General features: G+C 41.8%; 2 protein-coding genes and 1 long non-coding RNA gene across 5 annotated transcripts; 1 reads left to right on the top strand and 2 right to left on the bottom strand.

Annotated features, from left to right (window-relative positions):
- Window positions 1-15,870: 15,870 nt before the first annotated feature.
- Window positions 15,871-17,303, top strand: LOC139354384 (uncharacterized). The gene is made up of 3 exons (XM_070998611.1): window positions 15,871-16,201; window positions 16,334-16,714; window positions 17,170-17,303. The coding sequence occupies exons 1-3, from the start codon at window positions 15,871-15,873 to the stop codon at window positions 17,301-17,303; spliced, it is 846 nt and encodes a 281-aa protein (XP_070854712.1).
- A 14,743-nt stretch (window positions 17,304-32,046) lies between these two features.
- Window positions 32,047-45,059, bottom strand: LOC139354118 (uncharacterized). Of its 3 annotated transcripts, none has more exons than XM_070998386.1 (2): window positions 36,596-38,735; window positions 32,047-33,681 (listed from the first exon to the last, which is right to left on the bottom strand). In XM_070998386.1, exon 2 carries the CDS (start codon window positions 33,575-33,577, stop codon window positions 32,249-32,251), a length of 1,329 nt encoding a protein of 442 aa, XP_070854487.1. In that variant the 5' UTR covers window positions 33,578-33,681; window positions 36,596-38,735; the 3' UTR covers window positions 32,047-32,248. The 3 variants fall into 3 exon arrangements, with proteins under 3 accessions (XP_070854487.1, XP_070854488.1, XP_070854489.1); XM_070998387.1 differs by lacking the exon at window positions 36,596-38,735 and adding an exon at window positions 44,896-45,059 and having other exon boundaries at window positions 32,050-32,715; XM_070998388.1 differs by having other exon boundaries at window positions 32,583-32,715; window positions 33,146-37,367.
- LOC139354120 (uncharacterized) lies at window positions 37,520-44,875 on the bottom strand. Its single transcript, XR_011605201.1, has 2 exons — window positions 40,891-44,875; window positions 37,520-40,677 (listed from the first exon to the last, which is right to left on the bottom strand). It is a non-coding gene; the product is annotated as an uncharacterized lncRNA (long non-coding RNA).
- Window positions 45,060-72,089: the final 27,030 nt, after the last annotated feature.

Raw genomic sequence — 72,089 nt, 5'->3', positions numbered from 1 at the left:
AATCCCGGCTCACCAAGGGACCTCCGACTAGTGCAGGCGATGGATACCGAGAAATCGTCCAGGGCAGAAGAAGAGCTGCAAAAAAATTTTCAGATGATGAAACAGAAGGTGCAGCGGTCGCCAACGGGGCTGGAGCAGGCTCCCGAGGCCCACCCAGTGTCAGCGCCTCCCAAAGTGACCGGGCCAATGTTCAACTTCGGCAGTAACGAGGATGAGCAAACATCCCCGAAGAGAAGTCGGTAACCAATTAGCCCAGAAAAGGCGATCGATGGAGCCCACAAGAAGCAACGGGTGCATAAAAGCGCCGCAGCTCTCACCGATGAGCTGGGCGAAGTTTACGGACACAAAGAGCAACAACAAGAAGGTCGTCATGTCACACAGGCCACGATCGACTCACTGCATGCAATGAAGAAGCTGCAAAGCGAGATCAGTGCGACGCTGGATGAATCCCGGGCAAGGGGTCCGACCGCCAGCACAACCCAGGAGACAACACCATCGCTCCTTGCCCCACGGCAAGAAGGCACCAGCATAAAGAGAACGCATACTGGCACGGGAAAACCTGGCAGGGTCGCGCCGAGAAACCCGCCCTGGCAGCAGCGAGTAATGGGGAAAGCGATGACCACGTGAACCACACCGCGAAGCGCAGGAATCAGGGCTCTGACGCTATCCTAATCAAATGCAGAGAAGGATCGTACGCAGACATGCTTAAGCTGGTCAAAACCGAGCCTACCCTTCAGGGGCTCAAGGTGTGCCAGGCATACGGAGGACAGCCAATGGGAGTCTGCTACTCAAGATGCCGAAACCCTCAGACCCGGCCACGCAGAAACTGCATACAGCCATCAAGTCCGCCTTCAGCGGCAAAGCCGAAGTGGCTATGCTGGAGGACACGGTGGAAGTGGAAATCCGCGACCTAGACGACATGACCACCTGCGAGGAGTTATCCTTGGACGTTGATGTACTATGGTCAGTACAAACAAGTGGCCCTACGACACCAAGCAATGCTTGTTACGCGCGGAGCCCATCACCGTTTTGGGCGAGTAAACAAAATCGCGGGTAAAGAAAAAGACAATGTAACAATAGACAATTAACAAGGAAGAACGCTATAGTCGAGTACCTCGACTATCAGATACCCGTTACTCAGCTAAAGGGACCTAAGGGAAATAGAGATATGCAAGCAGCAAAGCGAGATTCAAATACGCCACCTACCGGCGTTAGACAGATTTAAGCGTTATGGGCGTTAGAGTGGGCGTGGCAAATTTTTTTTGGATCAATCGATAGGTATTGACGAGACCAATACATTTCAGTTATACTTTTTTTATCTAGCATGAAAACTGTGGGCGTCACAGGTTTGGGCGGTTTGTGGGCGTTAGAGTGGGCGTGGCAAACTTTTTTTTGGGTCAATCGATAGGCATTGATGAGAACAATACATTTCAGCTTAAATTTTTATTCTAGCATGAAAACTGTAGGAGCCACAGTTTTGGGCGGTTTGTGGGCGTAAGAGTGGGCGTGGCACATTGCTGAAACAAACTTGCACTGCGCAGGAATCTCAGGAATCTCCATGCCTTTTCCTAGTATTGTAGCTCTTATAGTTTCCAAGATCTCAGCGTTCATACGGACATACAGACATGGCTAGATCGACTTATACTTAATGGGGTCGGAAACACTTCCTTGTGCCTGTAACATACTTTCCGACGAATCTAGAATACCCTTTTACTCTACGAGTAACATGTATAACTAGTGGCGAAGCTCATTCCATAGTTTCGAGATCCCCACTCACCAATAATAGATTTCGTTCAGGTTGAAAAAACCTAACTTTTCGTTTCGAAAATAAGCTATTGCAGGTGAATAGTCACTTGAGAACTCCCTTTAATGTGCACAGGAGTCTGGAGCAGCCTTAAAGGAACTTCAACGCACTAATCAAGGTTGCTTAACTTCCTTACAATTTTCCGGCGTTAATATTGAGAGTTAAGACCCTATCCTGAATTTTTTTTGCTCGACATTGGGAGCAATCCACCCAAAATATAGCTGAAATTCCTACGTGGCTCGAGCTTGATTTCATTTCGACTGAGCGCCATCGAACCCTCGAGGCCGACGATAGCTTCCGATCTGCCAGTTTCCTCCACGTCCAGTGCAAAGACAAATATCGAATGGCAGAAGTTCCAAAAATAAACTAATTCACGACTAGGATCGTTCTAGTTCTCAAGGCCCGCGAACTGTCTTCAAAGATGAACCACCACTTGCGTATATGTCATCGCTGTCCTCGGTAAATGATCGTTCATGTTTTTTCCAAGGAAAAGAGTTAAGCTCCAATTGCTTTGCACGCAACCACCAACTCCGGAATTGCACAAGCGCTTACAACTGTTTCACTGGCCATCACACGTTGTTGCATCGTTCTTACGCCGATTCCATCCAACCCTCTAAAGTCGGTACTCGCCTCGATTCCACACACAATTTCGTCCTATTTAGCACAAGTTTCCAGAGCACATTAGTCCGTATTACGAATAATCCATCTGAGTATTAGGTTTGGCCTTGGATGGCAGACGTAATCGAGGAATTAAATCCTACCGATGCCGAATCTGCCAAAAGATCTATCCTCTACGGAAGTGCCACCACTTTCTGCTGCAGAGCGCCCAAAAACGGCTCCAGGAAGTACATTTCCACATTTACTGCTCCAATTGCTTGGCTCGCTATCATTCCTAAGACTCCTGCCGCAGTGGTCATCACTGCCATAAGTGTGGGGAGGGCCACCATCATGCTCCTGATTCTACTTTCTTTAAGTTCTTGCTACGGATGTCCTAGCAAGTGGGGGAGAATGTTCAGTGGCAGTGTCAAGCGGCATTTTTCTCCAGATGACTACATCTAATTGCATAAAGGCTTAATTCTGCCTAGCGTGTACAACCGCTTTTTAATGCCTTAAACCTAGTACTCAGATCGGCTAAGAATTTCACTAGTCGAAAAATGTTATTCTTTGTAGTAGCATGGTCTTACTGTCAAGCAGCTGGATTTGTTGGCAAACGGAAAACAAATCAATTGGACCAATTTAAAAAAGAAGAGCCTGCTGGTGCACAGAGAAACTAAAATACAAATAAATGAAATGTTAAACGAATGTTCTTATTAGTAGTTTAAAACATCAGTTTGGAATATGCGTCCTTTTTCATCTGCATTGACCTCCTGCATTCGTTTGAACGTCGCGCTTAAAACAAACACACGACAGCATATAATATCCAATATGTGAGTTAAATAATTAAAAGTCTATGCTTATATTCATTCAACATAACCGTTCCGAAAATCCGGACACAATTTAACCCAAAGTAAAAATTCTTATCGGTGCCCGAGTTTTACGAAACAAGTGAGAAGCAATTCGCAAAATGGACAACAATAAGATCTACCTCAAGTTCGAAACGACCGTTTCCATCTGCACGACACGCGGTCTAAGGATTGGCAACGCAGCAGGTCGGGGAACTAAACGGCAACCCAAACTGTAACAAAGGGTTACAAATGGCCGAAAGTAGTAACTTTGATGGTTTAGCTAAACTACACGTGGATCGTCACGATGCTCTTAAGTCAACCTTACAATTTTTCCAACCACAAAACTTAGCGATAGTCAAAAATTTCATTTTCTAAAAGATTCACTTCCCGCAGTTCGATATTGCGACATCCAACAGATCCAGCTGACTGATGCCAGGTGGCATGGTCAATGCTCATCAAGCGGTATAATAACCCACGCAACCCACATGAATGCGTTGTACAACTTGTCGACCCAACATAAGGAGAAGGCGGAAGATCTACTATCTCTGCTGAGCACCGTAAATGTCGGCAAGGGAGCACTTCAGCGCATTATGGGATCGGCGAAAGAACACACTCACTGGCTCGCTCACTACGTGCCTCAAAAAATTGCCGAAGGAGACGCACACGGCTTGGAAATATTATATGGGCAGCAACACCGAGGCGTCATCCTTCTTCCAACTGGAGCAGTTCTGGAACCAAGAAAAAAAAGAACTAACAAAATCAAGAACAATTTTCATGATTTGACAACAATCCGTTCGCTAAGTTCCGTTCATAAAAAACGAACGCCGCGTGGTCAAATCATGAACATTTAGGTATAATTGCGAATGCTTCATGAAAAATGCCTTGGCAGAAATGAGGAGAACGCTGTTCTTAAATTATCAACACCGTTCATGAAAACATGTATGTTGGTCTAGTGTCCCAATTGTCCGCACTCGAAAAATTAGCTCGGTGGTCCAGCTGCTAAAGCATCCGCCTTTGACACATGGTAACACAGGTTTGAGTCCGCGAGAACACGGTTGTGAATTGTAGGTTTTATTAAAATATTATTTCTGGTGTTTATATGTACTTCTATTAATAAATAAATTCTCTGTCATCAGCAATATAACCAAAATACATTAAATTCCAGCAATAACAAAACCTAAGGTGGGAAATTAAATAAATCTCTACCGGGCGTCCAGAAAGTCTAGCATGTACAGTGTACATTGTACACAAACCTCGTTTTTTTTAGATGTTTATGCTCTCAAGTTAGGCCCGAAACGTTCTTAAACTGACACCATTCGTTCGGAACCCAACCCTTAAGTTTCGGTCAAATTTTATGAACGACCGTTCATGAATTGTCAACAAACGGGCTTACGCAGTTTTTGACCCCGTTTGATCTTGATTTTTGAACGTTTCGAACCGATTTTTTTCCGGGTGTGAACGACCGTCCAGTCACTATCGATGATAATGAGAACCGAAACGCCTCATTTGGACAGCAGGTACGTCCAGCCACGGACTCCACTAGACGTGTCCAATGTTACAATGCGCAAGCGCGGGTTCGCAACGCATTGCGGGTCCAGCCACATCCTCCGGAGGTGCCCCGCATTCCTGTCTATGGACTCTTGTCAGCGAAAGGAGTTAGTCATCCGGCTTAAACTGAGTCTCGATTGTTTGGGGACCTCACACACGCACTCACGGTGCAAAAGTACGTGGAACTGGTCAGCGTCACCATAAGCTCTTGCACCACCCGCAGTGTCCCAACCCCACCGCGATAGCGGCGCCAGCTCAAACGGGGCTCTGGGGACCGAGTCGGAGCGGTATAGCTCACATCAGGCAGTAACCGGGGGAAATCCCGGCTCACCAAGGGACCTCCGACTAGTGCAGGCGATGGATACCGAGAAATCGTCCAGGGCAGAAGAAGAGCTGCAAAAAAATTTTCAGATGATGAAACAGAAGGTGCAGCGGTCGCCAACGGGGCTGGAGCAGGCTCCCGAGGCCCACCCAGTGTCAGCGCCTCCCAAAGTGACCGGGCCAATGTTCAACTTCGGCAGTAACGAGGATGAGCAAACATCCCCGAAGAGAAGTCGGTAACCAATTAGCCCAGAAAAGGCGATCGATGGAGCCCACAAGAAGCAACGGGTGCATAAAAGCGCCGCAGCTCTCACCGATGAGCTGGGCGAAGTTTACGGACACAAAGAGCAACAACAAGAAGGTCGTCATGTCACACAGGCCACGATCGACTCACTGCATGCAATGAAGAAGCTGCAAAGCGAGATCAGTGCGACGCTGGATGAATCCCGGGCAAGGGGTCCGACCGCCAGCACAACCCAGGAGACAACACCATCGCTCCTTGCCCCACGGCAAGAAGGCACCAGCATAAAGAGAACGCATACTGGCACGGGAAAACCTGGCAGGGTCGCGCCGAGAAACCCGCCCTGGCAGCAGCGAGTAATGGGGAAAGCGATGACCACGTGAACCACACCGCGAAGCGCAGGAATCAGGGCTCTGACGCTATCCTAATCAAATGCAGAGAAGGATCGTACGCAGACATGCTTAAGCTGGTCAAAACCGAGCCTACCCTTCAGGGGCTCAAGGTGTGCCAGGCATACGGAGGACAGCCAATGGGAGTCTGCTACTCAAGATGCCGAAACCCTCAGACCCGGCCACGCAGAAACTGCATACAGCCATCAAGTCCGCCTTCAGCGGCAAAGCCGAAGTGGCTATGCTGGAGGACACGGTGGAAGTGGAAATCCGCGACCTAGACGACATGACCACCTGCGAGGAGTTATCCTTGGACGTTGATGTACTATGGTCAGTACAAACAAGTGGCCCTACGACACCAAGCAATGCTTGTTACGCGCGGAGCCCATCACCGTTTTGGGCGAGTAAACAAAATCGCGGACAAAGAAAAAGACAATGTAACAATAGACAATTAACAAGGAAGAACGCTATAGTCGAGTACCTCGACTATCAGATACCCGTTACTCAGCTAAAGGGACCTAAGGGAAATAGAGATATGCAAGCAGCAAAGCGAGATTCAAATACGCCACCTACCGGCGTTAGACAGATTTAAGCGTTATGGGCGTTAGAGTGGGCGTGGCAAATTTTTTTTGGATCAATCGATAGGTATTGACGAGACCAATACATTTCAGTTATACTTTTTTTATCTAGCATGAAAACTGTGGGCGTCACAGGTTTGGGCGGTTTGTGGGCGTTAGAGTGGGCGTGGCAAACTTTTTTTTGGGTCAATCGATAGGCATTGATGAGAACAATACATTTCAGCTTAAATTTTTATTCTAGCATGAAAACTGTAGGAGCCACAGTTTTGGGCGGTTTGTGGGCGTAAGAGTGGGCGTGGCACATTGCTGAAACAAACTTGCACTGCGCAGGAATCTCAGGAATCTCCATGCCTTTTCCTAGTATTGTAGCTCTTATAGTTTCCAAGATCTCAGCGTTCATACGGACATACAGACATGGCTAGATCGACTTATACTTAATGGGGTCGGAAACACTTCCTTGTGCCTGTAACATACTTTCCGACGAATCTAGAATACCCTTTTACTCTACGAGTAACATGTATAACTAGTGGCGAAGCTCATTCCATAGTTTCGAGATCCCCACTCACCAATAATAGATTTCGTTCAGGTTGAAAAAACCTAACTTTTCGTTTCGAAAATAAGCTATTGCAGGTGAATAGTCACTTGAGAACTCCCTTTAATGTGCACAGGAGTCTGGAGCAGCCTTAAAGGAACTTCAACGCACTAATCAAGGTTGCTTAACTTCCTTACAATTTTCCGGCGTTAATATTGAGAGTTAAGACCCTATCCTGAATTTTTTTTGCTCGACATTGGGAGCAATCCACCCAAAATATAGCTGAAATTCCTACGTGGCTCGAGCTTGATTTCATTTCGACTGAGCGCCATCGAACCCTCGAGGCCGACGATAGCTTCCGATCTGCCAGTTTCCTCCACGTCCAGTGCAAAGACAAATATCGAATGGCAGAAGTTCCAAAAATAAACTAATTCACGACTAGGATCGTTCTAGTTCTCAAGGCCCGCGAACTGTCTTCAAAGATGAACCACCACTTGCGTATATGTCATCGCTGTCCTCGGTAAATGATCGTTCATGTTTTTTCCAAGGAAAAGAGTTAAGCTCCAATTGCTTTGCACGCAACCACCAACTCCGGAATTGCACAAGCGCTTACAACTGTTTCACTGGCCATCACACGTTGTTGCATCGTTCTTACGCCGATTCCATCCAACCCTCTAAAGTCGGTACTCGCCTCGATTCCACACACAATTTCGTCCTATTTAGCACAAGTTTCCAGAGCACATTAGTCCGTATTACGAATAATCCATCTGAGTATTAGGTTTGGCCTTGGATGGCAGACGTAATCGAGGAATTAAATCCTACCGATGCCGAATCTGCCAAAAGATCTATCCTCTACGGAAGTGCCACCACTTTCTGCTGCAGAGCGCCCAAAAACGGCTCCAGGAAGTACATTTCCACATTTACTGCTCCAATTGCTTGGCTCGCTATCATTCCTAAGACTCCTGCCGCAGTGGTCATCACTGCCATAAGTGTGGGGAGGGCCACCATCATGCTCCTGATTCTACTTTCTTTAAGTTCTTGCTACGGATGTCCTAGCAAGTGGGGGAGAATGTTCAGTGGCAGTGTCAAGCGGCATTTTTCTCCAGATGACTACATCTAATTGCATAAAGGCTTAATTCTGCCTAGCGTGTACAACCGCTTTTTAATGCCTTAAACCTAGTACTCAGATCGGCTAAGAATTTCACTAGTCGAAAAATGTTATTCTTTGTAGTAGCATGGTCTTACTGTCAAGCAGCTGGATTTGTTGGCAAACGGAAAACAAATCAATTGGACCAATTTAAAAAAGAAGAGCCTGCTGGTGCACAGAGAAACTAAAATACAAATAAATGAAATGTTAAACGAATGTTCTTATTAGTAGTTTAAAACATCAGTTTGGAATATGCGTCCTTTTTCATCTGCATTGACCTCCTGCATTCGTTTGAACGTCGCGCTTAAAACAAACACACGACAGCATATAATATCCAATATGTGAGTTAAATAATTAAAAGTCTATGCTTATATTCATTCAACATAACCGTTCCGAAAATCCGGACACAATTTAACCCAAAGTAAAAATTCTTATCGGTGCCCGAGTTTTACGAAACAAGTGAGAAGCAATTCGCAAAATGGACAACAATAAGATCTACCTCAAGTTCGAAACGACCGTTTCCATCTGCACGACACGCGGTCTAAGGATTGGCAACGCAGCAGGTCGGGGAACTAAACGGCAACCCAAACTGTAACAAAGGGTTACAAATGGCCGAAAGTAGTAACTTTGATGGTTTAGCTAAACTACACGTGGATCGTCACGATGCTCTTAAGTCAACCTTACAATTTTTCCAACCACAAAACTTAGCGATAGTCAAAAATTTCATTTTCTAAAAGATTCACTTCCCGCAGTTCGATATTGCGACATCCAACAGATCCAGCTGACTGATGCCAGGTGGCATGGTCAATGCTCATCAAGCGGTATAATAACCCACGCAACCCACATGAATGCGTTGTACAACTTGTCGACCCAACATAAGGAGAAGGCGGAAGATCTACTATCTCTGCTGAGCACCGTAAATGTCGGCAAGGGAGCACTTCAGCGCATTATGGGATCGGCGAAAGAACACACTCACTGGCTCGCTCACTACGTGCCTCAAAAAATTGCCGAAGGAGACGCACACGGCTTGGAAATATTATATGGGCAGCAACACCGAGGCGTCATCCTTCTTCCAACTGGAGCAGTTCTGGAACCAAGAAAAAAAAGAACTAACAAAATCAAGAACAATTTTCATGATTTGACAACAATCCGTTCGCTAAGTTCCGTTCATAAAAAACGAACGCCGCGTGGTCAAATCATGAACATTTAGGTATAATTGCGAATGCTTCATGAAAAATGCCTTGGCAGAAATGAGGAGAACGCTGTTCTTAAATTATCAACACCGTTCATGAAAACATGTATGTTGGTCTAGTGTCCCAATTGTCCGCACTCGAAAAATTAGCTCGGTGGTCCAGCTGCTAAAGCATCCGCCTTTGACACATGGTAACACAGGTTTGAGTCCGCGAGAACACGGTTGTGAATTGTAGGTTTTATTAAAATATTATTTCTGGTGTTTATATGTACTTCTATTAATAAATAAATTCTCTGTCATCAGCAATATAACCAAAATACATTAAATTCCAGCAATAACAAAACCTAAGGTGGGAAATTAAATAAATCTCTACCGGGCGTCCAGAAAGTCTAGCATGTACAGTGTACATTGTACACAAACCTCGTTTTTTTTAGATGTTTATGCTCTCAAGTTAGGCCCGAAACGTTCTTAAACTGACACCATTCGTTCGGAACCCAACCCTTAAGTTTCGGTCAAATTTTATGAACGACCGTTCATGAATTGTCAACAAACGGGCTTACGCAGTTTTTGACCCCGTTTGATCTTGATTTTTGAACGTTTCGAACCGATTTTTTTCCGGGTGTGAACGACCGTCCAGTCACTATCGATGCTAATGAGAACCGAAACGCCTCATTTGGACAGCAGGTACGTCCAGCCACGGACTCCACTAGACGTGTCCAATGTTACAATGCGCAAGCGCGGGTTCGCAACGCATTGCGGGTCCAGCCACATCCTCCGGAGGTGCCCCGCATTCCTGTCTATGGACTCTTGTCAGCGAAAGGAGTTAGTCATCCGGCTTAAACTGAGTCTCGATTGTTTGGGGACCTCACACACGCACTCACGGTGCAAAAGTACGTGGAACTGGTCAGCGTCACCATAAGCTCTTGCACCACCCGCAGTGTCCCAACCCCACCGCGATAGCGGCGCCAGCTCAAACGGGGCTCTGGGGACCGAGTCGGAGCGGTATAGCTCACATCAGGCAGTAACCGGGGGAAATCCCGGCTCACCAAGGGACCTCCGACTAGTGCAGGCGATGGATACCGAGAAATCGTCCAGGGCAGAAGAAGAGCTGCAAAAAAATTTTCAGATGATGAAACAGAAGGTGCAGCGGTCGCCAACGGGGCTGGAGCAGGCTCCCGAGGCCCACCCAGTGTCAGCGCCTCCCAAAGTGACCGGGCCAATGTTCAACTTCGGCAGTAACGAGGATGAGCAAACATCCCCGAAGAGTAGTCGGTAACCAATTAGCCCAGAAAAGGCGATCGATGGAGCCCACAAGAAGCAACGGGTGCATAAAAGCGCCGCAGCTCTCACCGATGAGCTGGGCGAAGTTTACGGACACAAAGAGCAACAACAAGAAGGTCGTCATGTCACACAGGCCACGATCGACTCACTGCATGCAATGAAGAAGCTGCAAAGCGAGATCAGTGCGACGCTGGATGAATCCCGGGCAAGGGGTCCGACCGCCAGCACAACCCAGGAGACAACACCATCGCTCTTTGCCCCACGGCAAGAAGGCACCAGCATAAAGAGAACGCATACTGGCACGGGAAAACCTGGCAGGGTCGCGCCGAGAAACCCGCCCTGGCAGCAGCGAGTAATGGGGAAAGCGATGACCACGTGAACCACACCGCGAAGCGCAGGAATCAGGGCTCTGACGCTATCCTAATCAAATGCAGAGAAGGATCGTACGCAGACATGCTTAAGCTGGTCAAAACCGAGCCTACCCTTCAGGGGCTCAAGGTGTGCCAGGCATACGGAGGACAGCCAATGGGAGTCTGCTACTCAAGATGCCGAAACCCTCAGACCCGGCCACGCAGAAACTGCATACAGCCATCAAGTCCGCCTTCAGCGGCAAAGCCGAAGTGGCTATGCTGGAGGACACGGTGGAAGTGGAAATCCGCGACCTAGACGACATGACCACCTGCGAGGAGTTATCCTTGGACGTTGATGTACTATGGTCAGTACAAACAAGTGGCCCTACGACACCAAGCAATGCTTGTTACGCGCGGAGCCCATCACCGTTTTGGGCGAGTAAACAAAATCGCGGACAAAGAAAAAGACAATGTAACAATAGACAATTAACAAGGAAGAACGCTATAGTCGAGTACCTCGACTATCAGATACCCGTTACTCAGCTAAAGGGACCTAAGGGAAATAGAGATATGCAAGCAGCAAAGCGAGATTCAAATACGCCACCTACCGGCGTTAGACAGATTTAAGCGTTATGGGCGTTAGAGTGGGCGTGGCAAATTTTTTTTGGATCAATCGATAGGTATTGACGAGACCAATACATTTCAGTTATACTTTTTTTATCTAGCATGAAAACTGTGGGCGTCACAGGTTTGGGCGGTTTGTGGGCGTTAGAGTGGGCGTGGCAAACTTTTTTTTGGGTCAATCGATAGGCATTGATGAGAACAATACATTTCAGCTTAAATTTTTATTCTAGCATGAAAACTGTAGGAGCCACAGTTTTGGGCGGTTTGTGGGCGTAAGAGTGGGCGTGGCACATTGCTGAAACAAACTTGCGCTGGGTAAGAAGCTCAGGAATCTGCACGCCAAATCCCAATAGCCAAGCTCTAATAGTTTCCGAGATATCAGCGTTCATCCGGACAGACGGACATGGCTAGATCGACTCGGCTAGTGATCCTGATCAAGAATATATATACTTTATGGGGCGGAAACGCTTCCTTCTGCCTGTTACATACTTTCCGTCGAATCTAGTATACCCTTTTACTCTATGAGTAACGGGTATAAAAATACAGGTGAAAATACGAATAGACATAGATACTATAGGATGGTAGTATTAGGCTTGTATCCCAGTTAAGTCTCCGTAAGGCAAATATTAAGAAGTTTATTGCACAGACTCAATCCGGTCTATATGCACCCCATATTGGGGACTCCAAATAGGAGCGCAGTACTCAAGAACTGGTCGGACTAATGAAATAAACAAGGTCTTTGTGACTTAGGGATCATCGAATTCCTTCGACCACCCTTTGATAAATGCAAGCACGCCCCTGGCTTTATTTACCATAATAGTAATGTGATCGGAAAATTTAAGTCTAGGATCCATATAGACTCCAAGGTCGTCAGCAAGCGTTATCATATCTAACGCACAACCAGTCAAAGTATACGTTGAGTAGTGGGGGCTGACACGAAAAAAGGTCATTAGTTTACACTTAGAACCATTTAAACTCAACTCATTATCCATGCACCATGTTTGAAATGAATTTAGATCCGATTGTAAAGCTAAACTTTGTGCGGGTTCATTATGTTGCCGGAACAACTTAACGTCATCTGGACTAATGGAAGGTCATTTATAAATAATGTAAACAGGAGCGGATCAAGATGACTTCCTTGTGGTACACCGGACGTAACTCGGATTAGGGATGACAAAGAGTTTTTAAAAATGACCCTTTCAGTCCTGTCATTCAAATAACTTAAGATCCACCTATGAAGATCACCTGGAAACCCTAAAGGTCCAATATCCGGACTAGAATCGGGTGACTTACAAAATCAAACGCCTTACTAAAATCAGTGTAGACCACATCAGTCTGACGATTCTTTCTAAAACCACTTATAACAAATGAAGTAAACTCCAAAAGGTTGGTTGTCGTTGACCTACGTTTTATAAATCCGTGTTGACAAAAGGAAATAAGGGACCTACAACTGTGTTGTAAATGGGGCGTAATAATATTCTCAAAGAGATTCGGTATAGCTGATAGCTTTGAAATACCTTTGTAATTACATACGTCCAATTTACTCCCTTTTTTATGTAGCGGGATAACAAAAGACTCCTTCCATCTGTGTGGGAAATTTCATGTTTCTAAAGACAAAGTAAACAGTTTGTGCGATGGTATACACAAAGTCTCAGCGCAATACCTAAGCACACATCCAGGGGCTTCGTCAGGACCCGGAGAGTAGACTGGTTTGACCCTTTGCAAATCTAAAAGAAGTGAGCTTTCACTTATAACAGGACAACAAATAAAGTTTTATTTAGGAATGACATATGGGTAAGACTGACAAAATTATAAAACTGTTTTGGATCTAGTGTAAACTGCGTCTTGCAACGAGCTACATAGTTTTTATAACACGGCGTTAAGCACGGTGCACGACCGAGCACTTAAGTATCGGGAAAAGGCAGCATGTGAACCTGAAGCTCTAATCTTTTTGTAGAGCCTAGACTTTACATTTTTAAGTCGTGCCAGCTCTTTGTTAAACCACGGAGGTTGGTTTGAAATTTTAGGATAATACGTAGGAACGCATGTATCAAAAGCTTAGTTTAATATGTTAAAAGACATATTAGCCTCTTCATTTATAATAGTACATAAGTACAGATTGGACCAATCCGAGCAAGCTATAAGGCTATTAATGAGTGCAAAGATCGCACTACGAAAGCAGGGGATGCGTCTAGCTAACTTTTCGATAGTTCATACACTTTTGTACCCATGTCAATAGTCAGCTCTAGCGTTGGGTGATAAGGGTCTTCTGGTAACGTAATTGCAGAGGTTCTAGCTATGCAGACACAATCTGGACTGGAAACAAAGCATAGATCCGGTAATCGTCCTAAGAAATTTAAAACATGATTTACTTGAGACAATGAAATATCAAGCAAACCGTCAAGAAAATCATGCTGCGTTGAAGGTAACGATATATTTGAGGTTTCGACGGTGGACCATGTCGCCCTAGGTATATTAAAGTCACCTAAAACTATTAACTGATCCCTATCTGATAGTTTACTTGAAATAAACTGGATAGCGGACAGATGATTCGCATATATATGGGAATTCCGATGACGGCGGAATATATGAACATGTTATGTATATGGAAATACCCGGAAGGGATAGTTTTATACACAGAAATTCAATGTCATTTATTTCGTCGGACGTTATTACTTCAGACGTTAATTCTGAGTCAACTGCAATTAAAACTCTACCTCCACGTCGGGACGGACGATCAAGCCTGTAAGTCGTGTACTTACTTGAAAAAACTTCGGAACTTAGAATTTCCTGTTTTAACCAAGTTTCTGTAAAAACAATAACATGGGAAGACAAGGAAAAACTATCAGTATACAATTTGGTCAACTTACTTTGTAAACCTCTTGTATTCTGATAAGAAAGCTGAAGAAAAGAGTCTAGTTTTTTGAGATAGATGAGGATGTAGATGTGGATGGCTCTTTAAAGGGATTTCCAAGTTCCTTTGTACGAATTTTCTTTTTTTTAGCTTCGTACTCTTTAACAAAAATGCCAACAGGCCAAAAATTGGCTGCACTACCAGTTGCAGTCGGCACTTTGGACGTTAAATCAACATGCGGCGTTGGAATTATTATTGTATTGTTTATACACGGAAACCGAATCTTTTTAGCTTTCGATCTCAGTACCATTTGTGCGGCGGCTGAGATCGACTGCTGTGCTGCAGACCCCGGATCGCCAGAGAGAGTTACACTAGCGGCTACCGTGGGTTATCTATCGACCGCGATCTTTTTACGCTTAGGAGAATCGGGCTCAGATAGCATACGGCTAGTGAGCTGCGACTCAAGCTCCACAAGCAGATCCGTATTTCTACGGCTGTTCCGGATCAATTCCGTAGCAGCGCTTTTTGTAAGCCGCCTTATAGAGAGTGCCTGGGTTTCATAAGCAATGCCTTCATCACAATAGTAGCGCAAGCCACTTCTCATGTCGATTGCATCGCGTACCAGGCCCGAATAGCCAAGGCATTTTGCATGAAAAATATTCTCACACGAATGGCACGGAATGCTCTGTTGTCCAGCCGAAATAAACGAATAAAGCTACGCAAGTAAAAGAGAGAGTTAGAGAGCGGGAGAGAATGAGCGGGAGTAAGTAAGCTGGGGGAGCGTAAGTTTTAGATGTTCCAAAAACAAAGTTATATGCGGGAGTGCGGGAGAGCGGGTAACTACCGTTTAGACACTCACTTGGAAGAAAAGAAGAAGGCAATTAGAAAAAACAATAACAACAAACACTGCACAGAGATTAGACGTGCAAACTAATTTTGTTAATTTAAACACAAAACAATCACTATGCACTCGCGAAGCGAGCGGATGTTGTTAGGGACATAAAAAGTATATAGACATATGAAAATATGAATTTTACCCCGATGGTTTATGACAAAAAGAACAAAAATTCGGAGCGCAAGACAAAAACACGACCGTTCACTGAAAGAGTAATGTGTTTTTTATTTATTACAGGCAGTTTACGCTGAGGAGGAGTGCGACATCCCGGCGGGTGCTGCACCTCGGATGCGAAAGGCATATGGCGGAACCCAAACGGCATCGGTCCACCTCAGACCTGAGCATGCGCAGCGGATCCTCGACAAGGGGAAAATCAGGGTTGGATGGGTCGTCTGCCGCATAAGACAGAAACTGAGCCCAGGCGATGCTACAAATGCAAGGGATTAGGCCACATGTCTGCCAGATGCCCAGCGTCAGAGGCAAAAGCCAAAAACACGGAGCAATCCTGCTTTAGATGTGGCAAGGATGGCCACAAGTATAAAACTTGTACCCAGGGCAAACCGAAATGCATCATCTGCACAAGAAGCGGGAAATCTGGAGGAGAGGCTGAACTCTCGACCCTAAGCAGGGCGTGCCCTGAGTGCCGGAAATCCATGTACGATACACAGAATGGTTAAGGTCATACAGCTGAACCTAAACCACTGCAGAGCGGCGCAGGACCATCTAGCACAGACGGTCATCGAGGAGCAGGCTGAGGTGGCAAAACTCAGCGAGCCCTACAAGGACAGGAATGAAGGCGTATGGCAACATAGCTCGGATGGCGGTGCAGCAATATGGAGCTCCGGGCAGCCCCCTGTACACCTATCGCAAAGGACTTCCAGAACGGGATACACCAGAGCGAAGATCAACGGTATAACATTCTACAGCTGCTATATAGCCCCGAGCGTACACATTAGCGAGTTCAGAACAATAATGCAGGATATCGCTGACGACGCACGCGGTAGGTCCCCTATCCTCATCGCAGGTGATTTCAACGCATAGTCCACAACATGGAGCAGCGCTAGTACGACACAGCGGGGAACCATCCTTCTTGAGGCAGTGGCTCCGATAAACGTATGCCTATTCAACGAAGGTAACAGACCAACCTTCATCAAGTCAGGTCGGGAGTCAATTATCGACCTGACCTTCGCTAGCCTTGAACTGGCACGTAACTGCGTATGGAGGGTGTCAGACATATACACCCACAGCGACCACGCCCTGATCATCACCCAGACAAGCCCCAGACTGCCCGCCCCAAGCAGCCGCCAAACAACCTACAAAGCGCATACCCTCAACACAGTGTCCCTCCTAGCACACATGGAAGGCGTCTGCGTTACAGGAGACGCTAACACATGCGCGAGGAACATAGCCGATAGAGTGAAGGAGGCGTGCGATCTATCTATGGAGAAGGCCACGAAAGGTGGTAACGGGCGAAGACCAGTACCATGGTGGAACGACGAGATAGGCAGCGCGAGTAGAGATTGCCGAGCGGCCCGACGCAGGTGCCAGAGAAGCAGAGGACGCGGAAACCAGGAGCTAAGGGAAACAACCCATGTGTCTCACCCAACGAACCTTCCCCATAGGTTGGAAGCGTCAAAGGTTGGTGCTTATCCCAAAACCGGGAAAGGTGAACGACGATGCATCCTCATACAGACCCCTATGTATGCTAAATACGACGGGGAAGATTTTCGAGCGCATAATCTGCACCCACCTCGAAAAAGAACTCGACCAACTTAGAGCGTTATCGGACCACCAGTTTGGCTTCCGTTGAAAACAAGCACCATTGACGCGATCCAAGCGGTCACCCAATTGGCTGCTAACGCAATCGAAGGAGAAATGTGGCTAGGTGGCTTAAAAAAGTACTACCTCGCCTGCACCCTGGACGTCAAGAATGTCTTTAACTCTGCCAACTGGAACATTTCCTGCAAGCACTTCATCGCATGGGAATCTCGGACTACCTGATCGAACTTGAAGCGGACTACTTCGAGGACACACTTCTCACATATTCCTCTGATGTCGAAGAGCATGAGTACCAGGTGACAGGAGGAGTACCTCAAGGCTAAGTCCTGGGCCCGATACTATGGAACGTCATGAACAACGGGATCCTAAGGCAAATACTACCCGAAGGATGCACTGTTGTGGGATTTGCGGACGACATAGCGCTGGTAACGGTAGCCAAAACCCTCGAAGAGATCACGGATAGATGCAGCCTCTCGATAGACACCCTCATGTGCTGGCTCGCAGACAACGGGTTAGAAGTCGTCGAGCACAAAACAGAGGCAGTGCTCATAAGCAGCAGGAAGATTGTGGAGAAGGCAACTATACGAGTCGGATCAACTCCTATAGAAATAAGTGCCTCAATCAAGTATCTTGGAGTACTGATCGACCACAGGCTATCGTTTAAGACACACCTATCGTATGCAGCAGCCAAAGCATCCAGATCGACTGCAGCCATCTCAAAGATGATGGCCAATAATCGAGGACCAAAGCAGCACAGCAGAAGGATCATAGCCACAATGGTGACACTGGGAGCACAGGAAGCAGGACCCAGCGCAGTAACACGATCGAGGCATGGCAAAGGATGTGGAACAATGCGACCACAGGGCGGTGGACGCACAGGCTAATTCCCAGCCTAACCCCCTGGCTGCAGAGACGACACGGACAGGTAGACTTCTACCTCACGCAGATGATCTCCGGGTAAGGATGCTTTAAGGAATACCTGCATAGGTTTAAGCACGAGCAAAACCCCTACTGCGACCACTGCGGCACAGGAAGCATCGAAGACGCGGAGCACGCACTATTCAGCTGCCCCCTATACGCTAGGAACCGAGCCGAAGATGAAACAACAACCGATTGTAACCTGACAGCGGACAACGTGATCAGCTGCATGCTGAAAAACCAAAGCAAGTGGGACGCGATAGCCAACATGGCCGCTGGCATCCTGAAGGATCTAAGGCGTCGAGAACGGAGTCGACGCAACGAGTCATAAGGACGAGCGGCAACCTGCAGCAGCTTCCGGCAGTCCCGCGGGAACGGAACACTTCTATCTCTTCTCTTCTTCTACCACCCTTATTCCTGTATATATTTAAGCTTTATTTAATAAAAAAAAAACCCGCAGCGTCCGCCACACACATAAGAAACTATGTTAGGTCCCTACCGGTATCAAACACCTCCGGCATCCTGCCTGCATTCAACGCAGCACAAGCCCCACAGATCAGCAACTCCACCCTGAACTGTCTCACTGCAGTCTCTTCTACGCACCATTACGGAGCATTTTACTAGTGACCGCCCGAGTCCATATCACCAATCTAAAAACCGGACAAGAAGCCACGAGCAACGCCCTACTGGTTCATGGATCCGAAGCAACCCTAATCTGGGAACATGCACTCCTATCGCAAAGTCTTAAGAAGGTTTCCACTCGCACCACTGTTGCAGGAGTTGGAACGGGTAAGACTCAGCAGTGCAAGGGCACCGTTAGCTTCAGCATTCGTCTACCATGTACCACATCACCCAGTTTAAAAGTCGGAGCTGCCTATGTCCTTAATTCCTTAACATCTCACTGGCCTTTCACTAGCAGACCCGCAATTCTACCACTTCAAACGGATTGACCTAATAATCGGAGCAGATTGGTTGTCTTAAATATTTCTGCCAGGCTTGCGAACCGGGTCAGCACTCCAGCCCGTGGCACAAGACACAATCTTCGGATGGGTCCTATCAGGGCAAGCCGGATCAGCCGAACCCAACCAGCAACTGCAATGTTATCTCACCGCAATAGATACAGAACATCTATTAAAACAGTCTGGCGAAATAGAAGCAGTTCCTGAACGCCATCCTCTCTCCAATGAAGAGTCTTGGTGCGAAGAGTTCTTTAAAGAAACCCTCCGTCGCCTAGAGGGTGAACGGTATGAAGTCAGATTTCCCTTCAAAGCTCTTTTGGACCCAGAAACGACCATCGGACGGTTACATCAGATATCCCTAAATAGATTTCTACACCTGGAACTCCGCCTTAAGCGATCACCAGGTGAATCGATCCGTTATTGCAACAGAATTAACGAATATTTCGAGTTAAGCCAAATAATGCAAGCTAAGAGTACCGAGCGACAGAACACCCAAGTAAACGTAGCAATATATCGGTATCCTATTGTGTTCTTCCACATCATGCAGTTATAAAAGAAGAAAGTCTATCCACCATACATAGAATCATGTTCGACGCATCTGCAAAGACTTCCAATGGTCGGTCGCTAAACGTCATTCTGTGTGTGGGACCAACATGGCAAAAGAACCTCGCTGCGGTTATTCAAAATATCCATATGTGTTCACAGCCGACATGCAGAAGTTGTACCGATGCGTAAATGTACATTACGACGACCACCAGTATCAACGGATCCTTTAGAGGGCAGCCGACGGCGAAATCAACCAATATTGGGTCACCACGGTAACTTTCGATTCGAGTGCTACCTCGAATTGGAGACAACGAAAAAACAGATATCCGAGTGCGAAACAAGTGCTGAAGCAAGAGATGTACGTTGATGATATGCTTACCGGTGACTATACAGTGAAGGCAGCAAAGGACAAAGTGAAGCAATTATCTGAAGCACTTCAAAATGTATGTATGGAGTTAAAAAAGTGAGTGAGCAACATTCAAACAAAGCACAGATGCAGTAGTACCCTGTTACAATGGGACAATAAGGACCCGGTCAAGACACTGGTAATGTACTGGATACAAAGCATAGAGGTCTTCAAATACAAAATCAATCACAAGCCCCCAATCATCAATATAAAAAGACTAATGCTTTAGAATATCTCACAATTATTCGACCCGCTCGGCCTGATTACACTGATTGCAATGAGATGACCTAGTTCCATCGCATGTCGCAGCACGCTGGACGCAATTTCTCAATTCTGTAGGTGAAATCAACTTCATCACAATATCACACTGGATTGGACTTTCCTCCGACTCTGGCGAGCGCTGTCAAATCCATGCCTTTTGTGACTGCTGACCTATAGGCAATACACACTTACAAACCACTTCCGAAGTAAACTAATTTTCCAAGATAAACATCCTATAATCTTACCTCCACTGCACTCATTCACAGATCTTGTCATTCGGGATGCCCACACGCAACACGTCATGGAGGAGTTCAGCTGACATTACCGCAGATACGTTTACCATTTTGGATTGTAAATGGACGCGTAACTACCAGACGGATGATTCGAGGATGCATGCAATGTTTTCGTGCTTACCCTATTTGCCAGTTGAAACAACTCATATGGAACTAACCAACGCATCGAACAACCTGCCATACCGTCCCTTTTGGGCTACCGGTATCTAGTACACCGGACCCAGGACCTGCAACCTGTAAAGGGTATATCGCCATACTTATCTGTTTGGCGTCCAAAGCTGTCCACCTGGAGGTATTCACTGGACTTACATCGGAGCTCTATATCGGCACTATAACGACAATGGCACCAATTTTGTGGGCGCGGACAACGAGTACACGGACGCAGCAATAATAGTCGACATGCAAATCGAATGACACTTTATCCCGCTCCGATCGCCGAATTTAGGAGGGCTGTGGGAGGCGAACGTTAAATCAATCAAACACCGACTCGGCCACTGTGCCCGCCGAAGATTTGAGCTGCCTTACTCCAGGACATTTTTTAATAGGCGATGCCATGCTCTCACCACCAGAATGTACAGCCCCATCATCTAAGTTTAAAGAAAACTTTGGAAGCAATGGACCCACGGTTGGCTTGCCCATTTGGAGAAAAGACCAAAATGGTGCAAAGTCACAGAGAATCTGAAAATCAATGACATGTTAATTTTAAAGGATGACGGGACTCCGCCTGCTTAATGAACTCGTCCATTAAACCATCAAAACACAAAATGGAACATTTAGACGGCCAATTACCAAGCTATGCCTTACCACTACATAATAAACTCTGTCCCTAATACCTATGTATTCCGAATAGTCTTGTATCTTACATCGCTGACTCAATCCGAATCATATCATGCTACGTGGAGCATATGTAGTATTGTCATGGCTAGTTACTGACGAGATAGCCGGGAGATTAGGGAGACAGCAACGGTTCGAGTTGGTCTCACAAGAGGTAGAGCTTGGGATTCGAAACGGGATGGACGTGCTTTTTTGGAACAAAATAAACCTTGAATTGTATTTTAATTGGTCAATATACTTAAACTATATTTCAGTATAAACCCCAATATTTTTCATTGTTTCCCTCTTCAGACAAACATAAACACTAAAATTGTTAAGTTTTAACGGGAAATAATTGGTCGGCTTTATTATTCGGATATTGCTATCCGAATCTATTTATTGAACATGGTTGTTTAAGTGAGGAGATTGAGGAGATATTTCTGAAGAAGCTCAAGCCCTAAACTCTTTATTAACTGCTCCTTCCTCATCTATATTTTCCTTTCCTTTTTTAATGGCATTTTATTTCTCAAAATTGGCTTTTAAAGCCTCCTCATTCACTTTGCAAAACTACTCTTTTTTTTGTTTTGGATTAATCTGCCTGTTCATCTTACCACGTAGAATAAAGCATTAGTAATGATCTAAAATAATTTGGCCTACCTGTACTAATATTCAAGGTACTGCGCCCAATATAACTCGGCTTATTTCGTTCTGTAATAAAACCACTAACATCGCGAAGCGCGATGTAAACTTATCCTAAGATACCATTTCTTCTTCAGCTTCATTGTCACTATCTGCCCCTCGACGAGTTCCTCTATGGCCTTTTGAAAGCTCATTGTTTAATCAAATACACAAAAATTGTCGTTTTCAATCTTTATTCTGCGTTTCAATTTTGTGCTTTATTAGCTCGTCTTCTTTTCACAGCTACTTTTCTCACATTGTCAGTGTTCACGCCAAAAGAGCGTTTAATTTCAGGAGGCAGTGTCGAGCGGCAGTTTTATCCAGATGTCTACATCTCGCGCGCTCGCACTGCCGCCCGCTCTCCCTCTCCATCTCTCCCCTAAGTCTCCGCTCTGCTCTGGAGCGCTTAAGTTAAGTTAGGCTTACCCAGTTCTTGTTTCAAAGTGATACAATAAACATCTACGCACGTCGCGTAAAAACCCCAAAATACTCCCGTGTTTTTTAGGTACCAGTCAATCTTGGGGCTTCAATTATTTCATCGATCAAGCCACACCGCCCCAACATTTTGGTCCTTCGAGCCGGATTTCAAAATCTTTGGATTTTCCTCTCCTGGAGTTTTCTTTGATTTTGTCCCAGCAGGCTTGAACCGCTCCAGATAAGTTCCACTTATTATAATCGCCGGTCATACAGCCAGTTTTTTGAACCCTATTTCAACTAACTTTCTGTATGATATATTGTCTAAATCCAAAAGTGATTAATCCGACGCAACGGCATATAATATATGTACTTCAATTCCGTTACTTGGGCCCGACAATATTCCAGTTTCCTTTGCCCACAGTTGCACACTTGAAACAATTCCAGAAGATATTTCAGTGCTACTATTCAACAAAAATATTTCTCAAATATATTTTCAATTCCAATTGTGTGTAAAATATAACTCAGCCACAGTAAAAAATTCCCGATCATAAAGATTGTCCTTAAGATTTGCACTCTTTATTTTTTACTGTGTTCCAGCTGCATGTGTATATTTACAAAAACAATCTAATACAGTCCACTCGAACTACTTTTTTCTAATACAGTCCACTCCAACTACTTTTCTCGACCTACAAATACGGCTAAACTATTTCTAAAATTAAAAACAAAGTGACAATATCCACAAATTTACTCCAGCAAATCGTTTGCAATTTAGTTGTGCAGGTGACAAACAAACGCACCGACATACAAAAATAAGCGAAGTCTTTCCAATTCCCGCAACGTTATTCCGCTATTCGCACCCCACATATGTACATATGTACAGTGTACATACATACGTATATCGCCAGTGCACAGTGGGTCAAGAGCTCACAAAAAGTGTTCCTTTCAAACAAACAATATTAAAGTCCGTAATTCCATACATAAGTCCGACCATCCGATATAATAAATATTTATTGCCTATCCGACAGTGTGACCGTATATATTTACAATCTTAATTGGTTCCAAAATTCCAATTTGATTCCAATCCGTTTCCTTACATCTAAATGAAAATTCTAAATTATTTAACGTCATGGCAACATCAGTAAAATCCGCTTTAACCCGATTTATGGCCACAGCTGACTGTCTGATCCACTTTGAGGCCACTATGAACGCTCCAGGTGCTCCTACACCAACGTTATCCGCCTGTAACATCCGTCGCGATCACCTCAATTCCTTGTGGCAAACGGTAAAGGCAGCATACGACATATGCTCCGACAGCATTATATCTGCAGGCGAGAGCGCCGCAGACACAAAATCCATACTAAAGTCCAAGTATTACCAAACGTACTCCACTTACGAAATATTTGCCGCGCAGCTGATGGAACAAATCCAAAAAGGCTCCTCCCAAATACCTCAAGCTCCAGTAACTCCGTCCCAAAATTCCACGTCTTATGGCTGTCGGCTCCCTCCTATCGACACAGAGGTTTTCTCTGGCGACTATCTTCGCTGGCCGACTTTCCGGGACCTATTCACGGCAATATACATCAATCCGAGTCTAACGCCCGTTGAAAAATTATTCCACTTAAATTAAAAAACAAGTGGCGAAGCTCATTCCATAGTTTCAAGATCCCCACTCACCAATGATGGCTTTCGCTCAGCCTGGAATAACCTAACTGAGCGTTTCGAAAATAAGCGATTGCAGGTGAACAGTCACCTGAAAACAATTTTCAATGTGCAATCCATAGAACAGGAGTCGGGAGCAGCCTTAAAGGAACTTCAACGCACTTTTCAAGATTGCTTAACTTCCTTGAAATTTTCCGGTGTTAATATTGAGAATTGGGACCCTATCCTGGTTTATATGTGCTCGACAAAACTACCGAAGCTCACTCTCTCATTATGGGAGCAATCTATCCAAAATAAAGCCATAATTCCTACGTGACTTGAGCTTGATGCATATTTGACGGAGCGCCATCTAACTCTTGAGGCCGTCGATAGCTTCCAATCTTCCAATTTCCACCACGTCCAGTCCAAAGACACAAATCGAGAGGCAGAATTTCCAAAAATAAATTCCTTCAACACAAGGTTAGTTCCGATAACCAAAGGCTGCGATCTGTGTTCGAAGAAAAACCACCCCGTGCGTATATGTCCACGCTTCCTACAGATGACGGTAGAAGATCGCTTAGCCTATATCCAAAGGAAGCAGTTGTGCTCCAATTGCTTTGCAAGTAGCCATCAATTCCGGGATTGCACAAGCGCTCACAACTGTCTCACTTGCCAAGATCGGCATCACACATTGCTGCATCGAAACAGCGGTCCTACTACTCCGACGATTCCATCCGACCCTCCAAGGCCAGTATCCGCCTCAGTTACACACATCATTTCGTCCTATTCAACGCAAGTTTCCGTACAAAAAGTTCCTCCTAAGAATACTCCATCCGAATATTGGGTTCCATACCCCGCCTTGGATGGCAGACGTACTCGAGGTATTAAATCCTACCAAGCCCGAGTCTGCCAAAAGATCCCTCCTATACGAAAGTGCCACCACTTTCTACGGCTAAGCCCCCAGAATAGGCTTCAGGAAGTACATATTCAGAAGTACTGCTCCATTTGCTTGGCTCACAATCATTCCAGGACTCCTGCCGCAGTGGTCATCACTGCCACAAGTGTGGAAAAGCCCACCACACTCTCCTACATACGGACGACCGATCTATATTTCCAACATATTCCTGAGCCTACTATCCTGAGGTTCTTGCTACGGGTGTCCTCGCAAGGGGGGGGGAGAATGTTCACGCCAAAAGGGCGTTTAATTTCAGGAGGCAGTGTTGAGCGGCAGTTTTATCCAGATGTCTACATATCGCGCGCTCGCACTGCCGCCCGCTCTCCCTCTCCATCTCTCCCCTAAGTCTCCGCTCTGCTCTGGAGTGCTTAAGTTAAGTTAGGCTTACCCAGTTCTTGTTTCAAAGTGATACAATAAACATCTACGCACGTCGCGTAAAAACCCCAAAATACTCCCGTGTTTTTTGGGTACCACTCAGTCTTGGGGCTTCAATTATTTCATCGATCAAGCCGCACCGCCCCAACAGCCAGTATGACCAGCTTCTTCTCTTCTTTTCAATTAAAATTAAAATACCAAAAACAATACATATTTTTCTCAAATTAAATACTAAATCCTTACATCCTCCCTCCCTGTGAACCGTCCTAGGATTCAACACTTAACTGATGTTTAATTAACTTGGATGTTGACCGGCGTAGCACGTTATCTTCAGTTTTGACATCGCAGAACGAACTTGTTATTCCTTCCCGACAAACACCGTTATGACTCTTTTTCCATTACAAGTACTAAGTCGTCAGCTTGTAATGGAGTTGTTTTATGATGCCATTTAGTTATACCCATGAGTTGAGGGAGATACGCAAATAGCTTCATCCGGTGCGTTTGGGGCTTACGTTGAGTTTGTGCATCCCATTAGAAAGTGGTTTGGAGTCAAAGGCTCTTCTGCTTCATGCGTTAAGGGTATTTCAGTTAAAGGTCGAGCATTCAGAATGTTTTCCGCTTCTATCAATACTGACTGAAGAGTCTGAACGCGTGGGTAAATATCCCGTAAAGTTTTCTTCAACAATCCCTTTATGATTCGAATTAACCTGTCCCAACACCCACCGGCGTTAGGTTGAAGTGGGCAGTTGAAGATCCACATAATACCCTTTTGAGCCGCTTCGTTCGCTATGGTATCGCAATCCAACAAACTCTCATGATCCTTGAGCTCCTTATTAGTACCGACGAAATTTGTGCCGTTAATTTTCCTCTCTATTCCATGTAACCTCCATGATGAACCTATTGCAAAATGTTTTCCCAATCGAATTGTTGTTTCGGTCAACAGATTTTTTGCTCTAATATCATCAACGGGTTCTATTGGAGGCCAATTATTCAATCCAAAATTTTCAGATACCACGAACTCGGTAACAACATCCTGCCATTTGGTCTCTATTTCCACGAGATGTACGTGAAATGTTTATACCCGTTACTCGTAGAGTCAAAAGTAAACTATATTCTTCAGAAAGTATGTAACAGGCAGAAGGAAGCGTCTCCGACCCCATAAAGTATATATATTCTTGATCAGGATCACTATCCGAGTCGATCTAGCCATGTCCGTCTGTCCGTCTGTCCGTCTGACCGTCTGACCGTCTGTCCGTATGAACGCTGAGATCTCGGAAACTATAGGAGCTACAATACTGGGACTAATCATGCAGATCCCTGAGATCCCGTAGCCTTTTACGCAGCGCAAGTTTGTTACGCGAATATGCTACGCCCACTCTAACGCCCATAAACCGCCCAAGCCTGTGGCGCCCACTATTTTCATGCTAGATACAAAATTTTAACTATCGATTGATCCAAAAAAAATATGCCACGCCCACTCTAACGCTTATAACGCTTAAATCTGTCTACCGCCGGTAGGTGGCGCATTTCAAACTCGCTTTGCTGCTTGAATATCTCCATTTTCCCTCCTTGAGCTCCTTATTAGTACCGACGAAATTTGTGCCGTTATCGCTTCGAATATTTACAGGTGTACCCCTACGGTTGACGAAATTTCGTAGACATACTGTCGAAAGGTCTGCAGCTAGTTCAAGATGAGTTGCTCTGCATGTCATGCAAGTAGAGATAACAGCCCAGCGTTTTTCGTGGCGGTAATCTTCGGTCTGTGATACATCTAGAGCATTCGAGTGTTACTTTGTTGAGCAATTTCCTGGCACGCGGAATTCAAAACATTTGTCGACTTTCATTGATTATAGCTGCCTGATTTTGATGATGATATTTTACATGAGACACTTTGTGATCTGTCGGAAGCAGAATAGGTTGCCGTCTCGAGCTCGGCAGATATGATACCTTATCTATTCGATCCGCGAGGTATAAAAGGCCATCTGTCTCGTATACTCGCAGAATTTTAAAATGGTGCATATGACACAGTTCTGATAGCCAGTAGTTCCAACTTTGATATAACTCTGTTGGTCAAGCGTCACCCCAATTTGTACCATAGCTCCATGTAATCTGTACAAGAATTTTGGCGGATCCGCAATCAAGCCAAATGGGTTAAATATTGCCATCACTATGCTTAGTAGCTCTCTCTTAGTTGGAACTCGATCTCCATATATTACTTCTTTCGGTATTCGATGAAACTTAGTTTCGTATTGAAAGAAATCTTGCTGCGTATTCCAATACATGCCCAAGACCTTCTCACTGCTCAATTGGTTCTGTAGATAACCATTCATGACGCTCTGTAATGTATCGGAATTCCAGAAAAAATTACGTAGTTTGAAACCTCCATAACCATGAACCTCCAAAATTTGTTTACAGATCTCCATGTCTTCTTCCTCTGCAGTAAAACATATGACGAGATCATCCACGTAATGATGTGCAATAATAGCATCTGCTGCTCTTGGAAATTGCTCTCTGTACTCTTCAGCATTGCGATTCTTCTTGACCCTTATGGTGCCAAATATTAAGGAAATCATAGCATAATGTCGAATTGGCTGAGTCGAGTTTTCATTTCGCCATAAAAAACACCTTTATTTGGGAAAAAATTTCCCGTATATCTGCAGTTACACCGGCTTTGTTTTGTCTGAACTGCAAAAGAATGGCTACCAAAGACTTTAAGTTATCAGGACCTTTAAGTAACGCTGTGTTAAGTGACATACCTTCGACCTCAGCAGCAGCGTCGAAGACAATTCGCATTTTAGCTGGCTTGTGTACTGATTGTACCGTGAAATGGGGTATGTACCAGACAGTATTGGAAGAGTCACCAATTTCAGAGGTACTAAGTTCTCGAGAGTAGTCCTTTGAGAGATATTTGGCGATTTCCGTTTTGTATTTTTAGAAAACTCTGAGTTAGCATTAATTTTCCTCTCTATTCCATGTAAAATGTTTTCCCAATCGAATTGTTGTTTCGGTCAACAGATTTTTTGCTCTAATATCATCAACGGGTTCTATTGGAGGCCAATTATTCAATCCAAAATTTTCAGATACCACGAACTCGGTAGCAACATCCTGCCATTTGGTCTCTATTTCCACGAGATGTACGTGAAATGTTTATACCCGTTACTCGTAGAGTCAAAAGTAAACTATATTCGTCAGAAAGTATGTAACAGGCAGAAGGAAGCGTTTCCGACCCCATAAAGTATATATATTCTTGATCAGGATCACTATCCGAGTCGATCTAGCCATGTCCGTCTGTCCGTCTGACCGTCTGTCCGTATGAACGCTGAGATCTCGGAAACTATAGGAGCTACAATACTGGGATTAATCATGCAGATCCCTGAGATCTGGCTCCTATAGTTTTAATGCTAGAATACAAATTTTAACTGAAATGTATTGTTCTAATCAATCGATTGACCCAAAAAAATGTTTGGTACGCCCACTTTAACGCCCACAAACCGCCCACAAACTTCAAAAAATCGTAACTTTGAACGCATTCTCTAAAATTGTCATTATCAATCTTTATTTTGCGTTTCCATTTTGTGCTTTCTTAGCGCGTCTACTTTTCACAACTATTTTCTTCACATTGCCAGTATGACCAGCCCATAACAAATCAAACATCTTTTCTTTTCAATTCAAATTAAAATATTAAAAAAATACTAAATCCTTACACTCATAATTTGCAGTATGATCGGCTAAACGCAGGCTTTCATGGGAATCTGGTCATCGCTCGTATCTATCCAGCAAATTTTTCTGAAAGATATCAGTGGGATCTTGGTGCATGTTTTGCAGGCCGCTTGTAGGTCTAAGCATTCGAACTCGTTCTTCTGGAAAGAAGGTGTTTATACGCTTTTTTTTTATACCCTTGCAGAGGGTATATTGATTTCAGTCAGATGTTTGCAACGCAGTGTAGGAGACGTTTCCGACCCCATAAAGTATATATATTCTTGATCAGCATGACTAGACGGGTCGATCTAGTCATGTCCGTCTGTCCGTCCGTTTCTACGCAAACTAGGCTCTCAGTTTTAAAGCTATCGGGCTGAAACTTTCCCAAAAGTCTAATATCTTTTGCAGGTAGTATATCAGTCGGAACCAGCCGGATCGGACAACTATATCTTATAGCTCCCATAGGAATAATCGGACAAGAAAATTAAAAAATATTATATCTATGGTGTTTTTTTAGCATATAACCTCCTAAGCTTGGAAATAACATTTTTTAATAAGTTTTGAATTTTTAATTAAATTTTATCGAAATCGGACGACTATATCATATAGCTGCCATAGGAACGATCGGAAAATTGGTGGAAAAATAATATGAAACAAATTATAGCTTCGGTGTTTTTCAACATACAACCTCCAACGCTTGGAAATAACATTTTTTAATTAGTTCTGAATTTCGAATTAAATTTTATCAAAATCGGACGACTATATCATATAGCTGCCATAGGAACGATCGGAAAATTGGTAGGAAAATAACATGAAACAAATTATAGCTTCGGTGTTTTTTAACATATTACCTCCTACGCTTGGAAATAAGATTTTTTAATTAGTTCTGAATTTCGCATTAAATTTTATCAAAATCGGACGACTATATCATATAGCTGCCATAGGAACGATCGGAAAATTGGTAGGAAAATAATATGAAACAAATTATAGCTTCGGTGTTTTTTGACATATTATCTTATACCATTGGGAATATCATTTTTTGTGTTTTTAAATTTAATAATTATAGCTGCAAGGGTATATAAGCTTCGGGTTGCCGAAGCTAACTTTTTTTCTTGTTTTATGCTATTTTCTGGCAACGCCAATACCAGACCACAATATACGGCCTCCTGAGCAGAGATCTCAGTGCCCGAAACAAATTAGTGACAAGGATACTGCAGCTTTTGACGAATGCTTGAATTTCCTCTTCGTATGTCAATAGCTGCTACCCGCATTATTTTCATAATACCCCTTTGGGATATGTAAATATAAATAATAATTTAGCTAGAGCAAGCAAAAAGGATAGCCATATTTGCCCTTTGCCAAGAACGAATGTGTTTATTAAAAGTAATAACTTGGACTTATGCAAATGGTCTCTTCACAAAAGTGTGTTTTTTTTTAACTAGAAATAATAGCATATATAAACTCCTCGTTGATAAAGCTTACCTGTTCCAGGGATATAATAATTTTAAAAATGCGAACATGCGATCGCAAAGCAAAAGACTACAACATTTTTGAAAGTTCTAGCAATAAAGAGAAGAGTTTGAGTTTTTTTTAGGAAGCGTCTTTAAAATTTCCGTTCGAGGCATTGGAGGATAGGGAATACCGAATCAAGAAACAGATTGTCCCTTCACTTTTTTAAGGCACGAATACCCGTGCTTATGCTTTTGGTATTTAATATAAGAAGCCAAATCTATGTTTGTAAAGTCCATAGTTAGCAAGGGAAACCGAAATTATCGATTGCCTCGACTATTATAAGATAGTTACTTAGCTACAAATAGTCTATATGGCCCCTACCGCTAAATGGCTGCATGTGGTGTGCATCTCGATTCAATTATTAAATATTGATTATTATTTGGCCTTAACCTTTTAATGACTAGACCGATTTTTTTTCAAAATAAGCGATTACAGGTTAACAGTCCCTTGAAAACTGTCTTTAATGTGCAATCCATAGACCAAGGAGTCTGGAGCAGCCTTAAAGGAACTTCATCGCACTATTCATGGTTGCTTAACTTCCGGCGTTTATATTGAGAGTTAAGACCCTATCCTGATCTTTTTTTGCTCGACAAAACTCGCAAAGCTCACGCTCTCATTTTAGGAGCAATCAACCCAAAATATAGCTGAAATTCCTACGTGGCTCGAGATTGATTTCTTTTCGACTGAGCGCCATCGAACCCTTGAGGCCGTCGATAGCTTCCGATCTGCCAGTTTCCTCCATGTCCAGTCCAAAGACAAATATCGAATGGCAGAAGTTCCAAAAATAAACTCGTTCACGACTAGGATCGTTCAAGTTCTCAAGGTCTGCGAACTGTGTTCTCTCCTCGCTGTCCTCGGTAAATGATCGTTCAGCATATATCCAAGGAAGACAGTTGTGCTCAAATTGCTTTGCAAGCAACCATCAACTCCGGGATTGCACCAGCGCTCACAACTGTTTTACCGGCCATCACAAGTTGTTGCATCGAAACCGCGGTTCTTCTCTTACGCTGATTCCATCCAACCGTCTAAGGCCGGTACTCGCCTCGATTCCACACAATTTCGTCCTAATTAGCTCAAGTTTCCAGAGCACATTAGTCCGTATTACGAATAATCCATCTGAATATTGAGTTTGGCCTTGGATGGCAGATGTACTGGAGGTAATAAATCCTACCAATGCCGAGACTGCCAAAAGATCTGTCCTCTACGGAAGTGCCACCACTTACTGCTGCTGAGCGCCCAGAAACGGCTCCAGGAAGTACATATCCACAATTAATGCTCCAATTGCTTCGCTCACAATCATTCCTAAGACTTCCGCAGTGGTCCTCACTGCCATATGTGTGGAGAGGGCCACCATCATGCTCCTGATTACACTGTCCTTAAATTCTTGCTACGGGTGTCCTAGCAAGTGGGGGGAATGTTCAGTGGCAGTGTCGAGCGGCAGTTTTCTCCAGATGTCTAAATCTAGTTCGCTCACACTGCCACTGGAATGTAATAGTCACTGTCACTTTGTGCTTTCATTTGATGTTACCTGTTTACGGGGAAGACAACAAATATGCCACCCTTATATTTATAATTAATAACGCAGGAATAGGTTATATTAAAATGTATAGCGTTTATTCGGAGCGGCAGACGGACTGTGAATGTGAAAAAAGCTTGGCTCCAAGATCTTCATATAGACATATGCAGGCTTACAAAGTAATTGCTGAATAGATAAGCGACAGCTTTAGTGGTATAAGAAAGAAGGCGAAAGATAAGCAGAGAGCGCTGCAGGTGCCGTCGTACACCTATGCGCGCATGACTAGGCGCTGGCGATCTGCTCCGAACATACTCCCCCCGTTGGAAGAGGTAAGGTTCCAACTATCTCGGAATCGATGGGCAGAACGGCTAGCTTGGCGACGGCTCTCTTGATCAGACCCGTAGCTGTGCGGACCATAGCTACTCTGATGACTCCGTCCCCGCCGGGTATGACTTCCTGGATGCATCCAAGCTGCCATCTCAAGGGTGGAACGTTGTCCTCCTTCAGCAAAACTATGCGTCCAACCTTGATGTTAGACGTTTCGACGCGCCACTTGCTCCTCTCTTGAAGTAGGGACAAATACTCGCTGCTCCACCTTTTCCAGAAATGTTGCTGCATCTGGGTAACCCGCTGCCATCTGCTGAGGCGGTCTTCGCGGAGATGAGTAATGCCAGGCTCAGGAAACTTAGTGTAGCTGGAACCCTTCAGGAAATGCGCCGGTGTTAGCACCTCAAGGCTTTCAGCATTTTCTGAAATTGGACAGAGTGGACGGGAGTTAAGAATGGCAGAAATCTCATATGCAAGAGTTCTTAATTCATCGATGGCTAAGATGGATGCACCGACGACTCTGTAGAAGTGAAATTTAGCTGACTTCACAGCGGCCTCCCATAAACCACCGAAGTGCGGGGCACAAGGAGGGATGAACTTCCAATCGATCCCATCAGCTAAACAGACGGAAGATATCGATGCTGTGTGCTGCTCGCTCAAAAAGAGCTTTTTTAGCTCGGCAAGCTCGCTCTTTGCACCGACAAAGTTTGTAGCATTGTCGCTCCAAATGGTACGCGGACTGCCTCTAAGGCATCCGTCGTGAGATCCTGGACCACTTCCAAATGAGCAGCCTTCGTGGAAAAGCAGACAAAGACGGCGATGTAGCACTTGTGGGGTGCCTTTTTTTCTGACCTCTGCCTTATGATGGAATGGCCCACAATAGTCCACTCCTGTGATATGAATAGCTGGATTCGGCTGCACTCTATTTGCTGGCAGGCTACCCATGACGTGCTCCCAAGTAACAGGCTTCATTCGGAAACATCGAACGCATTTGTTGATAACGCTGGCGACGAACTTGCGGCCTCCAATCGGCCAGTACCTTTGCCGTAATGCGGCAAGCAGCGCCTGCGATCCTCCATGCAAATATTTCTCATGATAATAAACGATGATCGCGTTGGTGACTGGATGATCCTTGGACAACATGCGGATGCCTCGTATCGTAGTCCAAGTTTGCGTTCTGAAGCCTTCCACCCACGCGAAGTAACCCATCGGAGCCGAGTATAGGCCTAAGCGAAACCAGCTTGCTTTTCTGTGGAAACGGCTTGCCCTGGCTAAGAGATCCATATTCCTTCGCCAAGTTAACCTGTTGGATGCTCCTCAAAAGAAGTACAGTTCCAGAGTTGATCTCCTCCACCGAAAGACGACCTTTTACCGGCGCAGATTGGGCTCTGCAATTTGAAATGAACCGATAAATGTATGCAAATACGCGCTGAACATATCGAAAGAGTTGATGATTTTGCAGTTTGATGAATTGTCTATGCTAAAGGACCCTATTAGAGCCATAGAACGGCGCTCTGGAAGATCCTTTACTGAGTCTAGCAGGGACTGCCAATTCGACGAGCTTTGCAGAAGGAATGGATGCCCGTTAGCCCAAAGGGAATGTTCCAACCATTCTCTTGGGGTACATCCTCGCGATACGACGTCTGCCGGATTCAAGTTTGTAGGAACGTGATGCCAAGCCAAGTCTTTCGTCATCTCCTGAATTTTCGCGATTCTGTTTGATACGAAAACGTTAAACTCCCTCGGAGGTTGCCGAATCCACGCCAACACAGTGGACGAGTCCGACCAGCAATGAAAGGTGCAATCGAAATCTATGGCTTCCTTGGCGTTTACTATTAGCTCAGCCAATAAAAGCGCTGCGGAAAGTTCTAATCGTGGAATTGTTTAGGCCTTCAATGGAGCTACCCTTGACTTGGCACAGAGCAGATGGACTTTCGATTTTCCATTGGTCTCCGATCACAAGTATAGACACGCTCCATAAGCTGACATGCTAGCATCGCAGAATCCAGGCAACTCAACGGAAGCCCTTGGTTGCAGTACGAATCATGGGAATTTTAAGTTCTATACGACCGAATTTTAAGTTCTATACGACCGATAACTGTGAGGTCAACTCCCCCCATGACGAAAGAATGGGCTCTGGCAGTGCATCATCCCAATCCACGTTCGCACTCCATAGAGATTGCAGAAAAATCTTAGATTTTGTGATAATAGAAGTTATTAAACCGAGTGGATCATAGAATTTGGCAATCGTCGACAATGCAACCCGCTTAGTGGGTCGTTGATTGGTTGGCAGTTGAGAAAAATGAAATAGGAGCTGATCAGAAGATGGATCCCAGACTAACCCCAATGCCTTGGCGACATCCGATCCATCGTGAAATTTGATTAACTGCTCCTTGTCGCATTCAGACTCTCCTTCAAGGGCTGCTGACTCATTCGAACACCATTTGCGAATTGGAAAGTGGCCTCGCGACAGTAGTTCCTTCACCTGACGACGAATTTCTCTCACCTCCTCAACTGAGTCCCCACCAGATATTAAATCATCCACATAGAAATCTTTACGAACAATTTTTGCTCCAATAGGAAATGATTCCTCCTCATCGTAAGAGAGTTGATGCATGGCCCTTACAGCCAAAAAGGCAGCTGGCTTGGTTCCATGAGTCACCGTGTTCAATTTAAAAACACTCAACTCTTCCCTGGAGCTCTCTCTCCAAACGATGCACTGCAAGAAATCATCCGGGTACGAGACACGCACGCAACGGTACATCTTGCAGATATCTCCACAAAGGGCAACTTTAAAAAATCGAAAGCGAAGCAGTATATTGAAGATTTTTTGTTGAATTGTTGGTCCTGCCAGAAGTAAGTCGTTCAGAGAGCTACCAGAAGTTGTTTTAGCAGATCCATCAAAAACGACACGAAGCTTCGTACTCGTGCTTTCCTGCTTATGTACGCAATGATGGGGCAAAAAGAATTGTGTTTCTGGCGGTTCCTTAGTTACAAGAGACATGTGACCTAGGTCGATATACTCCCTCAAAAATGCTGAATACTGAGCTTTCAGGGCTGGGTTTCTATCTAATTTAGCTTCCAAACTCTTGAAACGACGACGAGCCAAGCAATAAGAATCACCTAAAGATTCGAATCCGGAAGTGGTCAAGAGACGAACAGAGTATTGGCCGTTTCCAAGTCGAATGCAATTTTCAGTAAAAAGTTGCTCACATCGCAAGTCTTCCGGCAATAAAGATGGCTTAGACGAAGTGAAGTCCTCAATTTCCCAAAATCGCTTTACAATGGCGGAAAGTGTGTCATCGGAATAATCAGCTGGGTCCTTGATGCTGGCTTGTAAAACCGACTTATGAGTTGGCATGTTCGATGATAACCCTCCAGAGACTATCCAACCAAGCTTGGTGTTCTGAAGAGTTGGCAAAGCCCTATCCAAATGAATTTGTCCCATAGAAATTATTTCGAAAAACAACCCAGCGCCGAGTAAAAGGTCAATTCGTTGTGATTGATTGAAATTAGGGTCAGCGAGTGAAATGTTTTGCGGTATCCTCCACGATGTTGCATTTATATTGAAATGGGGTTGATAATCAGTAATACTGTGAGTCACAACCGCTGTGAATGCCGCACGATAGCTTGCATCCCGTGATTGCACAAGAATATCGACAGTCTTATCATGGAAGATTCTCCTATCCCAGAAATCGACGTTTGCGATCTTCTGTGATTCAAGTTTAGTTGGCTAGCTAAGCGAGAGGTTATGAAGTTTAGCTGGGAGGCCGAATCTAAAATTGCTCGGCAAGGCATAAATGCTCCAATTCTATATCTGACCTAGATAATAGCAGTTGGAAGCAACACGTAGTCGATCGGCAAAATATTTAAGGTTTTGGGTGGAGGGCTTGGTAAATGATGATCAGGATGCGATGATGTATGCGAACATGATACTAATGCTGATGAAGTAGATGGTAATGGCTGAGGGCTCGAGGATAGATCGCATAATGGAGATGAAAATGAGGTTGATGTTGCGGATGGGTCATGGTTCATGTGTAATAATGAATGGTGCTTCATGCGACAATACTTGCAGTGAGTCGACTTGCATTGCTGCAAACTGTGCCCCTTGCGCAAACAGTTGAGGCAAAGGTGCAACTTCTTTGCTTCCCTATATCGAAGATTCGGACTCAAATTTAAAAATCGAGAACACTTTGGCAAATAATGATCCCGTGCATCGCAAAATAAGCATGTCAAATGATTTGAGTTAGTAGCAGATGCAATAAGTGTATTTTGGTTATATTTGTGCAAGTTTTTTCCCACCTGCTGGCCTGGTGTTTGAGTTACCAAGGCTTGATCCAAGTTTTCCATCATCCTGCTCCTCTTTTTCAAAAACGACTCCATAGCATCCCAGGTAGACAGCTCAGTGATTGACAAATCCTCTTCCCATTTTTCCCGCGTCCTCTGATCCAGTTTCCGAGTGACGATGTGAATTAAAAGTCCATCCAAAATTTGTTGCGTATTGGCCAGGGTTCGAATTGCTCGCAGATGGGAATTCATGCAATCGCTCAGCTCCCAAAGACCCTTCTCGATACCCTTTAAACCGAATGTTCGTACCCAAAGGTACTCAACATGACCACACCCAACAAATCAAGCAGTAGCCAAGTTGGGAACAGTACCAGGCGCTCAGTAGCACCCACTGCATATGAGAATTGATGATCAGCATATTATATGTCTCACTAACTCACCGTCTCACCGACTCAACGGCACACTGACCGGCCAATGCAGTCAGCACATTTTGCAGTGTCTGCCGAGCCAACTACACAAACTGCTACCATAATCAAAACTCCCTGACCTACCTACCTACTTTAGAATAAAGCTCATTTACTAATCATTACACTAAACTTCCGTGTTCCAAGTAGTATATAAACATGTACCAAATTATGAATAAATCAGTTATCAACACATCTCACAACTCCGCGGTTCTACTTCCTACCTCTGGGAACAGGGCTCGTAATACACTATCTCCACAAACAGCTAACCTACGTTAGCTCAACCTCAGCGCAGTTCCGCATCGCCTGTGGTCCGGCATCACAGTAACCTTCGTTACCATTGCCGCGACGCGATCGTCCTGCCAGCAAAGCGTCCCCGTGCCAGCGACAAGTGCTCATTACCCCCTTGTCCCGCGGTGTGACCCGGAAGTGTCTACTTCGGTTAGGCACAAACACCGAATATTGCCTGAACATGTGCCTGAAAGTGTAAAACTTTATTATCAAATCGATTAACCAGCAAATTCATAGCCTTTTTAAAATTAGCATTCGAGGGTTCGAGCGAGCGTATGGTTTCCAGAGCCACGCCGCCCAAACTAGAACGCAAATATTGTAATTTTTCAATGTCGCTTAGCTCATCATCATTTCCGATGACCGTAGTGAAAGTCGCAAGAAAATCCGGCCACTCAGAGTAGGATCCATGAAAACGAGCAATTTCCAAATTTGGCAACCGAGGCTTCCTAGATCGAAAAGAAAGATCCGCATTATTAGTGATGTCAATAGATGTTGAATTTGCAGCGGTTGAAGCCGGCAATTGTGACTTGCGATGAGCCGCCAAGCCTCGGCTTAGTTTCGCCTTCACATCCATGAAGACTTCAGCAAATTCAATCCGATGGTCGCTCGAGATCTCTGCAAAATCCAGTCTTTCCAACGATGTCTGCGCAGAATCAAATGCATGGTTTAAGGAATTGATCCATTCCATTCGCGCCAGCAAATCAGCTTCGTCAAACTGATTAGCCGCATCAGCGTTTAAATAGCATTTCATCGAGCTCATTTGTCGCAAAATAGATTGGGCTTTGACTCGGTAGTAGTCGACGTCACTTGTGGATTCATTTTGAGCCCGAACCGAGTTTTCCGTATCAGACATTTTACAATCACGAGAAAGGAAAAAAAAATGAAATGAAAATGAAATAAAATAAAATGTCCGACCGCGTTAGAGGCACAAAACAGCGTATACCCTTTGCCGCGAAAACGTGAAGGTTAACAAGCGTCGCCGAGATGCAACGGAACCTTTTACTTGGTTGTTGTTGTTCTTGCCGATAAATTGCCTGCCTAGCAACAGCGGATTATGTAACTGGCAAACGAATGTATGTATGGCTATATGTACATATATATATGTAATATGCGCAATTAACAAAGATTAAATGCGATTCACTTTCTTAAGACTTGTTTGCACAACACAGTTTTGGTGTTTTTTCACAGCGCAAAATGTACAAAAAATCAAACGGCCGGCTGTGCACTTTTATATGCACATATGTATGTATGTTCGTATGTTTGTAACCGAATGCACGATAACGACAGCGAAACAAAGCGTTTGTTTAAACTATATTAAACAATCGCGAGACCGAGCTGCAGACTCCGTTAAAAACTTCGATCACGTCGGGGTCACCAAATGTTTACGGGGAAGACAACAAATATGCCACCCTTATATTTATAATTAATACCCTTATATTTATAATTAATAACGCACGAATAGGTTATATATATATATATATATATATATACATTTTAATGTATAGCGTTTATTTGGAGCGGCAGACGGACTGTGAATGTGAAAAAAGCTTGGCTCCAAGATCCTCATATAGACATATGCAGGCTTACAAAGTAGTTGCTGAACAGATAAGCGACAGCTTTAGTGGTATAAGAAAGAAGGCGAAACATAAGCAGAGAGCCGTCGTACACCTATGCGCGCATGACTAGGCGCTGGCGATCTGCTCCGAACATTACCCTTGTCTCACTTATTTCACATAAAGGCTTAAAGGCTTAGTTCTGCCTAGCGTTTACAACAATTTATTACCTTAAACCTAGTACTCAGATCGGCTAAGAATTTCACTAGTCGAAAAATGATATTCTTTGTAGTGTGAACGAAGATTTCAAAGTTCACCCGCAAAGCATGTAGCATGGTCATGCAGCTGGATTTGTTGCCAAACGGAAAACAAATCAATTGGACCAATTTAAAAAAGAATAGTCTGCTGGTGCACAGAGAAATTAAAATACAAATAAATGGAATGTTCAACGAATGTTTTTTTTAGTAGTTTAAAGCTTCCTTCTCATCCCACTAATGCTTCGCCATCTTTCCCGCACCATCTGTAGTTCAATAGGTATATTGGACCTTGATGGTGAAGGAAGTCGCCCAGCATTCTGGCAATGGCTCCTCCAGCTGCTCAGCTTTAGCTGCCAAATATCTAGTGGAGGTGGAATGCTGTGCTGGTGGTTCTGCTAAAAAGATACTTCTATTAGCACAATTACTTTTATTACGAAGATACACCCGGCAGGTTGTCCATGTAGGCAGCGAAATCCCACTTGGGAATTCTCTAGTGCATCTCCTCCAACTGTTATGCGAATTTGCCCTGTTGTGGTATTGATTCCTGTCGGTAAAGTGCAACAATAATATGGAGTAGCTTGGCATGGGCGTCCTTTTTCATCTGCATTGACCTCCTGCATTCATATTTTGGGTTTTCTTTCCATTTTAAATTTTTAGTTTTCACACCGATTTTGCACGAACACCGCCGAAGATTAAATTTCTTATTCTTTCATTCAATTATAAATCTGGAATTTTTTCTGGTATTTCCTTAGCTCATCTGAATACCGCGCTGAAAAACAGACCCGACGAAAAGCGTTAGCCGCGATTTTGCCTCTCGCTTACTCCTATGGTTAGCTCGCGGTTTCCGTAGATGTGAGTTCTAGGCTTTAAATGAGAAACTAATTTTTTTTAATTTCAAAAACAAAAGAAAAACAAATAAATTAGACCAAGAACGCATGCTGGAATGCTGTCATTTACGACTGGGTAGTTTCCCAGTTTCATTATGAAATGGCATCAAAAAGGTGTTCCGGAAGTGATGAGTCTGTCCATTCTTTTTACACGGGTGCGGGACAAAAAAGAATGCACCCGTTGCATGCTTCTGGAAGCATATATCTGGAATGCACCTGGAAGTAAGCAAACTAAACACATTCTGGGTGCACTCTTTTTTAATGCACCTGGAAGCAACATACTAAACACCTTCTGGGTGTACTATTTTTTAATGCACCAGGAAGTAACAACCTAAACACATTCTGGGTGCACTCTTTTTCTCCTAAACTCCTTCTGGGTGTACTCTTTTTTAATGCACCTGTAACATGTACCCAGGAATGCACCTAGAAGCATTCAAAAACCAAATATCTGGAAGTTTTCCCCAGGAATACATAAAACTGGATTTTAATTTCATATTTATTTTCATTTCAATATTCAAGAACGCAACTAATTTTTAATCGGAGTAACTCCCCTTCTGTACGGTGCTTTGGTGCTTCCTTCTTGTTTATGTTCTTTTGTCATTTACGCAGTTCAGTCCTTGGTGTGCCCATTTATTTTTTGCGATTCTGAAAAATATAAAGCAAATTGAATATTATATATTTTGAAATATGTGTATATACATTACAAATATAAAATATGTTTATTTTGTATGTACAATTTACATAAAAATAGTTATTATTTTATTTGTTTAATATATTTTTAGTTTGAATGTTCAGTGTACATGTACTGTGTTATTTTATTGTGTTCATATTGAACTAAATTATCTACACTTTACTTACCTGTGAAAATATTGATGTAAAATTGGTGGCAGAAAGCAACAAACTTTTTCAAAACACGTGGCACGAACTTCACTTTTCAGAACTAAAAATGCAACTGACGAGAAATGCAAGAGGCAAGAAAAACCGCTCGCTTCCTTGCATGTTCCCTCTTGTCTTTATTATTTGTTTGTCAAGAGAACAGTTCCGAAAAAAGACGATTGTAAAAAAATGGGCATCGGCAACCTTCGGGTTTGAGTTTGGTTTTTTTACATTCCCACTAAAATGCACCTGGATGAACTATATTGAAATACACCCAGATGGCACCCAAAAGACTGCCCCCAGCACGCACAGTTGCTAGTTAAATTTGCACGCGTGTTGCTTTGCGTAAAAAAGATACGACCCAGAACTATTTCTTTCGGAATACGTTCCCGAAACGGGTGTTTGGGCATGCTTCTGGATGCATTATTCTGAAACACTTCTAGAAGGCACCGCAATAGAATGCACCCAGCACGCACATTTGCCTTGAAAAATTTGCATGCGTGCTGTTTTGCGTAAAAAAGGTACGACCCAGAACTATGTTTTTTTAAAACACGTTCCGCAACTTACGACTGGGTAGGCACGTGCTTCACTGCACTTAAAACCACACATACATACATACATATTGATGTACACGCTTTGGCAATATTTTTGCAGTGTTTGTTTATTGTATCATTATAAATACAGATTAAATTAAAAAACTTACCCTCGAGGTACGGAAGGGTTGCAAGAATGTCCAATTCACTACAAAATTTTTTTAACTTTGTGTTACGCGCACGTCGTCACTTTGCTAAGTCACACTGCAAATTACAGTCACACAAATTCAGCGCGCACCGCTTTACATTAGTGAGAGAGAGACAACCATATACGCAACGAACTAAAGGCCGCTCATCTCTCGTCTCGTTCGCAGAACGGAATTCTCTAGAACTTATTATGAGAGTATAGTATAGTTTGAGAATTTCGGTTACTCATATTGAGAATATTAATTCTCAAGATGGAAATTGAAGAACACATTTCCTCAAACTTAGAATTTTGTGATCAATTCAAGTTATTTTTCTTAAAATGAGTGCAATTTTTCTCAATATAAGTTTTTCCCACAAATTTTGTAATTAAATTGAGTACATCCTCAAATTGAAAATACAAATACTATATTTGAGAACGTCATAATTGTCTCTGTGTATATAAAAAATATACATGGTTTGTTTGGCTACCCTTGCACGCGGCAAAGCAGACGTTTCGGGCCCCATAAAGCTTATGTATTCTTGATCAGCATCACTAGACGAGTCGATCTAGCCATGCCCGTCTGTGCGTCCGTCTGTCCGTTTCTACGCAAACTAGTCTGCCAGTTTTAAAGCTATCGGGATAAAGCTATCTGGCCCTCCCCAAAAGTCTTATTTGCAGGTAGTATATATGTAAGTCTGAAAGAGCTGGATCTGACAACTATATTCTGTTTCTCCCATAGGAACGATCAAAAAATATATAAAACAAATGTAAAATAAGTACAACTTCAATCTTTTTTGGAATATAAACTTTTACACATAGGAAATTCATTCTTTTAATATTCTAGAATTTTGAATAACTTTGAACAAGGAAGAACACTATAGCCGAGTACATCAACTATCAGATATCCGTTACTTAGCTAAAGGGACTAAAGGAAGATGGAGATATGCAAGCAGCAAAGTTAGATTGTAATGCGCCACCTACCAGCGATCTGAATATACGGTTATGTGGGCGGCATACAGATTTAAGCGTTATGGAAGACGGAGTGGGCGTGGCAAATTTTTTTTGGGCGCTTTTTATACCCTTGCAAAAGGTATATTGATTTCAGTCAGAAGTTTACAATGCAGTGAAGGAGAAGTTTCCGACCCCATAAAGTATATATATTCTTGATCAGCATGACTAGACGAGTCGATCTAGCCATGTCCGTCTGACCGTCCGTTTCTACGCAAACTAGTCTCTCAGGTTTAAAGCTATCGGAATAAAACTTTCCCAAAAAACTTATATCTTTTGCAGGTAGTATATAAGTCGGAACCAGCCGGATCTCCCATAGGAATAATCGATAAAAAAATTAAAAAAAATTATATCGATGGTGTTTTTTAACATATAACCTCCTAAGATTGGAAATATAATTTTTTAGTTAGTTTTGAACTTCGAATTAAATTTTATCAAAATCGGACGACTATATCATACAGCTGCCATAGGAACTATCGGAGAATTGGTGGGAAAATAATTTGAAACAAATTATAGCTTCGGTGTTTTCTGACATATATACTATTGGGAATATCATTTTTTGTATTTTTAAATTTAATAAATATAACTGCAAGGGTATACAAGCTTGCCGAAGATAACTTCCTTTCTTGTTTACAGTGAGCGTGGCATATTTGCGTAACAAACTTGCTCTGCGTACAAGGCTACGGAACTAAATCTGAGATCCCAATTCTCTATCTTTGATAGTTTCCGAGATATCCGCGTTTATACTTACGAATTTTTAAAGTTTGTGGGCGTTAAAGTGGGCGTGGTAAACTTTTTTTTGGGTCAATCGAAAGGTATTAATAAGAAGAATACAATTTAATAAAAATTTTACCATTAAGACTGTATGAGCCACAGTTTTGTGCGGTTTGTGTGGCGTTAGAGTAGGCGTGCCACATTGACGAAACAAATCTCTAGAATCTGCATGCCAAATCCCAGTATTGCAACTTTTATAATTTCCGAGATCACAGCGTTCATACGGACAGACGGACGCTAAATTAGCGGTTTTCTCCAAAAGTCGTTGAACTTAAGTTTCTTATGTTAAGCTGTTTAACATCATCTAAACTTTCCAGGACCCTAAAACAACGCTTTGGGACAAGCTGACAAGCAAAATAAAATTTTAAGTTTGAGAAGTCGCACAAAATCTTGTTTTGCGTATAACGACGGGAATTTAAAAAAAAAAAGCAGGAAAAACGCTATAGTCGAGTACCTCGACTATCAGATACCCGTTACTCAGCTAAATAGAGATATGCAAGCAGCAAAGCGAGATTAAAATGCGCCACCTACCTGCGGTATACAGATTTAAGCGATATGGGCGTGGCAAATTTTTTTCAATCGATAGGTGTTGACGAGACCAATACATTTCAGTTAAAATTTTGTATCTAGCATGAAAATTATGGGCGTCTCAGGTTTTCGTGGTTTGTGGGCGTTGCGCTGCGTAAGAAGCTCAGGAATCTGCACTCCAAATCTCAATAGCCTAGCTCCCATAGTTTCCGAGATCTCAGCGTTCATCCGGACAGACAGACAGACGGACAGACGGACAGACGGACAGACGGACGGACGGACGGACAGACGGACATGGCTAGATCGACTCGGCTAGTGATCCTGATCAAGAATATATATGATTGTATGATTGAGTCTGTACATCTTAACCTCCTTGTTCTTTGACTCCGCAGCTTCTTCTGATAGCTTCCCAATTGAAACTAATGCATATTGAATAACATCTGGAGCATGTATTAATATAATATTAATATAATGAACATATTACTGATATGAATTGCATATATATTACAAAAAAAAAAGTTTTTAAACTATTTAAAAAATGCATTTAAAAATTCACAATTGACCAATAGAGATGTTTTTCGATTTTACATCGATGTTTGCCTGTTGAAACATCGGAAAAGCGATGTTATCTGCACCTCTGTTCACCAATTGAGATTTCAAAGCACAAACGAATATGACGAATACAACAAAACACAAAATAGGCACGAACACAAAAGAGCGTATAAGTCAAAAAGTTGCAAAAAGTTGCAGCTCAAATTTAAAACATAGACTAAGAAAACATTCACTAGTATTAATAAATTAGTTACATCAGAGGGTAATACAGGATTCACAACTTTTTCTTTATCTGAAATCTATGTATATACAAAAACACACCACTCGTCACTGATAAAACTTTAATTTTAAAACAATAACACAACACATAATGACATAAAAATTACTCCGTTTTATAGTAAATACCTTTATTTTCAATATACATTTTATTTTACGACGGTTGGACGCGATTTAATGGGTGAAATTAATTTTTTTGTGGCAGCTAATTTTTAAACATCGTTTGCTGTAACGTACACGTGTTTTTTTGTCGCACATCTCTCCGTATTCGTAGTAAGTTTCTTGTTGTAAGTTTCAACGAACATCGTGTTCTGTATACTCATTACTCGGGTATACTCTTTTCGCGTAGAACTTTGTAAGGGGACGCAACATTATAAAGTATTTAATTGTGCTGTGTGTGTTAGGGCGTGTCGTTTTTTTAAGGAGTCCTTAATAGACCATATGTAAGTGTGTTCACCAATATTGCTTGCAATCCTTTAAAAATTACGTTACCCCCTTCCGACTTGCTGCTTTTCTCGGCCCCCTACAAATCGATCCGCCCTAATGTATATACTCTTGATTTCGTCAAGTCCGCATGCCTATGCGTAGTAATGGCAAGTTCTCGGAAACTATAAATGCTAAAGGAATTGGGATAAAACTTATAGCGTCTAGTGCTGATGGCAAATTCAATTAAAATGTGGACACGCCCAATGTAAAACAAACAGGGCGCAAGGAATTTTTTAATTTGAACTCATTTTTTTGTGAAAAACTATTGGCATACCAAATTTTTTCAAATGGCATAGATATAAAAAATGTTATAAAAAAATTAATTTAAAATCACATGACATAACGACAATGTAAAAAATAATTTTTCGTGTTTTTTAAAGCTAATGTCAATTTTTGGAGAAAAGTTTATTTATTTTAAAATTAATAAATAGAGTAACGAGCATCTGATTGGCGAGCCACACAAATTTAGCGTTTATTCTTGTTTACTTTCATTTAAAAGTAGTCTCGATTCAACTGTTCACATGTTAGGTACATATAACTACCTGTCAGCGGATGAGCTTGAGTTTTCAGGTATGTTTGTATGTATTCCCATAAGTTGATATGGGCAAAACGAGTAAAACGTAATTTGCTTTTATTGATGTGTTCCCCCATAATAAAATTGCAACGCGTGCTTAAAAAGGTGTTTACAAAACACATGCATTTTTTAAATGATCGCTTGATATATGTATCGTAAAGTGCCCCGGCCATTTTTAAAAATGTTGACTCAGCGATTGTAAAAATCTATTTAAATCTATCAATTCAACGGAACTGGTTAAGTGCAAATTTCTGATGATGAATCAAAGGGAAAAAAAATCGCTGCCAAAAACCCCTAAAAGTTCTTAGCCCATTTTAAAAGTGCAGAATATTGGAATTAAATTTAAACAAAATTGTTTCACCCCCTTCCAGTTTCGGTAACATTACAAATTTTGTACAACCTATTTGTCTTTAAACTTTTGAGAAACCAAAATATTTTATGAGTGGAGTCGAGTACCTCTACTATCAGATACCCGTTACTTACCTAAAGGGACCAAAGGGAGATGGAAATATGCAAGCAGCAATGCAAGATTGTAGACAGTTTTAAGCATTATGGAAGTTAGAGTGGGCGTGGCAAACTTTTTTGGGTGTTTTTTATAGCGGGAGTGGCATATATACGTAAAAAACTTGCGCTGCGTACAAGGCAACGGAATATAAATCTGAGATCCCAATTCTCTATCTTTGATAGTTTCCGAGATATCCGCGTTTATATTTACGAATTTTTAAAGTTTTTGGGCGTGGCAAACTTTTTTTTGGGTCAATCGATCGGTATTGATGAGCACAATACATTTCAATTAATATTTTTATTCTAGCATTAAAACTTTGAGCGGTATGTGGGCGTTAGAGTGGGCGTGGCACACTGACAAAACAAACTTGCGCTGCGAAGAAATCTCTAGAATCAGCATGCCTAGTCCCAGCATTACAGTTTTCATACTTTTCGATATCACAGCGTTCATACGGACAAACGGACATGGCTAGATCGACTCTGCTAGTGATCCTGCTCAAGAATATATGCACTTTATGGGGTCGGAAACACTTCCTTTTTACTGTTTCATTGCCCCTTTACCCTACGAGTAACGGGTATACAAATGGAGAAAAAATACTTTTTTTATACAGTATTATCAAATTACCGTTTCAACGACATATAGCACAAGTCTTAAGCTTGTGGTCTACTAACCACAAGTTATGAGCGGTCAACATGTAGCTAGTTAAAACTATTTTCCTGCCAATCCCAAAATTGGTAGAACTTATGTTTCTTATGTTAAACTCTTTAACATCATCTAAACTTTCCAGGACCAAAACCACGTTTTGGGACAAACTGACAAACAAAATAAAACTTAAAGTTTTTGAAGTCGCACAAAATCTTGTTTTGCGTATAGCGACGGGAATTTTGAGAAAAAAAATATCCACACAATTCCCAAATATTATTATCTTAGTTTTAACATTTACAACTTACTTTCTTTCTCCCAAACCAATTATGGTTATTGGTATACTATCATTTAAGTTTTTGCGATATTCCTTGATCAGTGTATCACTGCCTAGAATAGGACCATCATAGTAGATTTTTATTTCTTTGCCTTCGTAAACTCTCCTGGTGCGCTTCGTCACTACGTGTACTGCCGTATATTGATGTTGTGTATGACTTGCTTAAATCGAAAAGGTTGTATGATGAAAATACACAAATTGTAGTGTGCAGATAATTAATGCACTTATAGTATGGTTTAAAAAACTTATTATTATGACACTCTGACTTCCTATTTAAGTTGCCGCTCTTGTTGTAAGTTGCAAAGAACGTCGTGTTCTGTATACTCATTACACGGGTTTACTGTATTCGCGGAGAACTTTGTAAGGGGACGCAACATTAAATAGTGTTTAATTGCACTGTGTGTGTTAGGGCGTGTCGATTTGGTATTGATTTTGTATGAAGAGAAAGCAATTTTTAAGGAGGCCTTAATAGACTATAAGTGTGTTGGCCAAAATTGCTTACTATCATACAATGCTAAACATATAGCGTCTAGTGCTCATGGCAAATTCAATTAAAATGTGGACACGCCCAATGTAAAACACACAGGGCGCAAGGAATTTTTAATTAGATCTCATTTTTTTTTGTGAAAAACTATTGGCGTACCAAATTTTTTCAAATGGCATAGTTATAAAAAATGTTATTAAAAAACTAATTTAAAATTACATGACATAACGACAGTGTAAAAAATGATTTTTCGTGTTTTTTAAAACTAATGGCCGTTTTTGGAGGAAAGTTTATTTATTTTAAGATTAGTAAATAGAGTAACGGGCATCTAATAAGCGAGCCACACAAATTTAGCGTTTATTCTTGTTTACTTTCATTTAAAAGTAGTCTCGATTCAACTGTTCACGTGTTAGGTATAAGTACCTGTCAGCGGATGAGCTTGAGATTTAAGGTATGTTTGTATGTATTCCCATAAGTTAATATGTGCAAAACGAGTATAACGTAATTTGCTTTGATTTATGCGTTCCCTTAAAAAAATATCGCAACGCGTGCTTAAAAGGGTGTTTAGAAAATAGAAGTAGATATATACATTTTTTAAATGATCACTTGATATATGTAGCGAAAAGTGCCCCAACAGTTTTTTAAAATGTTGACTCAGCGATTGTGAAAATCTATTTAAGTCTATAAATTCCACGGAAGTGGTTAAGTGCAAGTTTAGGTAACACTCTAGATTAGGGGACTTACCTCCGAAATTCGCGAAACAATTATTTTCGATGGAACGCGATTGGGCATGGTTCTCCCGAAATTCAATTTCAAAGATCCCGGTTTCGCTATAAAAAGCAAGGGTTCTTTTCTCATATTTTCAAAGTAATTATATTTTAATGAGTGTTTATAAAATAATTAAATATTTAAATGAGTTCCTATAAAATCATGCAACATTTTTTTTCATGTCTACTGAAAAAGCATATCCAAATAATCATGTTATTTGTGGAGTGCGGTCTATAAAGGACACATGATTGATGTCACAATGCTGTACCGTGATTTCAGTGACGGCCATGAATGGTCATGGCCATTTACGGTCCCCCACCATTTTCATGCATTAAATAACACTCCAAAACCTTGTATCTTTGTATTTATTCAAATAATTACAATGAACACTTTACCGAACCACCATTGAGGTAATGTTCCAGGCTCGTTTTTTTATAGTGGTGTCCCCCATAGGCCTGGTCCATGTTGCAGATCCGAATATATGACCAAAATCGTGGCGATCTTTTTTTAATTTCATGTTAAATTTTACTCATTGCATTTATTTTTATACCCTTGCAGAGGGTATATTGATTCAGTCTGTTTGCAACGCAGTGAAGGAGACGTTTCCAACCCCATAAAGTATATATATTCTTGATCAGCATGACCAGACGAGCCGATCTAGCCATGTCCGTCTGTCCGTCCGTTTCTACGCAAACTAGTCTCTCAGGTTTAAAGCTATCGGGCTGAAACTTTCCCAAAAGTCTTATATCTTTTGCAGGTACTATATAAGACGGAACCAGCCGGATCGGACAACTATATCTTATAGCTCCCACAGGAATAATCGGAAAAAAAATTTAAAAAAATTATATCGTTGGTGTTTTTTAACATATAACCTCCTAAGCTTGTAAATAACATTTTTTAATTAGTTTTGAATTTCGAATTTAGTTTTATCAAAATCGGACGATTATATCATATAGCTGTCATAGGAACGATCGGAAAATTGGTGGAAAAATAATATGAAACAAATTATAACTTCGGTATTTTCTGACATATATACTATTAGGAATATCATTTTTTGTATTTTTAAATTTAATAAATATAACTGCATGGCTATACAAGTTCGGCTTGCCGAAGTTAACTCCCTTTCTTGTTTAGTTTGTACTTACACGATGTTTTGATTTCACACTTAACATACATCATAGAATTTCTCATAGAATACCTCCGATGTCGACTAAGTTGTTAATTAAGACACTCTTTATCATAAATTCGGATCTGCATGTCATATTCTAACTACAACCTCCTTCAAAAATTTCATGAGGATATTATGTTGTAGTTTCTTATAGCAATAAGCCCGCTTTTTCCGTTATATTATATACTCCCATATGTTATAAAAGTTAAAATAAGTCATTGCAACCAATTTAATGTGAGTAAACTTGTATGTTTTTATACATAAAATAAATTTATATTTATTTAAATCGTCTTCGGAATAAGCAAGAATACCAGTTTTTAAAGGTAAAATGAGTGTGAGAGGGATAGATATATGCTTAACGGAACCTATAACCCTATAGCCTACAGCGCCACATAGCGCACCTATCTTCATCTTCCAGCGCCACCTAACCTATAGCGCCTCTAGGGGCTTGTGGCGTATTAGTGAAAACAGCTGATTTTCTGACTTGCTGCCTTGAACAAAATCTCATTTAAATATTTACAAAACACTGAAAAATTTGGAGTTGGACGGGCTTTAATAATATATTCGTTTGTAGGCGCTAGAATGCTCGTAGCTCTCTGCTGAAAGAAACTTGCACTGCGCAGGAAGCCTAAGAATCTGCATTCCAAGGCCCAACGTACTATCTCCTATAGTTTCCAATATCTCAGCGTTCATATCTACGATTTGTTGAAGTTTGTAAGCGGCTTGTGGGCGTCAAAGTGGGCGTGGCAAACCTTTTTTGGTTGGTATTGATAAGAGCAATACATTTCAGTTAACATTTTTATTCTAGCATCAAAACTGTATTCGCGTAACAAACTTGAGCCTCTTACGTAGCGCAAGTTTGTTTCAGCAGCGTGTCACGCCCACAAACCGCCCAAAACTGTAGCACTCACCATTTTCATGCTAGATATAAAATTGTAACTGAAATGTCTCGTCAATACCTATGGATTGTTCTAAAAAAAAGTTTGCCTCGCCTCCTCTAACGCCAACAAGCTGCCCAAACCTGTGGCGCCCACAATTTTCATGCTAGAAAACAAATTTTAACTGAAATGTATTAGTAACGTCAATACCTATTGATTGACCCAAAAAAAAATTTGCTACCGCCCACATAAACATATATTGAGATCAGGGGTAGGTGGCGCTGAGTAACGCCTATCGACTATAGCCTTCTTTCTTGTTTAGTAATGCCTTATTGTATTGAGATTGTGTTTCAGCGAAAATATTAAAGATAAGTCCATTTATATAAGCCACATAATTCAAAATGTCGGCAGACATTGGTTTTTTCTTAGCTATAGTGGGTATTTTGCTCAGGAGGATCCAATTATCATAGAAAACTAAAAATGGTTCGTGCAAAATTTTGGCTGTGTACCATGCCAAGTCCCAACTTTCTAGCTTTTATAGTTTCCAAGATCTCAGCGTTCATACGGACGGACCTTATGGGGTCGCAAATGCTTCCTCCTACCAGTTACATTTTTTCCGACGAATCTAGTACACCCTTTTACTCTACGAGTAACGGGTATAAAAACCGAGATAGATACTAGTTTACCCTTTCTTAAACACCTTTGCGCCACTCATAAAATATTTTTTTTCTCAAAAGTTTAACGACACATAGGTTGTACAAAATTTGTAATGTTACCAAAACTGGAAGGAGGGCGTGGGCGTGGCATATTCGCGTAACAAACTTGCGCTGCGCTTAAAGCTACGGAATCAAAATCTAAAATCCCAATTCTCTACCTTTGCTAGTTTCCGAGATATCCGCGTTTATATGTAGGATTTTTTGAAGTTTGCGTAAGAAGCTCAGAAATCTGCATGCCAAATAATGGGTAGCTCTTATAGTTTCCGATATCTCAGCGTTCATCCGGACGGACAGACAGACGGACAGACGGACGGACGGACGGACAGACGGACATGGCTAGATCGACTCGGCTAGTGATCTTAATCAAGAATATATATACTTTATGGGGTCGGAAACGCTTCCTTCTGCCTGTTACATATTATCCGACGAATCTAGTATACCCTTTTATCTACGAGTAACGGGTATAGTTACCTCATGGAAACCTATAGAATGCGAATAAACAAGAAAATTGTCTACGAAATATAAAATTTTTAAATCAGTATATAATCCCCAAAAAGAGAGAATAAATCATTTTCATTTTTACTCGTTACTCGTAGAGTAAAAGGGTATACTAGATTCTTCGGAGAGTATGTAACAGGTGGAAGGATGCGTTTCCGACCCCATAAAGTATATATATTCTTGATTCACTAGTCGAGTCGATCTTACCATGTCCGTCTGTTTTTCCGTCCGTCTGCCCATATGAACGCTGAGATCTCGGAAACTATAAGAGATAGTATGTTGGGGAATTGGCATGCAGATTCTTGGGCTTCCTGCGCAGCGCAAGTTTGTTTCAGCAGAGAGCAACGTTCACTCTAACACCTACAAACGAATATAATACTAAAACCCTACCACCCCCAAATTGTTCAGTATTTTGTAAATATTTAAATGAGATTTTTTTCAAAGCAGCAATTTAGAAAATCAGCTATTTTCACTAATACGCCACAAGCCTCTAGAGAAGCTATAGGTTAGGTGGCGCTAGAAGATGAAGTAATCAGAGTTCCGTTAAGCATATCTCTATCCCTCTCGCACTCATTTTAACTAAAAAACTGGTATTTTTGTTTATTCCGAAGACGATTTAGATAAATATAAATTTATTTTATGTATAAAAACTTATTTTACATTTTACAACATATGGGAGTATATACATAATAGAACGGAAATGGCGGGCGCTATAAGAAACTACAACATAATATCCTCATGAAATTTCTGTAAACCGAAATTAAACAAGGTAGAACGGTTTGGTCGAGTACCTCGACTATCAGATACCCGTTACTCAGCTAAAGGGACAAAAGGGAAATGGAGATATGCAAGCAGCAAAGCGAGATTGAAATGCGTCACCTACCCCTGATCTCAATATATGGTTATGTGGGCGGTAGACAGATTTAAGCGTTATGGGCGTTAGAGTGGGCGTGGAAACCTTTTTTTTGGGTCAATTGATAGGTATTGACGAGACTAATGCATTTCAGTTAAAATTTTTTATCGGGCGGTTTGTGGGCGTTAGAGTGGGCGTTAGAGTGGGCGTGGAAAATTTTTTTTTGGGTCAATCGATAGGTATTATTAAGAACAATTCATTTCAGTTAAAATTTTTATTGTAGCATCAAAACTGGCGGGTGTGGCACGCTGCTGAAACAAACTTGCGCTGCATAAGAAGCTCAGGAATCTGCATGCCATATCCCAATAGCCCAGCTCTTATAGTTTCTGAGATCTCAGCGTTCATCCAGACAGACGGACATTGCTAGATCAACTCGGCTAGTGATCCTGATCAAGAATATATACACTTTATGGGGTCGGAAACGCTTCCTTCTGCCTGTTACATACTTTCTGACGAATCTAGTATACCCTTTTACTCTACGAGTAACGGGTATAAACATACAGTTACCAACAGGTTCTAAGAAAAATAAAAATTAATTCCATTAAAGATTTATTTTTTAGAGGCGACTAGAGGGACTATTTTGTAACAATGCCGTCATGTATTGAGAGTGTGTATCAGCGAAAATATTTAAGATATGTTATCGTTTACGTTTATGTATACGTTTACGTTGTTAAATGTTTTCGCTGAAACACACTCTCAATACATGACGGCATTGTTACAACATAATCCCTCTAGTGCCTCTCAAAATTAACCTTAAATGGAATTAATTTGTGTTTTTCTTGGAATCTGTTGGTTACTGAATCTTTATACTCTTTACTCGTTGAGTACAAGGGTATACTAGATTCGTCGGAAAGTAACACAACAGGCAGAAGGAAGCATTTCCGACCCATAAAGTATAAATATTCTTGATCAGGATCACTAACCGAGTCGATCTGGCCATGTCCGTCTGTCCGTCTGTCCGTATGAACGCTGAGATCTCGGAAACTATAAGCGCTAGGCTATTGGGATTTAGCATGCAGTTTCTCGGGCATCCTGCGCAACGCAAGTTTGTTTCAGCAGGCTGTCACACCCGCTCTAACGTTCGTCTAGCGGGCAAATTTATTAATATTTTGTAAAAATCCAGTATGCATTTGGCAAGTAAAAAATTATATAGATGTTTGTATAATAATAAAAAAAAAATTTAATTGTGGACGGCAGTACACGTAGTGACGAAGCGCACTAGTAGAGTGGGAAAAGGCGACTACTATAATGCCGCAGGAAAAAATTAGTTCAAATTGAATACTCTCCCCAAAAAGCGAAAAAATAAGAATATTCAGTTTTAATAGTTTCATATTTCTATAAAATTGAAAAATATATATTTATGATGTGATAGGTATTTAATATTTGATTACATACAAGATTATATTTACTACAACATTATGGTACTCAGCAGTACCATGCACAAACTTCATCACTGAGCGCTCAATAAGCGTTCAATTTGTATGAAAATAAGTTCTTTGATTAACATATGCAAGTTTTAGGGTTCATCAGTGCTCAAAAAGTAGCACACATTGAGTGCTTTTATAAACCTCCTTTTTAGCGCTTGCTTAAAACAGTTTAAAACAGCACATGTTCAGCACCTTTTGAGCGCTTAGCACGAAATATAACTTCTGTTTAATTCATTATACTAGATAGATACTAGGGTATACTAGATTCGTCGGAAATTATGTAAGAGGCAGAAGGAAGCGATTCCGACCCCATAAAGAAGATATATTCTTGATCAGGATCACTAGCCGAGTCGATCTAGCCGTGTCCGTCTGTCCGTATGAACGCTGAGATCTCGGAAACTATAAGACCTAGGCATTGGGATTTGGAATGAAGATTCCTGAGCTTCTTGCGCAGCGCAAGTTTCAGCAGGGTGCCACGCAAACTCTAAAGAAGTTGTCACGCCCACTTCAAGGCCCACAAGCCGCATACTAACTTGAAAAAATCGGAAATATGAACGCGGATATTTGGGAAACTATTAAGGATAGAGAATTAAGATTTCAGATTTAGATTCCGTAGCATTGTACGTAGCGCAAGTTTTTTATGCGATTATGCCACGACCACTCTAACGCCCACAAACCGCCCAAGTCTGTAGCGCCCACAATTTTTATGGTAGATAAGAAATTTTAACTTAAATGTATTAGTATCGTCAATACCTATAGATTGATCCAAAAAACCAAACCGGCTAAGCCTGTGGCACCCACAATTTTCATGCTAGAAAAAAATTTTAACTGAAATGTATTAGTCTCGTCAATACCTATAGATTGACCCGCCCACAAAATTATATATTGAGATCGCGGGTAGGTGGCGCATTGCAATCTCGCTTTGCTGCTTGCATATCTCCATTTCCCTTTGGCCTCTTTAGCTGAGTAACGGGTGTCAGATAGTCGAGGTACTCGGTTTGGGAGAAAGTGCCGTAAAAGTGTAAAGGTGCAAATTTAGAAAATTTGAGCTATTAACCCAGTTCTTTTCTTACTGAGAATACGCGTCGAATGACTTCTTATATGTAAAAATCCGATGCTCCGTTCAAAATGTTTGTCCTTTGGTTTGTGGGTTTTTATGAATATATATATAGTCTTGGAGACTATATATGTGTATTAAGAAGCGCGAAATAGAAAACTTTTGTTCTACGACTTTTGACAGGACAAGAAATCCAAAAAAACAACAAGATTTTAAAGGCTTACAGCTTATTAACAACTAATGCTTCAGATATGTTTACATGTCGCTGAAAAGGTAATATAACTTGCTTATCTCGTTACCTTTGCTTAACCTGTCTTAATATAACAAATTCAAAGTAATAGCTTAAAGTTTCTATTTTTAACCACTTTTTGGCTATTTCCCCAAAATTAGTTCGAACGATTTATTTTTTTATTTCAAACAATACAGCGATTAAGATTCCTCAACTTTCGATGTATAACACTTTTTGTCATAAATATTTCCGTTTGGAAGAAGCATTACTTGCTTACCTAGAATGCCCAAAACTACGCAACATTAATTTGATGAGAAATAAGGAAGAACGGTGCAGAAGTCCTCTACTCAGCTAATGGGACCAAAGGAAAATGGACATATGCAAGCAGTAAAGCGAGATTGAAATGCGCCACCTACCCGTGATCTCAATATGTCGTTATGTGGGCGGTAGACAGATTTAAGCGTTATGGGCGTTAGATTTTTTATCTGACATATAAATTTGCCACACCCACTCTAACGCCCATAAGGCTTAAATCTGTAAACCGCCGGTAGGTGGCGCATCTTAATCTCGCTTTGCTGCTTGCATATCTCTATTTACCTGAGTAAAGGGTATCTGATAGTCGAGGTACTCGACTATAGCGTTCTTCCTTGTTTTATTTGTACTTACACGATGTTTTGGTTTCATATTTAACAACAACCTCCTTCCAGTTTTGGTAACATTACAGACTTAAGCAAAGTTTTTTCAGATGATCTGTGTTAAAACTTAGGTTATGTATTACTATGCATTTTGATTTGAGGAGGTTTAAGGATAATCTATTTCGCTCTGCCCATTTGCAAACCATGTTTAATTCACTATTCCAGACACGAACACATTCATTAATTTGGCTAACAGGACAGCTTACATATACTTGGACGTCGTCGGCATACATGTGGATGTCACATTTTGTTAGAATATTTGGCAAATCATTAACATAAAGACTGAACAAAAGAGGTCCAAGAGTGGACCCCTGCGGTACACCACGTTTTACGGACAGAATATATGATTTGGATCGATTGATCCAAAAAAAAATTTGCCACGCCCACTTAAACGCCCATAAGGCTTAAATCTGTATACCGCCGGTAGGTGGCGCATTTTAATCTCGCTTTGCTGCTTGCATATCTCTATTTACCTAAGTAACGGGTATCTGATAGTCGAAGTACTCGACTATAGCGTTCTTCCTTGTTTTGTTTGTACTTACACGATGTTTTGGTTTCATATTTAACTACAACCAGTTTTGGTAACATTACAGACTTAAGCAAAGTTTTTTCAGATGATCTGTGTTAAAACTTAGGTTATGTATTACTATTTATTTTGATTTGAGAAGGTTTAAGGATAATCTATTTCGCTCTGCCCATTAGCAAACCATGTCTAATTCACTATTCCAGACACGAATACATTCATTAATTTGGCTAACAGGACAGCTTACATATAGTTGGACGTCGTCGGCATACATGTGAATGTCACATTTGGTTAGAATATTTGGCAAATCAATAACATAAAGACTGAACAAAAGAGGTCCAAGAGTGGACCCCTGCGGTACACCACGTTTTACGGACAGAATATATGATTTAGATGCTTGTGTATCTACTAGTTGTGATCGTTGAGATAAGTAGGATTTCATAAGAGGTTGAAAACATATAAAGACGACTTAGTTTAGTTAAAAGAATTTCGTGGTTTACCGTGTCAAATAAATGTAGGAAACAGGGATGGTCGCAAATTACCAGAAGAGCAAGCAATCAGAGAGACCAGGAGTGGTCGTCGTTTTTAATGATCCAGAGAGCACGAGAGAGAATAAAACTCTAATAAAGTCAGTCGGTGCCAAGATCTCACGCGCTACGCATGCCAATAAGCATACCCTTTGTACATCATCAAATGTAACACTACAACTTAAGTTTTTGTATTTCTGATTCCAAATAATAATATAAAATAAACATTACACATAATAATTGAACACGTCGTTGTCCCAAGAACATTTGCCACATTTGGCCACAATTTTGGGGGCTCAACCGGAATAAATTTGGATCAAATACAAACTACAGTCATTAAACTAATAAGTTGTGAGTTTAAAAGTGGTATAAACTTGTGCATTGCGGTGGTAGTAGCAGTTGCTAAAAATCAAAAATTGCTGCGCAATAGAAGACAAAAAATGAGCAAGAAACAGAGTGCGTGACAACGAGAAGAAAATGTTGCGAAATTCAATTTTTGCAACGCAAAAGAAATAGAAGAAAAACCGACTCAAAGGCGACTGGCGTAACGAAGAAGAAAGCGAAAAATCAGCGAGTACCGAATCTGGGAGCAGCCCAAAAATTTTGTGGTGAACGTCAACCAGCGGAAGGCAGGATCGTTGTCGGTGGTCATCTGGACACAAATTAAGGCGTGGAGCAGTTACGGTAACAGGCGGATCACAGAAGCTGTGCGTCAGGAGAACACAAGGAACCTGTGTTCAGGAGGCTGGTCAAGGCGAAGAAAGTGGTGTTCAGGAGGCTGGTCAAAGCGAAAGAAACAGGCGGATCGCAAAATTTGCGCGTCAAGATAAAACAAGGAAGCGGTGTTCAAGAGGCTGGTCAAGGCTAAGGAACCGGTGTTCAGGAGGCTGGTCAAGACGAAGGAAGCTGGAACTGGTACAGGAGGAGATCGCCGAAGAAGGGGCAGGAAGATCTGGAGAAGTACCAATAGTTGGCGAGCAAAGAGAAGTCAAATTTGGAACTGTATTGGTGGTGAACTTTTGGCGGCTGGAAGACGAATTCAAAGCTGTATTTGTGAGGCAGCGAGTACATCATTCTGGAGCTGTATGTGTGAGACGGCAGACGGTTCGTTCTGATGAAATTCTTCGTGAGTGGCAGAAAAATTGGCTGAAGGCGACAAGAGGAGACAAGAATTCAGGCAATTTTGGATGGCCAAAATTAACTACGAAGAGAGCGGCGAGACGAATTCCAACAACAAGAAGAGAGTCAAGAAGTATTTTCGTATATAACGTTGCAAATTTCAAGGGCATAAAGCTGTTGATTTAACGTAACGTATACCGTAAAGCAGTAATTTGGCTGTGTATTTTATATTTGATATTACTGCTTATCTATATTAATCTATATTACTATATCTATATTACTTCTATATTGTATAAGTATATTTAAGTTTCAATATGAACAGGCAACAGGTTTTGGCACTGCTTGTAGCAGATTTACGCGAAAAGTTAACAGAGCTGGTACTCAGCACAAATGGAAGAAAACCTGAGTTGCAAAATAGACTGCTTGCTCACTATGGTTTGCAAACTGATGAAGACAATGAAGGCATCGAAGTGGATGAGGATGATGAGGGCTCTTTCGAAAGCGTACATTCCAATAATATGCAGGCAGGTGGTAGGTCCGAAAGAAATGCAGTCGTAGAAGGGCAGAATTTTCAGACAGTAAATTCAGCTTCAGGTAGGTCGTGGTTTACATTGAAGGATGTGGAGGGAAGTGTGTCACAGTTTTCAGGAACTAATTCACCTGACATTAATCAGTGGATTGAGGAACTAGAAGAGTGTGCACTGACGGTGGAATGGAGCCAATTACAGATCTTTATTTTTGCTAAACAATTGCTCAGTGGAGCGGCCAAAATTTTTGTCCGTAGTCAGCGAGATGTTCGGGATTGGAGATCGTTGGAAAACATATTGCTCGACGAATTCGGTGTGAGGGTGTCATCAGCAGAGGTTCATCGTAGACTTGGCAAACGGCAGCAAAAGAAAACTGAATCGTTGCATGAGCACCTCTACGCGTTAATGGAATTAGCAAAGCCAATTGATCTTGATGACGAGAGCTTGATCGAATACTTTTTCGACGGTATTCCAGACTCCAAGGTGAACAAGGCTTTACTCTACCAAGCAAAAAGCATGAGACAGTTGAAAGTGCAAATAGAGGCATATCAGAAGATGCGAGGATCAGGAAAACAAGTTAGGTATGACACTCATTTCAATAAAGGTGAGAAAGAGTCAGTAAAGGCAGTGGAAAAAGTTAGGAAATTTTTCAACTGTGGAGACGAGGGTCATATCAAACGAGATTGCCCAAAGAGGGACTACAAATGCTTCAGATGCAACCAGCCTGGACACAGAGCAGCTCAGTGCAAGGTCGAAATGGTAGCGAAACAGGAAAAGACAACAAATCTTGTACAGATGGAAGGCAGGGCGATGCCAACAAGCACGTTTACGTCTTCGGGACTGGAGTTGAAGTACATTTCGTTCGGAAAAGTTATCTTTAAAGGGTTGATAGATACGGGAGCGGATTTGTGTTTAATGCGGCGCAGTATTTTCTTAAAGCTTGGAGTAGATAAATTGACAGGTGACCAAAAATGTTTGACTGGAATAGGAGAAAGCCAGATTGTGACTTTTGGAAGTCTGACAATTCCAGTGCAGATTGATGGTATTAACCTTCAAGTAGAGTTCCACATCATATCGGACGAGGACATGGCTTTTGAAGCTATTTTGGGTCGAACTCTCTTAGACAGCGTTGATATGAAGATAACCAAAAACGGAACAGAACTGGTTCGCAGAGCAGAGAGTCAGGTGGTCACAGCACAAAAGCGCTACGTTCAAGAACAAGACAGAAGTTCATGCACAGAGTTGTTGGCTGAGTTTGGGAGCTTGTGTATGATCACTTTAGAGCAGACAGAAACTAAGAAAGATATAGAACTATCTCACTTGTCACACTCTCAGAGAGGTATCGTGAAGCGGATGATAGACGAATACAAGCCGAAGAGAAATATTCATAGCCCTGTCGAGATGAAGATTATACTCACTGATGAATGTTCAGTTTTTCAACATCCTCGACGTATTCCTTACACCGAACAGAAGGTAGTAGATTCGCAGGTTCAAGAGTGGCTCGAACAGAATATTATCAAGCCGAGTACTTCAGAGTTCGCTTCTCGGATCGTACTTGTAGCAAAAAAGAACGGACAGAAACGGTTGTGTTGCGATTAACGCAAATTGAACGAGAAAATTGTGAGGGATAACTTTCCAATGGTACAAATGGACAGCGTTATAGAGAAGTTACAGGGCGCGAGGATTTTCACAACACTAGATTTAACAAACGGTTATTTTCATGTACCAGTAGAAGTTGACTCACACAAGTATACTTCATTTGTTACACAGAATGGACAATTCGAGTTCTTGTACGTGCCCTTTGGCATTTCAAACTCACCGGCAGTTTTTACCCGTTTTATAATGGCAGTTCTTAGGGACCTTATTAATAACGGTGACGCAGTTGTCTACATGGATGACATTATCATCCCTAGCAAGGACGTTGTTCAAGGAGTGGAAGAGCTCGAGAAAGTGCTTCGAGTAGCAGAGCAGCATGGGTTGAAGATCAATTGGACCAAGTGTCAAATCTTACAGAGCAGGGTAGATTTCCTCGGATACATTATCGAAAACGGTTCGATCACACCCAGTGATGAAAAAACTCAGGCGGTAGCACATTTTCCCATACCCACTGATCGTAAGGCTATACAGCGATTTCTTGGATTGACATCGTATTTTAGGAAGTTCGTAGATGGGTATGCAGTTATAGCAAAGCCGTTGTCAGATTTGCTGAGGAAAGATGTCAAATTTGAGTTCAGAGAATTGCAGCAGGTAGCATTCGAGCAATTAAAGGCAGCATTGACTAGGAAACCAGTTTTGAAGCTGTACAATCCTAAATTGACCACAGAGATACACACGGATGCGTCTAAGTTTGGTTTTGGCGCAGTCTTTCTACAAAAGGATCCAGAAGACGGTCAGTTGCACCCCGTCATGTACATGAGTCGGAAAACCAAACCATGTGAGGAAAAATATCACTCATACGAGCTGGAGGTGCTAGCAGTCATCGCAGCACTGACCAAATGGCGTGTATATGTCTTGGGAACGAAATTCAAAATAATCACTGATTGTAATGCGTTCGCCATGACGATGAAAAAGAAAGAAGATCCATTACGAGTAGCTAGGTGGGCAATGTTTTTGCAAGATTACGACTACGAGATAGAGCATCGATCAGGAACAAAGATGAGGCACGTGGATGCGCTTAGCAGAGTTACTTGTTTTGTATTGACAGAGAGTGTGATGCACAAACTGAAGGAAGCTCAGATGGCAGACGTGTGGACAAATGCAGTTCGTAGTTTGGTGGAAGATAAGGGACATGAGGATTACTACATTGCCAATCAGATTTTGTTCAAAGACCCAGACCGAGAGCTAATAGTAATTCCATCCCAAATGGAGACTGAAATCATTCAAATTGCTCACAGACAAGGCCATTTTTCGGCGAAAAAAACCCAAGATCTTGTGGAGAAATCTTATTTCATACCAAATCTTAAGGAAAAAGTTTCCAGAGTAGTAGGCAGCTGTGTGGAATGCATCTTGTTAAACGCAAAATCGGGAAAACAGGAAGGTTATCTGAATCCTATCGATAAGGGAGACAAACCGTTAGTCACTTATCACATAGATCACGTGGGGCCGATGGAGATCACCAAGAAAAGGTACAATCACATCCTAGTTGTCGTAGATGCATTCTCGAAATTTGTCTGGTTGTATCCGACACGCAGTACCGGAGTCGAAGAAGTGCTTAATTGCCTGGACAGGCAGGCCGTATCCTTTGGTAATCCCTTCAGGATCGTATCAGACCGTGGTGCAGCGTTCAATTCACACTTATTTAAGGAATACTGCGACAAACAAAAGATCCAGTACTTATTAATCACTACAGGAGTACCTCGTGGCAACGGACAGGTCGAAAGAATGCATAAAATCGTTGTGCCAAAGTTGACGAAGATGAGCTTAGAGAATCCTGGAAATTGGTACAAGCATGTGGGTAGAGTGCAGCAATTGATCAACAATATCGAGCCTAGGAGCACAAAAGTAACCCCATTCAAGCTGTTAATAGGTGTTGACATGCGTGTGGTAGACATAGCAGGACTTAAAGAGCAGGTACAGCAGTCTTTGGTAGAAGAGTTAAACTACGAGAGATATCAGTTACGCAAAAAAGCCCGAGAAAACATTCAAACTCTTCAAGAGGAAAACAAGGGATCTTTTGATTTGAAAAGAAAGGGTGAAAAGCGTTACAAGGTAAACGATTTAGTTGCGATCAGGCGTACCCAGTGCGGAGTGGGTCTAAAGCTAAAGGGAAAGTATCTTGGACCATACAAAATAGTTGAGATTCACAATCATGGCAGGTATGATGTAGAGAAAGTTGGAGATAGCGAAGGACCTTTGAAAACATCCACTGTGGCTGAGTTTATGAAGGAGTTCGGGACGAACACCACGTCAGGAGGGCCGAATGTAGGAAACAGGGATGGTCGCAAAATACCAGAAGAGCAAGCAATCAGAGAGACCAGGAGTGGTCGTCGTTTTTAATGATCCAGAGAGCACGAGAGAGAATAAAACTCTAATAAAGTCAGTCGGTGCCAAGATCTCACGCGCTACGCATGCCAATAAGCATACCCTTTGTACATCATCAAATGTAACACTACAACTTAAGTGTTTGTATTTCTGATTCCAAATAATAATATAAAATAAACATTACACGTAATAATTGAACACGTCGTTGTCCCAAGAACATTTGCATCACTGCGGAATTAATGGGGCCACATAAATGTAATGTAATATTGCATCTATCCATTTGTAGTCTAATATCTTCAGTGATTTTTATTACAGCTGTTGTGCAACATCAATTCTTCCGAAAACCGGACTGTTTTTCTGATAAAATATTGTGTGCATCTATAAAACTCACAAGTTGGTTAGCAATTAACCGCTCAAGAACTTTTGACCAAAAAGGCAGGATGGCAATAGGTCGATATTCTGTACCTGTTTTGGGAATTGGTAATATTTTTTCCAGGATTCGGGAAAAGGAGAGGTGGTGATGACATTTCATTTACAATTTTTTTATTAGCATGAAAATTGTGGGTGCCACAGCTTGTGGGCGTTAGAGTGGAAACTGAAATGTATTAGGATCGTCAATACCTATTGATTGACCCAAAAAAAAATTTGCTACCGCCCACATAAACATATATTGAAATCAGGGGTAGGTGGCGCTGAGTAACGCCTATCGACTATAGCGTTCTTCCTTGCTTAGTAATGCCTTCATGTATTGAGATTGTGTTTCAGCGAAAATATTAAAGATAAGTCCATTTATATAAGCCACATAATTCAAAATGTCGGCAGACATTGGTTTTATCTTAGCTATAGTGGGTATTTTGCTCAGGAGGATCCAATTATCATAGAAAACTAAAAATGGTTCGTGCAAAATTTTGACTGTGTACCATGCCAAGTCCCAACTTTCTTGCTTTTATAGTTTCCAAGATCTCAGCGTTCATACGGACGGACCTTATGGGGTCGCAAATGCTTCCTCCTACCAGTTACATTTTTTCCGACGAATCTAGTACACCCTTTTACTCTACGAGTAACGGGTATGAAAACCGAGATAGATACTAGTTTACCCTTTCTTAAACACCTTTGCGCCACTCATAAAATATTTTTTTTTCAAAAGTTTAATGACTCATAGGTTGTACAAAATTTGTAATGTTACCAAAACTGGAAGGAGGGCGTGGGCGTGGCATATTCGCGTGACAAACTTGCCCTGCGCTTAAAGCTACGGAATCAAAATCTAAAATCCCAATTCTCTACCTTTGCTAGTTTCCGAGATATCCGCGTTTATATGTACGATTTTTTGAAGTTTGCGTAAGAAGCTCAGAAATCTGCATGCCAAATAATGTCTAGCTCTTATAGTTTCCGATATCTCAGCGTTCATCCGGACGGACAGACAGACGGACAGACGGACGGACGGACGGACAGACGGACATGGCTAGATCGACTCGGCTAGTGATCTTAATCAAGAATATATATACTTTATGGGGTCGGAAACGCTTCCTTCTGCCTGTTACATATTATCCGACGAATCTAGTATACCCTTTTATCTACGAGTAACGGGTATAATTACCTCATGGAAACCTATAGAATGCGAATAAACAAGAAAATTGTCTACGAAATATAAAATTTTTAAATCAGTATATAATCCCCAAAAAGAGAGAATAAATCATTTTCATTTTTACTCGTTACTCGTAGAGTAAAAGGGTATACTAGATTCTTCGGAGAGTATGTAACAGGTGGAAGGATGCGTTTCCGACCCCATAAAGTATATATATTCTTGATTCACTAGTCGAGTCGATCTTACCATGTCCGTCTGTTTTTCCGTCCGTCTGCCCATATGAACGCTGAGATCTCGGAAACTATAAGAGATAGTATGTTGGGGAATTGGCATGCAGATTCTTGGGCTTCCTGCGCAGCGCAAGTTTGTTTCAGCAGAGAGCAACGTTCACTCTAACACCTACAAACGAATATAATACTAAAACCCTACCACCCCCAAATTGTTCAGTATTTTGTAAATATTTAAATGAGATTTTTTTCAAAGCAGCAATTTAGAAAATCAGCTATTTTCACTAATACGCCACAAGCCTCTAGAGAAGCTATAGGTTAGGTGGCGCTAGAAGATGAAGCAATCAGAGTTCCGTTAAGCATATCTCTATCCCTCTCGCACTCATTTTAACTAAAAAACTGGTATTTTTGTTTATTCCGAAGACGATTTAGATAAATATAAATTTATTTTATGTATAAAAACTTATTTTACATTTTACAACATATGGGAGTATATACATAATAGAACGGAAATGGCGGGCGCTATAAGAAACTACAACATAATATCCTCATGAAATTTCTGTAAACCGAAATTAAACAAGGTAGAACGGTTTGGTCGAGTACCTCGACTATCAGATACCCGTTACTCAGCTAAAGGGACAAAAGGGAAATGGAGATATGCAAGCAGCAAAGCGAGATTGAAATGCGTCACCTACCCCTGATCTCAATATATGGTTATGTGGGCGGTAGACAGATTTAAGCGTTATGGGCGTTAGAGTGGGCGTGGAAACCTTTTTTTGGGTCAATTGATAGGTATTGACGAGACTAATGCATTTCAGTTAAAATTTTTTATCGGGCGGTTTGTGGGCGTTAGAGTGGGCGTTAGAGTGGGCGTGGAAAATTTTTTTTTGGGTCAATCGATAGGTATTATTAAGAACAATTCATTTCAGTTAAAATTTTTATTGTAGCATCAAAACTGGCGGGTGTGGCACGCTGCTGAAACAAACTTGCGCTGCATAAGAAGCTCAGGAATCTGCATGCCATATCCCAATAGCCCAGCTCTTATAGTTTCTGAGATCTCAGCGTTCATCCAGACAGACGGACATTGCTAGATCAACTCGGCTAGTGATCCTGATCAAGAATATATACACTTTATGGGGTCGGAAACGCTTCCTTCTGCCTGTTACATACTTTCTGACGAATCAAGTATACCCTTTTACTCTACGAGTAACGGGTATAAACATACAGTTACCAACAGGTTCTAAGAAAAATAAAAATTAATTCCATTAAAGATTTATTTTTTAGAGGCGACATGAGGGACTATTTTGTAACAATGCCGTCATGTATTGAGAGTGTGTATCAGCGAAAATATTTAAGATATGTTATCGTTTACGTTTATGTATACGTTTACGTTGTTAAATGTTTTCGCTGAAACACACTCTCAATACATGACGGCATTGTTACAACATAATCCCTCTAGTGCCTCTCAAAATTAACCTTAAATGGAATTAATTTGTGTTTTTCTTGGAATCTGTTGGTTACTGAATCTTTATACTCTTTACTCGTTGAGTACAAGGATATACTAGATTCGTCGGAAAGTAACACAACAGGCAGAAGGAAGCATTTCCGACCCATAAAGTATAAATATTCTTGATCAGGATCACTAACCGAGTCGATCTGGCCATGTCCGTCTGTCCGTCTGTCCGTCTGTCCGTATGAACGCTGAGATCTCGGAAACTATAAGCGCTAGGCTATTGGGATTTAGCATGCAGTTTCTCGGGCATCCTGCGCAACGCAAGTTTGTTTCAGCAGGGTGTCACACCCGCTCTAACGTTCGTCTAGCGGGCAAATTTATTAATATTTTGTAAAAATCCAGTATGCATTTGGCAAGTAAAAAATTATATAGATGTTTGTATAATAATAAAAAAAAATTTAATTGTGGACGGCAGTACACGTAGTGACGAAGCGCACTAGTAGAGTGGGAAAAGGCGACTACTATAATGCCGCAGGAAAAAATTAGTTCAAATTGAATACTGTCCCCAAAAAGCGAAAAAATAAGAATATTCAGTTTTAATAGTTTCATATTTCTATAAAATTGAAAAATATATATTTATGATGTGATAGGTATTTAATATTTGATTACATACAAGATTATATTTACTACAACATTATGGTACTCAGCAGTACCATGCACAAACTTCATCACTGAGCGCTCAATAAGCGTTCAATTTGTATGAAAATAAGTTCTTTGATTAACATATGCAAGTTTTAGGGTTCATCAGTGCTCAAAAAGTAGCACACATTGAGTGCTTTTATAAACCTCCTTTTTAGCGCTTGCTTAAAACAGTTTAAAACAGCACATGTTCAGCACCTTTTGAGCGCTTAGCACGAAATATAACTTCTGTTTAATTCATTATACTAGATAGATACTAGGGTATACTAGATTCGTCGGAAATTATGTAAGAGGCAGAAGGAAGCGTTTCCGACCCCATAAAGAAGATATATTCTTGATCAGGATCACTAGCCGAGTCGATCTAGCCGTGTCCGTCTGTCCGTATGAACGCTGAGATCTCGGAAACTATAAGACCTAGGCATTGGGATTTGGAATGAAGATTCCTGAGCTTCTTGCGCAGCGCAAGTTTCAGCAGGGTGCCACGCAAACTCTAAAGAAGTTGTCACGCCCACTTCAAGGCCCACAAGCCGCATACTAACTTGAAAAAATCGGAAATATGAACGCGGATATCTGGGAAACTATTAAGGAAGAGAATTAAGATTTCAGATTTAGATTCCGTAGCATTGTACGTAGCGCAAGTTTTTTATGCGATTATGCCACGACCACTCTAACGCCCACAAACCGCCCAAGTCTGTAGCGCCCACAATTTTTATGGTAGATAAGAAATTTTAACTTAAATGTATTAGTCTCGTCAATACCTATAGATTGATCCAAAAAACCAAACCGGCTAAGCCTGTGGCACCCACAATTTTCATGCTAGAAAAAAATTTTAACTGAAATGTATTATTCTTGTCAATACCTATAGATTGACCCGCCCACAAAATTATATATTGAGATCGCGGGTAGGTGGCGCATTTCAATCTCGCTTTGCTGCTTGCATATCTCCATTTCCCTTTGGCCTCTTTAGCTGAGTAACGGGTGTCAGATAGTCGAGGTACTCGGTTTGGGAGAAAGTGAGGTAAAAGTGTAAAGGTGCAACAAAGACAGATAAGGTAAAAAAACTAATTGCTTATTTAAGGTATAAAGAAAAATATATAAATTATTATAAAAGTCTTCTAGAAAATGAATTAGTTCTAACAAAAATTCATAGAGGTCTTCGCTTCTTTCAGAAGCCTTGGTTAAAAACATATATTGATTTGAATACATTCCATAGAACTAATGCAAAAAATACATTTGAAAAATATTTTTTTAAACTTTTAAATAACGCTGTCTAAGGAAAAACCATGGAAAGTGCTTCACCATCAGATTCTTCTGGCGCAAAAAAGTATTGTGGTAGATCTCTTATTTCAAAGTCAAACTTCCATAGTGTAAAACAGTTTTCAGAAAACTTCTTTGCGTTTCAAATGAAAAAAACCTTTATATTTAGGTTTTTCTGTATTAGATTTATTGAAATGGAAAATCTATGATTTTCATTATAATTATATTAAAGATAAATACATTGAAAATGTTCAATTAAATTATATGGATACAGATTCTTTTATATATACTATTAAAACTGAAGATTTTTGTAAAAATATTCAGAATGATATTGAGATGAAGTTTGATACGTAAGATTATTCTGATGAATTACTTAATCTCTATAATTTTCCTTAAGCCAATAAAAAAAAGTTGGGTTTTTTTAAAAATGAACTCAATGTAAGACCTATTCCTAAATTTTTGTTGGTTTGAGATCAAAAATGTATGCCTTTAAAACATCTAATAGTAATGACAACTTTGAAGAAACAGTGAAAAGATCAAAGGGAGTTAAAAGAAGTGCATTAGATCAATAAACTTTTAATAGTTTTAAAAAATGTTTCTTTTCGGGAGGGGATCAATGATTAGATCTAAAAATCATCTTTTATCAACAGTTAAATGTATAAAAGTAGTTCTCAGTCATAAAGACAAAGGTTCTTATACAAAACAATAAAATTAATAAGTGTTTGTGCCTAACCGAAGTAGACACTTCTGGGTCACACCGCGGGACAAGGCGGTAATAAGCACTTGTCGTTGGCACTGCTTTTACTTTCTGTCCATTGCAACCCGTTTATTTTAAAGTTAATTAATGATCAAGAGTGAAGTGTACACATAATAAGCTAAAATTTTAAAGGCTAAACTGTTTTCTTTGAACTTCAGTCGTTCACCTACTCCCAAGAGCCCCTCTTACGATGACAGCCGTAAATAGCATTTTCGGCACGGCGTCACAAATGAACATGGTGGCCCATGAAGGGACTTTTGCTTGAAGTTTAAAAATCTTAGTTTGATATTTTGATTGTTGGTTTTAAAGCATAGCACCAATTAGTTTATCTAACACAAATTGCGATCGTCTCCGTTTGTGCTCCCAAAACGTGCTCTCACACCGACAGAGTATAGTCATCAATCATCGCCTGACAGCGCCTTTCCACACACACACACGGGTATTGCAAAAAGGCTCGATATAATTTCGCAACCACGGAAAAAACTCCTACTCAAAGCGGAATCGGAAAACAGTAAAGCCTGCGCTCACGCTAGAGTCAACGTTACTTAAATTCAGGCGTAAGCAGAAGAGAAAGATCACGTGAGTACGGGTGCCCTTTTTGATTTATCAAGCAGAGCTAGCTAGGTTAAAAACAAATTGGTAAAAATTCTCATAGTATGTCTGACCACGAGGCTGATGGACCGGCCTTAGCAGGTTTTGTTACACTTCAAAAGGAGCGTCTTCAAAGTCTAACACGTCTGCAGCAGAACTATAAGAAGGATTCCCCGTCTCGAAAAACCGAAAGCTATTATATGAAGCGCCTGCAGCAAATCGAGTGTTTAATCAAGTATCATCTGCACCGAGGGATATGTCAACACGGACTATCACGCTAGGATGATCGCCGTCAGTTTTGAGAATCTGTACATAAAAACCTATTGCCTTGTAACTGAAGGCCAACGAACAAAGTTCCCGGTGACACCGTCCTCAGCCTCTTCACCAACCGCCGTGTCGACGGTTGCCGACGCACGTGTCCACATGCCACAACTGCCAGTGCCCAAGTTTAGCGGAAACTGCGTGGACTGGCCAGGATATTATGACGCCTTCACTCGGTTAATTCATCAAAATGAGCGGCTGGACAATATTCAACGGTTTCATTTCCTCAAGGAATCTCTGCCAGCTGGTCGAGATTGCGATATTCGTCAAATTCCTTTGACGGCCGCTAATTTTATGGTGGCATGGGACACACTAATTCAGCTCTATAACAATCCACACGTGGTCTTCTCCAATCACATGAACATGTTGTACCAGTTGCCAAGCCTAAGCAAGGAGAGGCCCGATGATATTCGATCTATGATCAGCGCAGTAAGCGTCTGCGCAGCACCCTGTAACACCATCAACGCGTCGTTGCAGGATGGGGATTACCGGCTCGCCCATTATTTGACTGCAAAATTACGGAAAGAAACGTACTCCGCCTGGGAACATCATCTCGGCAGTCATACCCACATTCCCTCGTACAAGGATCTCGATCGACAACCGGTTAATCACCCTGGACGCCATTGAAAATAGAAACTGTTCGGGCACCAACAAATCTGGATCATCACTGGATCATCACACCACAAAACGTATCTCGGTTCATAACACCCACGCGCAACCAAGCCCCCCTGTGCTTCGTTTCCCACACTGCAATGGTAATCATATCCTTCGTCGATGTCAGCGATTCCTAAGCTTGGATTGCTACCATCGTAAGGAGGTCGTGAGTAAGTCAAACCTATTCCTCAACTGCCTGAGCAAATCGCACATGCTTGCCCGCTGTTTAAGTGTAAAGAATTGCTACCACTGTGGACAACGTCACCATTCTCTACTTCATTCGGCAGCGGCGCCAAGCATCATCCAGTCAACCACATATCGCTTCGATTATAAACAACGACACCTCACCAGTTAGCCCCCTTGCTAATCCAAACCTTCAATGTTACTTTTCCACAGCCTCCCATGCAACGCGACAGAATATCTTGTTAGCTACCGCACGGGTTATTGTCTGCCACCCCCAGAGCGGGGCTCAAGCATCAATAACTGCCCTCAACGATCTGGGGTCGGAAGCTACAATAATCTCAGAGCATACCGTCTAAGCTCTGTAACTTCCACGATGCAAAATCCGCGCTTCGATCGCCGGCGTCGGCCAAACTACTGGTGCACGACAACAACGGTGCAACTTTGCTGCATCCGAACCTCGCTAAACCCAACGTTCAATCTAGATGTCGAGACTTCGTACGTTCTGAACTCGCTTACCTCACCTCTACCAAACCAATTGTTTTCGCCTCAAAATTGGAAACACATCAACTAATTCCATTGGAAACACATCAACGGACAAAGCGCATAGATCTCATCATCGGAGCCGACCTCATGGCGGGTCTTATCCTTCCGGGAACCCGAATCGGAAATCCAGACGATCCTATTGCACAAATTTCTCACCTAAGATGGATGATACTCGGCAAGTTCCAGGATTCCATCCACACATTTAATGTTCGCTGTCATCAAACCGCCCTAGGTTCGGAATCGCTTTTGAAGAATTTCTGCGAAATCGAATCTGTCCCAAGCCGATCACTTCACTTCGATACTGCTTCTGCACCATTCACCGCCATTAGTGTCGTTCGTCAACTTGCAGAAGATGAACGCGAAAATTATCCACTGGCGGAATTTTCTTTCTGGTGATCACACTATCTCAGCAGCACAAAACAAGAGCTTACAAATCCAGAACGCTCTAAAACCCGCGAACATGGAATTAAGAATATGGTCCAGCAACGACATAGCGCTCCTTCATCAAACCGATGCAATCAAACTTCACGAAGCTGGGACAGCTCTGATACAGTCAAAACCTTAGGCATGCTTTGGTTATCTAACCAAGACTGTTTCACCTACAATTTGCAAGCGAGCTTGCCCACGGGTTCAACTAAAAGAGACATTCTTTCGAGCATCGCCAGACTTTTCGACCCCTTAGGATTAATCGCTCCTATTCTCATTTCAGCAAAATGAATTCTAAAGGAAGTCAGAATGGCACACGTACATTCCGAGAATGACCGCAAGCACTGCTTAGGATGGGACGACCCAGTGCCCAGTTCCATCGCTAACAAATGGAAAAGGTTTCGTGTCAATTTGGAGGACATCAGCAAAATCCGAGTAACTCGCAGCGTACGGTATGCGTAGACTTTAGCCATGATATCCAGTTGCACGCTTTCTGCGACGGGTCCACTCATGCCTACGCAGCGGCGGTTTACATGCGCATACCCCAACCGGATTCATCACTTAATACCACTC

The sequence above is a fragment of the Drosophila suzukii genome (assembly GCF_043229965.1).
Source record: "Drosophila suzukii chromosome 2 unlocalized genomic scaffold, CBGP_Dsuzu_IsoJpt1.0 scf_2c, whole genome shotgun sequence".
Lineage (NCBI taxonomy): Eukaryota > Metazoa > Arthropoda > Insecta > Diptera > Drosophilidae > Drosophila > Drosophila suzukii.
Note: the sequence above shows the minus strand (reverse complement) of the source record. Positions and strands in the feature narration are given on the sequence as shown.

Bases quoted from the DNA above. Each gene is read 5' to 3' on its own strand.
- LOC139354118 (XM_070998386.1), bottom strand. From the start codon at position 33,577: ATGGATCTCTTAGCCAGGGCAAGCCGTTTCCACAGAAAAGCAAGCTGG.
- LOC139354384 (XM_070998611.1), top strand. From the start codon at position 15,871: ATGGTTAAGGTCATACAGCTGAACCTAAACCACTGCAGAGCGGCGCAG. The intron at 16,202-16,333 runs GTAGGTCCCCTA...TATTCAACGAAG, and splicing joins TATCGCTGACGACGCACGCG to GTAACAGACCAACCTTCATC. The intron at 16,715-17,169 runs GTAGAGATTGCC...ATTTCCTGCAAG, and splicing joins CGACGAGATAGGCAGCGCGA to CACTTCATCGCATGGGAATC.